Here is a 72,089-nt window from a genome sequence, read left to right on the forward strand (position 1 = left end):
GCGTTGTCATGAAATGTTTCACTGAATCTTCTACAGATTTGACAAAACTTTCTCCAGAACACAGGCAGGTTTCCATTTGAAACCTGCCATCGTTTCAGGGTCCAGCTCCAGCAGGAAGCATACCAGCTCCTGGAGCCCAGGCTGGAGCCAGAGCTGTGGTTTGGGGTTTTAAGGTTTCAGCTTGATCTCCTGGGGCTGACAGGTCCCCTGCCCCAGAGCAGCTACCTGGGGCCTCAACTGATTATGTAGGGATGCCCCCATCTCTATGTCACCCATGCCTGCTTGGGGTGACACTCTGTCCCTCTCTAGTGGCAGCTAGACCAGCTACACAGCGGTTCTCAAACTGGGGTGGGACCCCAAGGTGGGTCGTGACCCCATTTCACTAGCGTGAAGTTTACGTTTAAGAATCACTGAGCTAGGGATTGATGAGCCTACTACAGCCTTGGCTAATAGAGATGTGTCTTTTAGCTCATGTAGTAGAGCAGAGGTCTCAAAGTCCCGGCCCGCAGGCCAGCTGCGGTCCAAGAACCTCCCCACTGCGGCCCGTGGAGGAGAGACCCATGCAGCCACGCTGCCTGCTCTGTCCGCTGCAGGCGCTGCCCCCCACAGCTCCCATTGGCTGGGGGAGAGGGACAGTTGCCTGGCAGAGTCAGCCATGGAGACAGTCACTTTTTTCCACAATGAATATAAACAAGTCAAAATACTGAACACAACTATTTGATACACACCTTGCTGCAATCCTGAAGGTTTCAACTGCTCAGCCACTGAGGCCAAACATCAACAAACTGACAGAACTGAAGCATTGCCAGGTGTCTGGCAAATGCTAAAAACTCTCTGGCAGGCAAAGAATTGTATAAAGTTGTATGGCAGTTTTATTATTTCTAAGAAATTCAAAATAAAAAATACAATATAAACGTTTTCTTTTCTGAACACCATCTTCAGTGACATTATTGGCCCGCTGGGAAGATTTAAGGACTGGCCCTGGCCCTGAGGTAAATTGAGTTTGAGACCCCTGCACTAGAGGCTCATGCATTATGGTCCCAGGTTTGATCCCAGCAAGGCATGGGTTGCATCTATAAATATTAGAATTCTCCATCTTCTGGCACCCATTCCCTGGGTAACCACAACTCCGTGAGGACCAGTTGGACAACACTCCAGACCTGAGCACTCTTAATAAACATCTGAAATTGCCAACTTGTCTCCTAGGCTTCACCTGGAGGGAGTGACTTAGCCCTTTTATTGCAAGCTACATCCGTTTCTAATTATTACCCCTTGTCTAACAAGAGGAAGAATAGGAATGAGTGCCTCTTTTTAGATCCTATCTTGATTGATTTTATAAAGAGATAGGGAAGAAGGGAAAAGGGTAACCAGCCAAACTGATTCTCCACCGGGTTTCTGCCATGCCCTGGGTTCACTCCATTTGGTTATTTTTAGCCAATCCAGAAGGCACAAGGTCTGGAATCTCTAGAATTTCCCTTTCCATCCAACTCCTCATCCCTCCCATAGGTTGGTCTGAAACCAACAGCTGAGGAGGGGCTCAAGTGTCCCAGCAACATCCGTGTCCAGGGTGATGTCAGAGCTGTACAGAAGCAGGGACTGTTCTTTCAGGCCTCATGATGATTACTATTCTAACCAGTGCAAAACACCATCATCCATTACCTCACAGACTTGCATTCAGGTCCAAGAAGTGAGCGAAAGCTTCACCCTACGCAGCAGCTGTGAGCTCTAGGGAAACAAGATTGGTCTGTTTGTAATGACAGAATTAAAGCTGAAAACAACAACACTTCAGGCCCTACTGGAATGAATGCCAATTGTAGCAAAAGGTATGATTGTTGTCACAAGGCTTTTTGTGCTGGTTAGTCCCTCTCTTTCTCCCCCACCACTTCCATTCTCCTCTCCTCCCCCCATTTCCTTTCTTCTGCAACACTGCCTGTGTTTCCTCTCTTGGAAAGCAGCCACCTTATAAAGTGGTTAGGAGACAGATCCCGCTTCTGTTCAGGTCAATGACAAAGCTCCCACTGACTTCAGAGGGATGAAAATTGACCTTTAGGGCCAGAGTTTTAAACCAGCCTTTGCATTTGTATGGGCAGGTTTTTTGACCGTATAGTTTTGGGGTACCCAAGACTCATATTGGCATGTACAGAAAGCTTTTGCAAGCCAAAGTTGAGTAAGTAGACCTCTGACTCCCTGATCTAGATGCCAGTGGTGCATGCAAAGCCAAATTCTTGGAAGCCCCAAAGTTTGAGTACCTACCTATAAGCTCTGCCCCCAGCAATAGAAGATCTGGTTGTGGGTTCCCAGGTCTATAAACTGCTTCAGAACACTTGGCTTTGAATTTTCAATCTGTGATTCAGTATCATCTTGATCTATCTATCATCGATCTAGCTAATCTTTTTCCAGCCAAACTCTTTCACTCTAATCCTTCAGTTTATTAGGAATTATTTTCAGCCTAGCTTTCTTTACCCTGAAAAGTTTTGATATTTTACATGGTAAAACAAAAATGAAGGAACAACATGAATTGCTGGGATTTTGTCTCAAAAGTTGGTTACCAAATTGGGCCATTGTCCACTCATGGTCTGCGAAATACTGGCTGGTTTATTGAGGAGAACTGTCTGGTATATTGGGAATGGCTCAACCTCTTTGCTTCTGGAGATGCCCAGGCACTCAATTACAAAGAAGACCTTGGAGGTCTGTAAAAGGAGCTGATAGAAAGGAGCAGGTGAAGCTAGCTTAGTGGCCTCCATTAATAGATGCTGCTATATAAGAAGAGGAGAGGAAATGGGAACCACCTTAGGGATTAGAGCCACCAGTTGCAAATAATATACTTTCCTTATCTCACTCTTTCAGGTAAGTGACTAGTAGAGTTACACACAAGCCTGCTGTGACACAGATGGGGAGGTGGTCTCCAGGACATTCTCACTACTGAGATGTGAAGCTTTCCTCCTCCTCTCCTCCATCTTTTGAAATCAGTCATGTAGCCTGCTTTTTGTAAAGCTCTGAGCTCTTCCCCAAAGCACCAGTCCAAGGGGATTAATACTGCTGTGAGAGATGCAGCCCTTCACTCTCTGGTTCAAACTCAACCTAGGTCTACCTTCCTCTGGCTGTTCAGTGAGCTTGGTGAGATGACATCGCAGTTGACATTTGGCCTCTTTCTTGGCTGTCTCAGCAGAGCAGCTAAGGACTGACAAGGCCCAGAGACTGAACTTCCCCCTTACCCAAGAGGTGGTCTCTGAAGGTCGGCGGGGAGGCACACTGGTGGGCAGGACAGGAGAAGCTCACACTGCAAATGTCCATGCTCTGTGGCTCCTCTGTGACTATTTTGTATGGATGGGAATCCAGGACTGGAATGCCTGATAGTGTCTGTATTAGCCCTTTAGCTACTGGTCTAGTGAATCTAATTATGGCATAAACCACCAGTTTGGGGGATTGTCTTCCCTGTTTCTTGCAGTCTGCCCTGATGTGGCATTCTCAGTGTGGACCATCCCAGACACCCGGTCACATAAGCAGAATATCAGGGCTGGTCAAGTACAGTCAGCCTTCCTCCCAGGATTGCAATCAATATCTGCCCTCCTTCTCGCCATTCCCTTTGAAGGTTCCATATCTTCTTAAAAGCAGGAAGTAGGGAAAAGTACCATGTGGGCTGGGCCTGCAAGATAACAAGATATCATAGTCCAGCAAAGACGATGCATATGGGGATAGGGAGGATCTCAGTGTTAAGGAGAACCTAGGCTGTAAGATGTAATGGTCCCACAGGGAGGAGAATTAACAAACTGCATGAGACTCAACAGAAAGTCAGGGTGAGAAAAGACTCTGGGGTTACAAACTGGGTAAGACCCCCCACAACAGAACGCCCGTGAAGGAGAGGACAGCAAAGAGGCCTTCCCCCCTGGGAGTGAGCAATCAAAGCCCGGTCTGGTCAGCTCCACCCCATTGGGCAAAAGACCCATTTTAACATCAGAAAAGCAGATGTGCAATGGCCACCCCAGGCTCTTGTCCATGGGTGCTAGTGCTGAGTGGGGGCTAAGGAGGAAGTCAGCTAATGGCAGCGGGATTCCTGCTATTATTATTTGTATTACAGTAAGGTTTAGAGTCGAGAATTGGGGCCTGTCTGTGCAAGGTGCTGTACAAACATGGGACAGGTCCTCTGCTGGCATAAATTTTCATTGCTCCTTGGGCGTCAAAGCAGCGATTACAGTTTATACTAGTGCAGGATCTGCCCCATAGTGCGCAAGAGATAATCCCTGCCCCAAAGATCTTACAATTTCAATACACAAGTGGGGGAGATAGGAAGTACTATAGTGCCATCCTGAAGGAGAGGAGATGCAGGAGGAGGGGAGCACTGGCCTCTTTGGATCTGCAGAGAGACCCTGGTTATGAGGCCTGAGTCAGCACGAATCTTGACAGATCAATGATCGGGGAGGCTTTGGGGAGTCAAAAGTTACCAAGATTTTTGCCTTCTGGCCTGGCCCAGCTTTCTCTGCACACACTAGACCATGGCCTGGAGGGGTGCCACACTTACCTATCTCTGCTAAGCACTTCTCTGCTAGTGCTGCTTCCTCCTGTCCCATGAGACCACAGGCAATGCTCAACGCAGGAACATTAACGCCTGTAGATTCCCCTGGATGGCTGCTAGTGCACAGGGGCCTCGCTAGTACAGTGCTGAGGATCATGGAAGAACTTACAGCAGATACAGGAACCAGCTGAAGGGTGAAAAGTAGAAGCAATAATAACACCTAGCTCTTATATTGCTCTTTCATCAGTAGGGCTCAAAGCACTTTACAATGGAGAAAAGTATCATTGTCCCCTTTTCTTACAGATGGGGAAACTGAGGTACGGAGCAGCCAAGTGCCTGAGGTCACCCAGCAGGCCAGCAGCAGAGCTGCAAATAGGTCGCCTGAGTCTGAATCCAGTGCTCTACCCACTAGACCACACCAGGGATAAGTTGCTAAAGGTTCAACAACAGGATCCCAAAGCACTTTAGAATTTGTATATTTACAGCAGAGATCACTCTCTGTTGAAATGCAGCCACCTCTGGGTGCAACATAGGAACAATTTTGTGCCAACAGCAGCATTACACAATGAGAGCGTGCCCCAGTACACAGTAGTTGCCTCCAGCAATTCAGTGTCTGCTAGCATGCCTAGCCTCCTGCTTGGGCGTTGGTTCAGTAATGGCTCAGGGTCTGTCTACACTGCAGCTGGGAGTGAGCCTTCCAGCCCGGGAGACAGACTCGAGCTAGCCTGCTAATAACAGCACTGTGCACACTGTGACCCTGATCCAGACCTGGTCTAGCCACCTATGCTCAGACCCGGGGGGTCAGGTGGTCTTGAGAATCCAAGTTGCTACCTGTGCCACAACGGCCATGCAACTACTTTAGCACCCTAGCTCGAGTCCTGCTAGTAGGAACCAGTCTTCCCAGGGCTGGTGACTTGCTTCCAGCTGCAGGGTCGGCGGACCCTCAGAGGGAAGGGTGTGTTGCCTCCTGAGTCACCAGTGACAACCCGTCTTGCAGCATCCTTGGGACTCCGCCTTCCACATACTCCCAGGGTCGACCCTGTTGGGCTTCCAAGAGGTGATAAGCTCACAGCCTACCGTAGTACAGCTACTGGGAAAAGCGTTACCAATGGCATGGCCCAGCAAGAGCCAAATTCAGAATCTGTCGAGACAACGTCAGCAGGGGACCCCTGACACCGCGTCATTTGGAGACTGAAGCAAAACAAAACCCAAAAGAGGCTCCAAAGAAGAGAGCGAAAGTTCTACCCTCATGCTTCAGACGGTAACCCAGTTGGTTGTACAGCACCAACACAATGGGGTGCTAGGAGAATTAATGATAACTATTAGAGATTGGGATGAGACCTACAGAGGCTGGCTATCTTGTATCTGTCTACTTTCTTGCACTTGCCTCAGAAGCATCTAGTGGCGACAGGGTTCTGGATTAGATGGACCATGGGTCTGATCCAGTCTCACAACTTCTGTTCCTAACTGGCTGACATAGAGGAGGAAAGAGATCCAAATTGCAGTGCCATCATCTCGGCTTTATGAGGGTTCCTCTTCTGTCCTTCCACCCTGGGGAAGTGAAGACCTCAGTCCCTCTAAGGAACTAGATATCTGGGTCGACTGCAGTTTACACACACAAACCTCAGTGTATTTTGTTTTCCAGGTCCATGATTAACCTGCCCTAAGAGCTTCATTTTGCCAACTGGATGATTTCACTCTTTAGCATGCCAGCTTTTCGCAACGATTTCCAGTGGGTCACTCTTTTTTCAAATGCAGCCTGTTCCTCTTAATAGTGAGTGAACGGTCAGCAGGTGAAAGGTTGGTTGCTCTTCTTTGTATGTTAATCCTTCCATCTGTATTTGTGTCTCTTCAGTCTCTGCTTGGCTCAGGGAAGATTCGTATTTTCCCCACCTCTACCCCATTAAAGTACAGAGGAAACACATTCTCAGGTTTGTTCAAAGTCCCCTTGAAAAAGAAGCTGGGGTGTGCTGACCTCATAAAGAAAATGTTTTCTATGACTTTGCTCTGTGTTTTATACAGGGCTCTGCACCTATAGCTAAACCACAGCTCATAGTCCATGGAGCAGGCCTGACTTTCTGAGGGCTGTGTGCATGTATGTGTATGTATGCAATTGTACCCATGGTCTGTGTGGGCAGTTATACCTGGTTTATTTGTTCAGTTGTAGTATTTGCAACTGCAAATCAGGCTAAATATCCCCTCCTGAACATAAATACAGACATGTAAATGTACGGCAGATATACATTTGAAGGGTTAAAAAAATTCACTTCAGTTGGGTCTGTGCCCTTCTTGAGTTCACTTTTTGCAGATGTTCTAGCAAACAAGTTTACTGGTTGGAATATTCACCCAAACAGCAAATTCTAAGCAAATATTGAAGACTATTTGTGGAAAACTCATTCTGAATCACGAGTATTTGCAGCAGAAATCTGATTCTAACAGTTCTCCTCATCCTTTCAAGGACCATGTGACCTATGTGTACAATCAAAACAGCTTGGATGTTGAATATTGCACACTTTTCTAATGAACTGTTCATGAACCAGCTATGGACCAAGAGTTAGTCACAGAAATTACCTGGCAAGTCATTTCAAATCTCAAAAAAATTGGAGAAAACTGCAATCTGTTTGTGGTCAATGCACCACCAGCCAAAGAGGTGACATTCACTGACTCGTTATTAATTATTCACTCAGCTGTGTTAAGGAACAATCCTGAACTAATAAGGAGTGGACAACATGATCCAATAGATATTTGCTCCAGCTTCTCTGATTCTATTATAATACCATGGCTGGGGTTTTTTGTACATATTTTGCTGACATCTAGGAAGTAAAACAGGGTCCTAAAGGCTGTTGGAATATTAATGTGTATGGCAGCTCCTTCTGCTGTCGCTGATCAGAGTGGGGGCTGACCACTCTATTTACAGTTCAAGTGCTGCTATTTCAGGCGCTATATGTGTGCTGGAGTTCAGAGCTATTCCTAGACAGATCAATAATTCACAACCACTAAAGTCCATTGCCTTTCTCCCATCCCCACGGCCCTGTAACGAGAGATGTTGTCATTTTCCTGGACTTTGAAAGCCATGGGGAGGCTGGGGTGAGTTTGGTTATCTCCCAAACCCATTCAGTGGTTGAAGGGGGGGACTCCTCACAAATTGCGTTTCATGTAATCAGTTATGTGATTGAATCCATAGAGCACCCCCTTGTGGCAAAGGAGGCAAACTTGAATAAACAGATAATGAGATGCACATATTCTGATTGTGGGGGTTGGAAGTGTCTAAGGGCCCTAACAATTATACTTAGAGTAGCGGAAGCTTTTGTGTCTTGGTTTGGCAGCAAAAAGAAAAAGACTAGTAATTTCACTGAGCTTTTTAAAATTCTTCTTTAGTCATCTCTTATGTATCACAGAAATACCTCTGCTCACACTGACTTGCATACAGGTGTGCGTGCACACATGCATGCACACACACACACACATTTGCAACAACTTGTGCATGCTGACGAGATAGCCTAATTCCTGTATCCCTCTCCTACACTTCTCTGTAGGGGATACCTGCATCTCCCCGTATATCTGTGTGAGCGATGCACTGTTCTTATCTGTGTGCTTGAAAGAGCTGGTCAGGAAATTGACATTTTTTCCCATGAAAAATTTAGACAAAAACCATTGTTTTCATTGTATTTGGGAGGGTTTTGGTCAAAAATATGAAAACATGGAATTTGGGGGTTTGTTTGTTTTGGGGTTTTTTTATGTTTGTTTGTTTTTTCAACCAGCAGAAAATTTTCAATAAGCTCTAGTGCTTGTGCATGTGAGCCTTGTGGGGACTATTCAAATGCATGGTGAAGTGTTGTTTGGCTAGATTGGGTCCATAACTGAGTCCTCGCTTCCCAGATTTCTGCAGGAGCCTGTTTTTCATGCTCCAGAACAAGATATCCCCCTCTCCCTGAATATTCCTGAGTGGTAAACATGCCCCTCTTTGCATGCTACAACAGATAGTCACCTAAATCTGCAAGCCTTAGCACTTGAGTTGCACATGGAAGATGCACGTATATTTTCATGTCTTTGCATCAGTGATGCACCTGTCTTTTCTATGTTCCTCTGGGGGCGCTGTATCTGTCTGTGCATGCTTCTAAGCAAGTGATGCACCTCCCCATGCATATCTTTACTGTACAAGAGACAGTCTTTTTGTAGGGGGTTTGATGTGTCACACATCAGGGGTTCACATTTGGTTAGATGTATAAATATTATCCGCTTTGCTTCCAGGCTCCTCTCTGGGGCTACAGCTCATTTTGAACAGTTTTGGGGAGAGGGAATGGGGGGGGGGAGTAACCTCACTGCAACGTTGTTGTTTGTTCTGAGTTCAGTGCAAACAATAAAACATCTATTCTTGAGTCCAGCAGCTGGCCCAAAGCGAAATGACGTTAGCATTAATTATCCTCTGGGATGTGGGGGACCGGGCAATGGTGCAGAGTTCCTTAACAAAAAAAGAGCAAACCAAAACAACCGCTTGTATGTCTGTATTAAATATCCCAGCCTACGCTCAGATAACATGCCTGCTCAGGGGTGAACCAAGAAACGCCGGATCTTGAAATGTAGGGGGAGACTCTAGCCTTATTTTAAACACATAAAATGAGCTTGAGTGGTCTCTTAGTCTTATGCCAGCACATCACCACAGGGTTTAGTGCGGATACATCAGTGGCATGGATTGGAGACTCAGGCTATATAGTTATGATGAGAAGCTTGCACAGTGTATATAGGCATTATGGACTGTTCAAAGTATTACAGGAATGGGGAGTTCTTGAATGCACAAATTACAACCATTTTAATATAACAAGTTTCTATTCAAAATATGTGATGCTCACATTAAGGATCCAATCCAGCACCCACTGGTATGATGGAAAGATTCCTATAGACTTCAATAGGTTTTGGATCAGGCCTTAAGAGAATCCAGTAGATATAGACAAGGAACCAAGAACTGTGTAGCAAATTTGACCTGTACATAATGGCAAAAACCCTTGGGTTCCAGAGCTCTGTGGTGGCACAGATTGGAAATGCAACAGCTTCAGTTACATTCAAAAATGGAGGCTTTAATTTGATTAAATATGCAAAGGAAAATCACTGGTATCTCCCTTACTTCTTTTGCTATTAAATTCCATTTATTTTGCACTGGCCCCAAAGTGGCAATATGCCACAGAATTTTGTACTAAAAACTAGAGTAAATCAGGAAATGTTTTTTGGTCTGGTAACACATTGCGGTGAAAGCAAATAAACGTTTTCTTCAACAGTTTTTTTGGGGGGGTTGTCCAAAAAAAAATCACCACTGAACATTTTCCAGCAATAGACAACCAAAACCAGTTGGGTTTCAAGGTTTCATGTTTTTGATAAAAATCCTCCAAATGTTGTCAAAAACAGACATTTACCACAAAACATCCACTTTGATGAAAGTTGATTTTGTCCAAAAAAAAAAAAAAGGTATGACTGAAATTTCCACTAGCTCTGCTGGTGCCTTGTAGACATTGTTGTGGGGAAGTGGAAGGTTTTGGCAGCTCAGAAGGGGACCGTTGGAGTTCATGGACACCAAGAAGCATGGAGGAGGCAGGTTTGGTCACGCTGGCAGTGGATGATGTTTTGGCTCAGGGGAGAGTATGAATTTCTGTTTTCACTTCCCTTTGTAAGCAGGTCTCGAGTTGGTTTTAAATTTTTGGGCGTGAAGACTTGAACTCCTTTCCTTCCTCAGCAACCAGGTGCCTTTTTGCTTCCTATCCCAGGAGCTTTCCCTGCAGCTAATGAATGATCACTAGTGTGTCTGCTAGGATGATCAGCAGTGAAATAGCTGGTAATGTTGACATTCAAATTGTCATAATTAGGTTTCAGAGTGAAGGTAATCATTGGAGATATACCACTCTCCTAGAACTGGAAGGGTCCTTGAAAGGTCATAGAGTCCAGCCCCCTGCCTTCACTAGCAGGACCAATTTTTGCCCCAGATCCCTAAGTGGCCACCTCAAGGATTGAACTCACAATCCTGGGTTTAGCACCACCAAGACAGCGTCCTTCTGCTTTCCTCATGCCACCTTCACACAACACACCTCCAGCACACAATATGTGAAGGTGGGAGGCATCTAGAGAGAGGAGCATGCACCACATGTCTCTGTGACTGGTTTTCAGACAGGAGCAGCCAAGAACTAGTCACAGGATTCCCTTTCCCAGCTCCACTGAGGGACATGACGTTGGGCGCTCTAATGTAGACAAGGATCCTGCAGCAGACAATGGTTGTAACAGTCTGCGGTTTAGACTGCACTGTGTCAGTCCAGGCTGTTCAAACCTCAGCCAAACATGCTGCTCCAGGAACCTCCCAGAGGCCTGCTCCTTACTGTAAGTCGAGCAAGCTCTAAGTCAATGATGATCGAGTGGGCTGTGCAGTAACAGCCAGAATGAGCTGGCTGTGACGCAGCAAGACCAAATCCATAGTGTAAGAGCATGTGAAATTTGTCAGGGCAGCAGCCAGCTTTTGAAAGTAAAGATACGTTAAACACTGAAGGCCAGAGGGAGGATAAACAGAAAACCGCCTTATTCAAGAAAGATCCTTGGGAGCTGCCTGCAATAAAGAGGGAAAGTGTAAACGAGCTGGAATGCTTTGTTTAGTTTATATTTAGTGCTGAGCAATGTCCCAGTAGAATTGCAGGATCCATAAATAGGCACTGATGCAGAAAGGTACCTAAGCATGGCAAGCAGGACTTGTCTATGCTAGCAAGTTGTATTGCTTTAACTATACCAGTGGTTCCCAAGCTGTGAACCCCTTTCACTAAAATGTCGTCTCGCGAACCCCCTTCTAAAAATGAATATTTCCAGGGATTTTCTCTTTTACCTGAGTATAAATGATAAAAGCAGTGATCTTGGAAATACAAAACTTGGTTTTATGACACGCTTATTACACACTTTATTATTAAGTATTATTTATCATTACAGTATTTTTATTACATTATGAAAACGGCAACACTCTTCCAAGATCTCACTTTCGTAGCTTGTAGCACTTTGAATAAACCTGTTATAAGACAAGGCTCCTATGTTTCATCAAGGAGTATCAGATGTGAAACAGCATGAAGGTATTTAAGAAGCCAACTCAAAGAGGGCAGGAGCATTCAAGTCTTGAGCAGTCCAGGCAAACAACGCACGTTACAACAAAGCTTAGCTGCCTATTTAATTTTAAAAAACAGCAAAATATATCCACCTCCCTTTCCATTTCTTATAAGGAGTCTTGAAGTTTAAATCTCCTCAGTGTGATAGATACGCTTGCTTTGATTTGCTGAGCTCTTGGAAGTTCAGGGGCTCCGGGCTGCTGGGCCCATGCTGCCCAGGGTCTCTAGGGACAGCTCTGTCTGCCATTAGGGAATTTTCTCCCCGAGAACCCCCTGTAACATTTTGCGAACCCCCAGGGGTTCATGAACCCCAGTTTGGGAACCACTGAACTATACTAATGTAGGTAAAGTGGACCAAGCCTCTGAGTGTGGGTGCAGTTAGACTGGTCTAAAGGTGCTTTCTACCAGTACTGTATAACTATTCCTGTATGCAGTGATGAGCTGCCAAAATATTAACAACCGGTTCCCTCCTCCTCACCCCATGAGGGGGTCGTGCCCCCCCCGGGGGTCGTGCCCCCCCACCCCCTGGGACTCCTGCCCTGCCCCCCGGGACTCCTGCCCCATCCACCCCCCTTCCCTGTCCCCTAACTGCCCCCTGCTGCCCCATCCAACCCCTCCTCTTATTCCTGATGGCCCTCCGGGACCCCTGCCCCATCCAACCACCCCTTCTCTCTGTCCCAACTGCCCCTGGAACCCCTGCCCCTGACTGTCTTCCACCGCCCCATCCAACTCCTGGTCCTTCCTGACTGTCCCCCCACCAGGACCCTTGCCCCCATTCAATTCCCCTGCCCTCTGACCGCCCTGAGTCCCGACCCTAATCCACCCCCCGCCCTCTATCCAACACCCCCTCCCTGTTCTCTGCCCCCCTTACCGCGCTGCCTGGAGATGGGGGCTGCGACACCCAGAGTCGGGGCTGGGAGCCGCGGGCGCTGGGCCGGAGTTGGGGGCCGGGCCAGAGCCGCTGGCCAGCCCGAAATCAGGGGCCGGCCTGCAGTTGGGACCGGGGGCCAACCCAGGCTGGGGCCCGGAATCGGGGGCCGGCCCGGAGCCACTGGCCAGGCCAGAGTCGGGGGCCGGGAGCCAGCCCAGGGCCGCGCTGCCTGGCCGGGGCTGGGGCCGGGGCCGGGGCCAGGAGCCGGCCCGGAGTCGTGCCGCCCGGCCGGGGCTGGAGTCAGGGCCGGGGGCTGGCCTGGAGTCACGCCGCCCGGCCGGGGCCAGGGCCAGAGACACGCAATGCCTAGAGCCCTCCTCGTGCCCCCCACCCCAGATCACCTGCAGGAAGCTGCTGCTTCCTTCTCAGCCCTCCCAGGCTTCCCACGTAACAGCTGATTGGTGGGAAGCCCAGAGGGGGAGCCTTCAGAGGAAGAGGCAGAGGCAGAGCTGGAGCCAGGTGAGCTGGGGCCAGGGGCAGGGCAGGGCAGGGAGCTGCTGGAGTTTTTGTTAAATTTAAAAGCCCTTTACAACCGGTTCTAAAAGGGTTTCTAAATTTAACAACCAGTTCCCGCCAACCGGTGGGAACCGGCTCCAGCTCACCACTGCCTGTATGGGAAGGAGACTAGCTATACCAGTATACAGCACCTTTTATACTGGTATAACTGCTTCCACACTAGGGCTTTTGCTGGTATAACTATATTGGTTAAAAAATGTCACCCCTCACTGAAATAGTTATAGCTGTAAAACTTTCAAGGGGAGACCAGGCTTAACTTTAAGCAAGTCCCACTGGTGTCAATGAGCCACTGTACATGTGTAAAGCTAGGCATGTGCTTAAATACCTTGCTGATGCAAGGCCATAGAGATCAGATCTAACTAGCAGGATTTCTTTTATTTTCGTCTTCTTATGCATGTCACAGTAGGGGCAAGGCAATAGCTGAGATAATAAACCCCCTGGAAGGAAAAAAAGCAATGACAATTTGGCTGCAATGATGCATCCCTGGGAGAGTGGCTTTTAGCTCCCTTGGGGGTGTTATGGCCCTGTATTGCCCAGGTCCCCACACAAATTCCCAGCAGCGTGTCTCCAGGGAGTGAGAGCATGACGATTTCTGCAGGCTAGTGCATAAATCCTGCCTTGTTCACAGACTGCTGGTATGGCTCTCCACTCATCCACCTGCCCACAGGCCACCTGTTTAATACCGTACTGAGAGGTCTTGAGACTTAGACCATACAGGCACAGGTGTGTGGGCAAAGCAACTCCGGCAAGTCAGCCTTTCATGTTCTTAGCTTTCCATTTTCTTGAATAACTGACTCCTTTGTAAGACACCTCAGCTGAAGGAATAGGAACTATGCTGCGTTATATAAGACTGAAGACAAACATCTGCTGGCACGACTTCGCCCACGCCGCTTGCTTGTCTTTTGCTATAGGGATTGCAATATTGTTTTGGCATAGCAGGTCAGGCAGGTTTGCCAAAGTTAATATACCGTTGGCCTCATTCACCTCTCTGTTACAGTGGTTTTATGCCAATGTAAATTCATTCACCACTATGTGCTAGCGTGTATGCTGAGCACATATTCTGCAGGCACAGAGGAGTATGGAAGCTGCGAAGGACCTGACTGCAACGCCCTAACCCTGTGGCTGGTTCTACACTGATCCCCCCACTCTCCCAGATTAGCACAAACTAAAGGCTCTCCTAATCTGCCCTTTCTGGCCACAAGCCCCCAGGGGCCAATGACCAGCCAGGGATTATCAGAGCTCAACATGCTGTGGGCACCTGCTTTGCTGGAGTGGTTGCTAAATCAAGGAATAGCAGCTAGGGAGATCCAGCCAGTTTCAATGCCAGTGCGGCACAGAGGGCCTGGAGTGGGCCAGAAAGCCTGGATTAACACCAGTGTTAAATTGTATAGTGTGGGGGAGAATCCGGTTCCTTGTATACAGATATATATAGGAAAGGAGTAAGAACAGAAGTAATGGTGTGGGTAGATTGAGTATGATGGGCCTGATTCTCCACTTCCTTTCACTTGGTGCAGTCATTTACCCCAGTGCAAAGCAGGTGTAAAATGCTGCCAGGTCTGTGTGGTAGTATATCCCCCATAGCTTGCACTCACTTTTTGCTGGTGTAAATGACACCCCAGGGTGCAAGGCACTAGAGAATAAGGCCACTGAACCTGTTACCTATTCCTGCCCCATCTCCCCTCTAGCCCCCACTTACCTACACTACTATGTATATAAGTGGGTCACATACATCATTGCTTATGTAGGCTAAGCTGTACACCCAGCGGGGGGCCCCTCTCCCTAGGGCCGGCTCCAGGCACCAGCTAAAGAAGCAAGTGCTTGGAGTGGCCAATACCAAGGGGCGGCATTCCGGCCGCTACTGGGGCGGCAGGTCCGGGTCTTCGGCGGCAATTCGGCGGTGGGTCCCTCACTCCCTCTTGCCGAATTGCCGCTGAAGAGTGGAGTGGTGCGATTGCGCTGCCGCGGCTTTTTTATTTATTTATTTATTTATTTTGCGCCGCTTGGGGCGGCAGAAAACCTGGAGCCGGCCCTGCCTCTCCCCCACTATGACCAGGCCCCACACCTGCCCCAGAGAGAGGCTGGCCAAGATAGGGCATGAGAGGGTTGCCAAATATCTAATCCCTGAAAACTAAACACCTCTGCCCAGCCCCCTTCCCCTGAGGCCCCACCCCTGCCCCACCCATTCATCTGAGGCCCCACCCCCTCCCCCAACCCCCTCCACCAGTTGCTTAGTCTCCACTCTCCCTGCCCTCATTGCTCACCCCCACCCCAAATCCCCCAGGACTTACCTGCCGCCTTCAGAGCCCGGCTGAGAGGAGCTGATGTGGAGTCTGCCCGCCTGTCCAATTGGGGCATAGCAGGGCACATTTGGGGTCAGTCCCCGGAGTGAGGGGGCGGGGTAGAAAATCAGGGCAAAGCAGCAAGGGGGGTGTCCCCGGAATGAGGACCCAGGGAGGGGAAATCAGGGCACAGCAGGGTGTGTGGGAGGGTCAGTCCCTGGAGCTAGGCACTGGGTGGGGAAATTGAATCACAGCAGGCTGGGGGGGGGTGTCAATCCCTGGAGTGAGGGGCTGGTGTGGGGAAATCAGGGCACAGTAGGGTGGGGGGGGTCCATCCCAGGAGCGAGGGGCCAGGGAAATTGGGGCACAGCAGGGCGGGAGGGGGCGGGGGGGATGGCATCCCTGGTGCGAGGGGCTGGGGAAATCAGGACACAGCGGGGCAGACAGGTTTACACCTCCCCCCAAACAGATGCTGCCAGCACCTATTTGGATCCTGGTCCAGGAGCCGCCAGTTCTCTCCGTCAGGCTGCGGGCAGGAAGAGCAGCAGCTGCTTAACAGAACCACTCGTCCATGCTCCAATAGCAGCTGCTGCTCTTCCCCCTCCCGGGGGCGGAGGCCAGTTACTGCAGGTAACCAGACTTTTAGCATCCAGTCAGCTCTGCTGATGGGCCGCTGCCAGTTTGCCTTTTCGACCGGACGTTCTGGTCGAAAACAGGACACCTGGCAACCATACTGGCTGGGGGATGGGCGGGTTGGCAGGGCCTGGGCTGCTGGGGACTGTGTGTGTGTGTTACATGTAGTAGTGTGTGGTGAGTTTTGCAAACAGTACTTTGGGATACTTGCAAAACCCATGTAGCAGAGTCATGTACACCTAAGTTTTATACAGCTAACTTAAAACAAGGACAAAAAAACCCAACCTTTTATTTCATTGGCGCATATCAAACAGGAGCTATTACAGCCTCTAGAGCACCACGCACCATTATGCATGTGGTATAGGAACTATGAGAAATTAGCGAATTAGAGCAAATGTAATACAGAAAATATTTTAGAGAGTAATATCTGTATTAATTCTGTTTTTCATAGTGAGCTGCCTGTTGAGGCTAATGCTGCATAACCTATGCGCAGGCTTCAGGAAATAGTCAAACTAATCCAATTGTCAGACCTCTAAAACAGCTTGCTAATTAAACAGGGCATCATGATTTTTTTAGGTCTGACCTCACAGAGCACCTCAGGCTAGCTACAAATGCTGTATATCAGATCCCATGGAGCCTGGAATTCTAGTTCGCCAGTAGGCTAAAGCGTGATGTGTTTCTGGCCTTGTGAAATATTGGACTTTAAAAATGTCACTGATCCAGTTGTAACATTTGTCAGCCCCACTCTTTAGGCCATTATAATTTTGCAGACAAACATTTTGGAAAAATAAATAAATAAATTATGAGGCAGTTTCTTTAGCTTTTAAATAATGTTAGAGTCCCAAAAGCCAGAAATCAATGGGCAAATGAGACAACGGACAGTTCAAAATAAATGCAGATTATTTAATGAGGCTGCAGTTTATTTTCTGGGTTGTAGGAAAAAAATAATTTAGTCCACATACTGCAGGTGTTATACGGCATAACATACATACATATATAAAATATTACGTGTGCTTAGCTATTGACTATATGCCTTATTTCTGAAAAACGTGATAAATTCCAGAATTGTGGCATAAACAGAATAATGCAGAACCACCAAGCAAAGTGTACTAGCAGAAAATCGAATCACTCAACCCATTGCATGCAGAAATGTTACACATCCTCCTCACTCCTCTGCCAAAAAAGGCAGAGGTTGAAAGCCAGCATGGGACACTTCAGTCCCAAGGAACGTCTTAGAAACCATATAAGCAAGTGTTAAAATGTGAGGGAGGGGGTTATCATCAACATTTCCCATCATCCTAATTTATGGCTGGTGATACCTCCTGCTATATATATTGCTAGCATTATACTATACTATAGTCTGTATTTTTTGGCATTCCTATCATTTGACAAACAGTTGATTGAATTTGTTTTCTGCGTTTGGGCTGAACAGGGCCCCTAGGTTGAGCATTGAAGCTCAAAGCAATTTTAACTTCACCTGAGTTATGCCCCCACAACGACAGCCTGTGTCAGCGGCGACACGCTGACGCACACCCAAACTGAGCGGCATGCAAGTGAGTGCTACCCTCACAGTGTGGCTCACATGTGCTGTCATTGTTGTGACCCGAGGACGAGCTCTGTGGAAGCTCAGCAGCTTGTCTCTCTCTCACCAACACTCCCTGCCACTCTCTCTTACCTCCCCCACTTCCCAAATCTGATCTGACATGGGGGCAGGGGAACTACATGTTTTTAGCAAAGTCTTTCATTAAGCTGAGGACCCAGCAGCACTGATCTTGTTTGGAAGAGCATGAGACTGGAGAGGGCCACTAGTGATTACACATCCCCCTACTCCTTCTGTTTCGGGCTGAGTGACGACAAGAGGACACCGGCTGGGACGCTCCAACCAGCACAGGAATGGGAGATACATTTAATAAGATAAGTCCTACAAAGCTGGATTAGAGAAGATTTCGTAAGTCGGACGCAGGACTTTATAATCCTCTCTTGAGATGGGGTGGTGCTGGGAGGGCTAAGGATGAGCCATCCTGAGAGACAGCTCTGTAAGTGCCATATTTGGAAGGAACTTTTCTCCATGGGGCCTGCTGCCCCCACCCTCTCACTTGTCCTCCCTGTGTCTGATAAATGAAGGGGGCTGGGGGAGAGCTCCCTTTTATGGACACCCAGCCAGCCAGTTAGCTATAAAATCCCTGTTAGTAGCTGTTCTCTACTTCTTTTACCTGTAAAGGATTAAAAAAACCTGTAGGTAAAAGGAAGAGAGTGGGCACATGACCAAAAGAGCCCATGGGGAGGCTAGAACTTTCTAAAATTGGGAAAAAACTTCGCCTTTGTCTGTATGTTGTTGTTCTCCGGAGAGAGTGGACAGAACAAAGACAGGGCTGGAATTATGCTGAAAAAAGCTTTGGCCAGGTATGGAAAATCATCAGCTCATACCTAAAAACTACTCATTTGAAACCCCAGATATGTAAGTAGATCAGGAAATGTCTAGGAAGATGCGATTAGGTTTCTCTCTTTTATTTCTTTATGGCTTATGGACTCCTCTGTGCTAACTCCAGGTGCTTTTGTTTTGCTTGTATCAGAGGGATAGCCGTGTTGGTCTGGATCTGTAAAAGCAGCAAAGAGTCCTGTGGCACCTTATAGACTAACAGATGTATTGGAGCATGAGCATGCATCCGACGAAGTGGGTATTCACCCACGAAAGCTCATGCTCCAATACGTCTTTTAGTCTATAAGGTGCCACAGGACTCTTTGCTGCTTTGTTTTGCTTGTAACCTTTAAGATGGACCTCAAGAAGCTACCTTGATGCTTAATCCTTGTAATTGTTTTTTTAAAACCTAGCAAAAAGCCTAAATTCCAGAGGTATTTTCTTTCTTTTTGTTTTTAATAAAATTTACCTTTTTTGAGAACAGAATTGAATTTTTGTGTCCCTAAATGGTTTGTGCATGTTGTTTAATTAGCTGGTGGCAACAGCTGATTTCCTTTGTTTTCTTTCTCAGCTCTTCCCTGGAGGCGGGGGTGAAAGGGCTTGAGGGTACGCCACAGGAAGGAATTCCCAAGTGCGCCTTCCTGGGTTCCAAAAGGAGTTTTTCACTTGAGTGGTGGCAGCACCTACCCATCCAAGGTCAGAGAAAAGCTGTAACCTTGGGAGTTTAATACAAGCCTGGAGTGGCCAGTATTAATTTTTAAAATCCTTGCGGGCCCCCACCTTCAGCAATTGAAGTGCCAGAGTCGGGAATCAGCCTTGACAAGAGAAGATTTCGTAAGTCGGACACAGGACTTTATAATCCTCTCTTGAGATCAGGGTGGTGCTGGGAGGGCTAAAGACAAGCCATCCTGAGAGACAGCTCTGTAGGTGCCATGTTTGGAAGGGACTTTTCTCCATGGGGCCTGCTGCCCCCATCCGTTCATCTGTCCTCCTCCCTGTGTTAAGATGGTTTGAAAGGAAGTTTGGTTGTCTAGGCTGAGATTTTCAAAGAGGCCAAAGGGAATCCCATAGCTCACTCCCTTTGACATTCAACTCCCTCTGACCTCTTTAACATCCCAGTCCCAAAGCCAGGTGTGTGTGCACTAAACTGAATTGGCTTGCAACAGGCCCCACGGGGCTGCACCGCTGGTGAAGAACGTTGGAACGTAGCACTTTATGGTTATGCTCCCTGTGCCCTAGTGGAGAGGGAGAGCGCTATGCCAACAAGGACTCCCCAGCCTGGCAAAACCATGGGCACCTTTCTGTCCCCTTTGCTGGAGAGGGCCCGGGCTCTGGCCCTTGGAGTGCTGCACAACGGAGTAAAGGTAAGGATAATATGCTAAAACAATAACGTCACCCTCTTACAGTGCAAACACTTTTAAACAAAAAAAGGGTCTAATTCAAAACAAAAGGGCCAGACCCCTGATTAAACTCAGCTAGAAGGTAACTCCAGACTTCCAAGTAAATGCTCACATGTCCTTCAAATCACATACCTTAGTTCTCACAGTTCTGTCAGGCACTTGTTGGCTTATGCTTGACATGGAGTGACTTGAGTTGTCTAGACTGTATGTTGGCTTGTGGTCGCTCTCCAGAGATGCTGTGCTGGTGTCCTCTGCTGGGTGATAGCAGCTGTGGGAGCCATGCAGGTTGGCTTCCCACTGGACATGAATTACTGATGCAGAGTCTGGAAATTTCCTTAGTGCAACTTGTTTCATTTACATTATATACACCTGTCCTGGAACAGAAGTGCTCACAAACAGCATGCAGGCAATCCATCAACGCTCAGTTCCCAGGGAGTAAGCTTGCCCCCAGAACTGACTTTATTTGGTGAGAATAAGGCACACACTAACCAACCTTGCTGCTTGCCACAGCTCCCCCCAAAAAAAGAATGTGCATCACAAAACTAACACCACCACAAACAATTTGGCAAAGACCAAACAGAGGGCACTCCCGCGCTACAAACCTGTAAGGTGGTGTAACTGCGCCCTCTGGGGACTCCCACTGTAACTGCAATGATGCAGGCTGTCTCAAGAGGCGCTATAATCAGAGCTGCGGCATCTAGTAAATGAAGAGGAACTGCTGCAGCGTGTGGCTTGCCATTCATCTATTAGGTGTAGCAGGTATGTGGCAAGAATGGAGCCTAGTTACACACCTGAAAATAGGGGCTGTTTGACAGCAGGGTTAGACTGCCTTGGCGGGAGTGAAAAAGTTGGACTGAAATACACATTCATCCCTCTTGCTGCTTAGGCTGCAGGCTTAAAGGACTTTGGATTAGGCCCTCAGTCTGGAAGCTACTGAACAGGAAGCATGAAGTCCTCTCTCAGCCCCAGCCAGAGTTAGTGAAGGACTTTGTATGGGGGGAGTGGGGAGAGGGATGAAGGGTAAGACTGAATGAGCACCTGGAGACTGTGGCTGTCGGATGCATTGCTCGCTAGCAGACCCAATCTCTGTGCTGCTAGTACAGTGTGCGTGCAGCTCCCTCTAGAAACACTTGGAAAAGGCCCTCTTTGTTTTCCCCTTCGTTTTCATTTGGCTGTTGTGAAAAGGGCAGTTGAAGGAGAAAGGGGGGGAAAAGAGAGGCAAAGAGCCAGAAGGGGAACACGCAGCACAACACACCCGGCCAGGCAGCACACGGAAGGAATACAGCAGTTCCTCGCAGAGGAGGTGGAGGTGGGGGCGAATGTGTAGCCAATCAGAGCCCCTGCACAGATAGAGCCTGGGAAGGTGCATTGAACCAGGCATGAGGTAATTCCGCAGGTAACAAGAGGCCTGAAGCATGTTATATAAAGGCCTGTGACCGTGTTTGCTGGGGCCTACTGGCACTGGCATGCCATGAAATATTTGAGGGAAAGCCAAACAATTTCCCATCTATTTTTCACTTCACTGACTGCCTCCTGGCTTGGCTCCCTTGCCAATGAACAGACTCAAGTAGTGTCACATTTCCCACCCGGAGTCCCCAGCCCCTCAAATTTCAGAGTAGCAGCTGTGTTAGTCTGTATCAGCAAAAAGAACAGGAGTACTTGTGGCACTTTAGAGACTAACATCGGTGCCACCTGGCCCTCGGCACTTGGGGCGAATCAGCGATGAGCAGAGGGGTGAGCAGCTTATGTCTCCCCCAGCCAAAGGCTGCTGGGGGCAGATTGGTTCCTGCCACAAATTAGAGCAGCCCGAGGACTACCCTAACTTGCAACCTCAGTTGCAGCAGACCCGCCCCGTCCCATTCCCCACTGGGAAGCGCTGAGGTGCAAGTTGGGGATTCTTGGGGCTTGTGGCGTGCACAGCACCTGCTGTGCTAGGTGTGTGGCTGCCAGGAAGACGCCCTATACCAGGGATATGTTCTAGGGGGAAGGGCAACCTTACAGCTATTTTGCAGCCACTTCACACCGGAGTAAATTAGCCACAACACAACCATTAATCCCTCGTCACACCCCCCACAAGGCCTGGGGTCTCCCCAGCCTTGCCCCTCGTGCAGCCCCTTGCACCTGGGCAAAGTGGATGTAGAAGGCTACCAGGTCAGCCTGGGAACATTCTGCACCCACGTGGCACAGCATCCTATGATGGCCCCCCTCCACTCTACCTGGGGGGTGGGGGGTGCACATGAGGACAAAAGGGGCAGGAGAGACTCAGGCCCTGAGTACATATCAGAGAGCTTGTTGTGCCAAACAGCTCAGCTCTAGCTCTCCAGTGGCCCCTCTTCCAGGTCCAGCTGGCCTATCCAGAGACATAGGCACTGCCCTGCTGGATCAGATCTGAAGTCCTTCCAGTCCAGTAACCTGTTTCTGACAGTGTCCAGCATCAGCTGCTTCAGCAGAGGGTGTAAGAATAGCAGCAGGCAGATGTGGGGCAATTTGCCATGCACATTAGGTCTCTCTCGATCACTACAAGTTAGAAATTGGCTGGCTCAAGCCCTGAAGCATGAGGTTTAATAGCCCTGCCAAAATTGTTGTTATAATTACTGATAACTCTAGGTATTTCTGATAGCCATATAAATGTCCAATCCCTTTTTGAATCTTACTAAGCTCTTGGCCTCAGAGACATCCTGTGGCAATGAGTTCCACAGTCTAATTACATGTTGTGCAAAAAAGAGTTTCCTTCTCTCTTTTCTGAATTTGTCACCTTTTTAATTTAATTGAATGGCTCCTGGTTCTTGTGTGATGAGACAGGGAGGCCAGACGCTCCTGCTCCAACCTCTCTAGGTCATTCACTAATATATGTGCTTTCATCATGTGCCTTCTGAGTCGTTTCCATCTCAGTCTTTTCAATCTGTCTTCAGAGGAGAGCTTTTCCTGGCCCATAAACCTTCTCATCACTCTAGTCTGATCCCGCTCTAATTCTGCTATATCCTTTCTGAGGCAGGCAGACCAGGAATACATACAGTATTCCAGGTGAAGCCATGCCATTGCTTTATACAAAGGCATTATCATATTCTTCATCCCATTCCTTATGCATTCTACCTTCTTGCTTGCTTTTTGGTCCCCTTTGGAGCCACGATCAGCCCAATTCCTATCGTACCTCTGTTAGCAGCTCTTAGCTTCACTTTGCCATGTGTAATTTGCTGCTGTTTCCAGAACTATAGCTATAGCACAACGGGGTTGTTCACCAATACACGAGCCATGTATATCTTCTGCAATACTGTGAAGGGGCACAACCAAAGTAATATATGGGGGCTTGGCACAGCATGGGTGCAGGAAGAGTTTTGCTGCTGGGGGAAAGGAGTCAGGCACTTGTTTCTAGGGGTGCATGAGAGAATTTTGTCAGGCACAGAGGACTGCGTGAACTTTTCCAAAGTACATATGATATGGCATGCAAGAGCCATCACTGCATTATCTCCTAGCCAGGTTTAACTGAATGAATGCAGAGTGCAGCTAGCCATCCCACATGCATTCCTATACGGGTCAAACTGGTGCTCCCTGCCTGCAGTCTAATCTGCCCTGCTCTTCCAGGGCAGATTACTAGGGGCCAAATGAATCCACTGACGTCAAAGGCGTTGCACTAAGGCTTTGTTTGGCCCAGTATGCTCACTGCCACAGCTGGTGCAGCTAGAGAGATCCAGCAGCACGAAAGAACAAAAACAGCCCTGCCAATCATCATAACAAACACTGCTTCCTGGGAATTATAAATTGCACTCAGCTGTGTACAAGGCCTCTGCCCAAATACACCCATGACTTGGGTGCGAAGAGGCTATACTGAGGACAGTGCTAGTCACTCCTTGTCCAGCCTCTGGATCAGTTTCTTCCTTCTGAAGGGCAGCTTTTATTGCAAGATGCAAATGATCTCTTCATTAACGAGGGGTATGTTCCTGCTGCTGACATACATGCTACTGCTGCTATGTACATGCTGCCTCTGCAGAGAAACAACTGTGATGGCAACTCACCAGAAATTCCATGCAAACAATGTGTTTGCTAACTGCACAAAGCTGGATAGAATTATTGGGAAACGGTGTGGTGTGCCTCCGCTAAGATCTTTTTTTAAAGCTTGTACAAGCCTGCACTAAACTCATATTACCTCCTTCCCATCATACCAGCAATGACAGTAACAACAGGAGAATCTACCCACTGGTATCTTAGAGTAGAAGTAATGGCACCAGTATATTCCCTGCTCCTTTTAACCGCTTTTATGCAACGTACAGGCTCATGGTTGTATAACTCTGCCCTCTACTGGAGACAAGACCTCAAGGAATGGATGGGCTTTGGGAAATGCTCTGAACATTGAAGTGCATTATAGAGATGAGCTAAAATTAACCGCCCCAGGGACTTCAGAAAAGGAGTTTTGGTTTGGGCAATAGGAGAGTAGAAGATGAGGTGCGGGAGCAGAATTACAGCCTGGAATCCTTCCTCCCTACCAAACAGATGTCAGCTTCAGTGGAAAGCGTTGTGTTAATTCAACCTCACATTTTGAGCTGCTAACCTCTAAAAGTCAGGCAGCCCTGAACCTGTGCCACACCGAGGAATATGGGGGAGGGAAAATCCCTTTGGAGAGAGAGCAAAGGCAGAGAGCCCTAATGTAGACAAGGCTCTGGCAGCTTCTGGTATTTTGACTACCATGTACACCCAAAACTCTAGCTGCACCTGAACCAAACACTTCCGAGTTCAAAGCTCCAATAACATTATTTGCCATGTTTGCACAATGTCCATATGTCTTGCTTTCCAGCTGAGGCTGAAATATCAAAATATCTCAAGAAGGGCTGTTCTCATAATGAGCCCAATGAGAAGTAGGCATAATCACAAATCTTCCAAGAACTCTTGTTTTCAGCCCAGTTTTGCAGACTCAGTAGAACTGGTTAAGCAATACTTGGGTACCTCTCCAAAACTAACCCAGCCCTCCAAGGCTCACAAAGCACAGCCAGTGACTCAGATGCTAAATCAGATCTAAGGATAATTCTGAGAAGCATGTAAAACACTAAATCTCCCAGCAACTTAGCAACACACCGTATGTTAAATAGAAGTCGATCAAACTTGAAGAAGCCCTCTGGCTGGATGAGCTGGCTTTTGTTAAACACACAGTGTGTCAAATCCACTCAGACTGCCTACTGAATGGGGGCCAAATGAAAACAGTTTTTGTTTGTCCTGTATAGTGCCTCCCATCCTGAATGATCCCAAAGCACTGCTGTATGAAAGCACTTTACCCAGCCCTAAGTCCAGTTAGAGGGAAGGCAGCAATGCTGTAAGGCCACCACACCAGAGTGGGAGTTAGGCTGCCTGGGTCCTATCTCCAGCTCTCCTGTTGGCCAGGTCATTTAACCACTCCAGCCTCAGTTTCCCCTTCTGTAAAACGGAGATACATAATTAGAGCTGGTCAAAAAAATTTGCCCATGGAATGTTAAAAATGCTGATTTGACAAAATCAAAGCATTTTTGCAGGAACATATTGATTCCAATGCAATTCTCCACAGGCAATTCGCAGAACATTCCATTTCACCCTTATTGGAAAGTTTAGTTCCATAAAGGTCAAAATGTTACATTTTTAACTTTATTGTTTTGACATTACATGCCGTTATGTTTTATGTTCTAAAAGTGAAATGGTAACGTTGAAATGAAACGTTTCGATAAGGTCACGACGGACTATTTCGGACTCTTGCACGCTGCCAAAGCTTCTGAGATTTCTACTTTTCGTCCTGCTTCAAGACAAAAATGAGATTTCAAGGCCTCAGAATTTCCCATGAAACAGGAATTCCATTTTTTGACCAGCTCTACAAATAATACTTACATGCTTCTGAAAGGTGTTTTAAGCTCCCGGAGAGAGAAGCACTGTAGAAATGCTTATCATTGTTATGGCGTGGAATGCGGCAGCTGTTTAACAACAACACTGTGCAACAGTTTAAGACAGGAAGTGAAGAAGAATGTTGAGTTCAGTTGAAACTGCAAGGGGAATTGAGGGAGACGGAAACTGGAATTTTCACCAGGACACCAGAACTCATAACCCTATTCTTGCAAATACCAAGAGGCCAAGACCTTGGTTATCTAATCTACTCTATCTTCACCTGCAGTGTTTCTCACCGGGGTGTTATAATTTGTACCCATTAATATATATTTTACTCTCTCTGTCCTTGACCCAGCAGGACTTCGGATTGAACTCTGGACTGTGTTTACAGTGTGTGTCCAAGTCTGGGTGATATTATTGTGGGCAGGCTAAACCGAGGAAGCGGAGTTTGCATTTGTGCTGGGGTTTGTGCTTCCTCCATCTCTGCCGGGTGTCAGGTGCAAAGTCATAAGCTGGCCCTTGAGAACGCGCTAACTCCTGCACACCACATGTGCTTCACTCTGGAGGCTGACAGTTCCGTTGTAGCTGTTGTGGGAGGGATGTGACCCTGCAGGGTTAAGCGTAACTTGGGCCAGTTCCATGAAGCACTCTGAAGAGGACCAAAACCTTGAATTGGACCCAGCAATCAAGAGGAAGCCAGCAAAGTGAGCTCAGCAGGGTAACGTGTTCTCAGTGCCTTGCACTGCTGAGCCGATGTGCCGCTCCTACTAGCCCTCCATTCTGATTGGATAGCATTTTACACCCACACTGCATAAGTCTGAGTGACTGCACAAGGTGCCAGGCCATGGAGAATCAGGGCCCTGGCATTCTAGTTGTCAAACTGTGGCTGCCTCTTGCAGAGTTCTTGGGCGTGGGAGACAAGCCACCCTGCCACACCTTTGCACACTTGCTAGGGCAGCCATAATTTGACCCTCTAGCTAGTTTCAGGTGGTACCGAATTAGTTTTGGTGCTGCTGGTCATTGCTTCCTTAGCAAAAACCAAACACTGTCTGAGTCATTTCTGAACGCACATGATCTATTTATATAGCTTTCCAGGCAAGTTAGTGCATCCAAGGCTAGTTCAGGTGTCTCTCTCACCTCACTCATGGGAAATAAGGCAGGGAAATGAGAAATCAGTACTCTCCTGTGTAACTAGGACTCGGCAACCCCCCCACAATTTCCAGGCTGTTTTGTAGGGAGGTGCAGAGAGGCAAAGCCAGGTCTGCGATGTCATGAACTGGGGGACGTTAGAGACTGAAACTGAGCAATAAAACTCTGCAGCAAGGTTGGGGTACGCGCAAGGTGCAGATACATCTTTTTTATCTTTGTATAGTGGGCAGTCGGTGTGGCGCTGAGCTGTAACAGTCACGTCATCAGCAATAGCTAAACCAATGCATGACCTCCACTGGACTTTAGTAACTGGTGTAGCAGCACTGCTGCAAAGCCCGAGTGTAGACAGAATTTACAGTGGGGCAATATGCTGTGTACCAGTGCCACTTCCCATTTGACAGATTTGCAGGTTTCAAACCAAATTATGCTGCACCAACGTAAACCATAGCTCCACCTCAGGTGTGCTTAAGTCCTGTACTGAATAGGGACACTCCCCTGAAACAGAGCTAGTCTCTGCATTAGGGGTTTGCACTCTGCAGCTACAGCAGTGGCTGGAGACCCAGAGTACAAGGCCTAAGAAACAGCACATGGGGCAATGCTGAGAGGTGCCACAACTGGTCCTAAAGACATAGAAACCCACCTCGTCACAGGACGCAGCAGCAGTAAAGTTGTGTTTGATTTTTTCTAAAAGTAAGAGGAATATGGCAGGATTGTAAGACACAGGAAACTCCTAGCGGGAGGGTGGGAATCCAGGAATGTCCTGATGGTGAAAGGAGAAAGGGGCTGAGGAAAATGTGTGCCCCTCCACCCGAGCATTTCTTTTATTTCTTCTCGTCGATATGTAAGGCCAAGCAGTGTCTGCTGCTGCTGGTTCTGGTAGCTGTGTAGCTTGACTCCCTTTTCCTGCACAGCCCCAGGAGTTGGCCTCGCTGTAGGAGGGCTGCCATTTTGTGAGGAGCTGTGGATGCAGCATGTTCTAAAGGAAACACTCACACTGTGCTCTCTAATGCAGACTACTTGATGTTCTCCTTGTTATGTGTTGTTTCCTGTACTCTTAAAAGAAAATCATTCAGGCAGGACACATACATCTGATCTTTGTACACAGAAAAGATAACCCTGCAAACAATCATTTCATTACTTGCGTTAGTGAACTGGTGTGTTTGTTTTTCTTTGCAGCTCATTTAAAAATGAGCCTACAGTTGCCTTTTCCTCATTGAGAAGATCACTTACCTCATTGTTTCCCCAACTGTCTGTATCCATCTGTTGCCTATCTTAGAATGGGGCAGGGACCATCCTTTTCGTCTATGTTTGTACAGCACCTAGCATAATGGGGTCCCGGTCCATGGCTGGGGCTCCACAGTGTACTTGCAAGCCACATTATTTATAAACCCCACAATGTTTAGCTTGTAAAACGTCTCTTGAAAGACTAATACCCTTACAACCAGCTGCTGCTCCTTCTGTAGTCAGTGGGACTCAGGCAGTTGAGGTCCTTGGCTCAGGATCAGCAATTCCAAGACTTGGCCCATCAGTGGGTAATCCACGCTTTTCTGCGTCTCACAGTCATATCAGATGTTTACATAGCACCTCTGCACGGTCACAGTCCCACACACAGGTTCTTGCTTCATGCCCTGGTGATGCTCAGAAGAGGGCATTGGTGGGGGCAATTCACCACTGTGCAAAGAGCCTGGGGATTCAGTGGGGCTCCGGAGTGGGTAAGTCTTTGCCTTGGCTGTTTGCTCTGAAGTGAGTGTCATTGCAAAGCATAAACATGCTCTCTGCAGCTGCCTCCTGCCTGCCGTGCTCTGCTTACAACATGCTATCTAGCAGTAAGACACTGGATACCCAGCCTAACACTATCTGCCTGTCCCCAGCATACGGGCTCACCCACATGAGGCCAAGCTCATCCTAGAGCTAAGTCCAGAGGAGATTACAGGGAACCAGAGATGCAGAACACGGCCCTGCTGCACCCACCCATCCTCTCTCTTCCGCTGCTTGCATGGCTCAGTGCTCACATGGCCTATCATTCTCTCCTCATGACAACCCCCCCAGGCTCACACTGACACGTGGAAGGATCTGGGAGGCGTTCTCAGGTGGGCCCAAGAGCCTGCGGGGAAAGCACTATCCTAAACCCAGAATGTCAGCCAGAGAACGCCCACACGCCAGGCTGCTGCCAGCCAGAACTGCCCCCTTCTCTCCCAGCACTCTGCTGCCACTTGCTCATAGATCCCAGCTGTGCTGTGCTAGCAGGTGCCTAGCTATTGCGACAGCCTGGCATGCTTTGTATTTTCCAACCCAAATATGTAACATCAACAGCGTGGACATGGCCTGCTTAACCACAGCTCTGCTGCCCACTCCTCTTTCCCAGCCTGGCGCACTGTGGCTCTGGGGCACTGCAAGCTGAGCCCTGGATACATCCCTTGTGTTTGCAGATTTGAGCCAGGGTGAAACCTCCCCTCATTCAAGCCCAGGTCACCCTCTGGTGGGTGTTAAAGCTGGGCTGTTGGAGGGTTTCCAGCTAGAAGGTGTGTTGCATATTCTCTATGAACACTTCTGCCACCAATTTATGTGCCACTGCATGAGTCTAGCAGGAGTGCTGGGCTCCTCGGCTATACCGGTATATAGTCGCTATAAAGGGAGACCACCAGAGAGTGTAAGGTGCCCCCTCCCTGGCCTGACAGGGTCATTCATTCATACCCACTACAAATACAAACTAGGGTTGCCAACTTTCTACTCGCATAAAACCGAACACACTGGCCCTGCCCCGCCCCCATCTCTGAGACCCCGCCCCTTATCTGAGGCCCCACCCTCTCCCACTCTATCCCCTGCATCGCTCACTCTCCCCACCCGCACTCACTCGCTCATTTTCACCCTTAGGGGGTTGGGATGCGGGAAGGGTTGAGGGCTCTGGCTGGGGGTGCAGGTTCTGGGATGGGGCCAGGGATGAGGGGTTTGGGGTGCAGGAGGGGGCTCCGCGCTGGGCGGGGGAGGAGCCGAGGGGTTTGGAGTCTGGAAGGGGTATAGATTCTGGCTTGGGGGTGCGGGTTCTGGGGTGGGGCCAGAAATGAGGGGTTTGGAGTATGGGAGGGGGCTCCGGTCTGGGGCAGGAGGTTAGAGTGGAGCAGGGGGAGGGCTCCAGCTGGGAGTGTGGGTTCTGGGGTAGGGCCGTAGACGAGGGGTTTGGGGTACAGGAGGGGGCGCCAGGCTGGGGCTGAGGGGTTTAGAGGGTGGAAGGGGGATCAGGGCTGGGGCAGGGAGTTGGGGTGAAGGGGGGTTGAGGGCTGCGGCTGGGGGTGCAGAATGTGGGGTGGGGCTGGGGATGAGGTGTTGAGGGTACTCCAGGCTGGGACTGAGAGGTTCGGCAGGCGGGAGGGGGATCAGGGCTGGGGCAGGGGGTTAGGGCCTGGGTGGGGGTCAGGGGTGCAGGCTCTGGGTGGCGCTTACCGCAAACAGCTTCCGGAAGCAGGAGCATGTCCCCTCTTCAACTCCTACATGGAGGCACAGCCAGGTGGCTCTGCACACTGCCCCAGCCACAGATGCTGCCCCCGCAGCTCCCATTGGCTGCAGTTCTCGGCCAATAGGAACGGCGGAGCTGGTGCTCGGGGCAGGGGCAGTGCTCGGAGCTCCCTGGCTACCCCATGCCTAGAAGCTGAAGCGGGGGGACATGCTGCTGCTTCTGGGAGTTACGTGGAGCCAGGGCAGGCAGGGAGCCTGCCTTAGTCCTGCTGCGCTGCCAACTGGACTTTTAACAGCCCTGTCAGTGGAGCTGACTGGAGCCACCCGACACCTGGCAACCCTCATCCAAACCTACCCCGAGGACTCCCGCCCATGGGAACTGTCTCACAGCACTGCCTTGCTAATGCAAGTATGAGCTTCCGTCCTCATCCTAGCTCCAGCTAGGGCTCGTGTAATGGGCGTGTTTCCAGTGCCCTAGGAACACCTTGCAGTGGGAGCATTCACTCAGCAGTGCCCTCCCATGCCAGCTAGTGCGCCAGCAGCCACAGCGTCCACCCAGCCACATCCCAGGAATCCAGGACTGCCACCTTCCTCACAGAATCAGAATAGGACCTCCGCTGGTTGACCTCCTGCCTCCCAATGGGGCCCAGCGTTGGCGCTAACATCCTCTGACAGTGCCCCAGAGATGCCATGTCTCCCCCCAAAGTAGTGCCATCCTAACGCAGCCTGGGAGCCAGATCCTGGCCTGACTTGACCCCCCAAGTGTCTGCACTGAAGTCAGGGGGCTTGCGCAAGGGCAGATTTGGCCCTGTCTCTAAATTCTCCTTTCAGTTACTCCAGCGCAACCCCAGGGGACTCGCACCAGCAGGACTGAGAGAAGAACTGAGGCCACACATTGTGTTAGCCGTCGCCACTAACACTGGGAATATTTTCCCACCACCCTCTTCATATTCTCAGCTGCTGGAGCCCTGCTTCTTCCCTTCGGGCCAGGCTGGCTTGTAAAGGGGCTTGTGGACTGCGTCGACCTCTTTTTCATTAAACACTACTTTTATTGCCAATCTTTCTCCTTCTCCTAATGCACGTTCCCGTCTCCTCTCCAAGCCCCTGCCCAGTTGGGGTTGGACCTTAGAGCAATGCTACTTAAGGTAAGTGTCCTGAAGGAGCAAACTGCCCAACATCCTGGTCCTGAGATCATTAAATCAATAGACATGGCTGCCAATGGCTGCTCAGCTAGCCCCGCTGTGGGGAACAGGACGTATTCCACCAGTGTCAGATTTCATCAGCTGGGGCTCCCACAGTGTGAGCTTCCTCCCCTTCATGCCCTGGGAATCACAGTGCTGACTCCAGCCCAGGAGTTTCGCAGCAGAAGTGTTCTCTGTGAGCCAGCTGCCATTACCTCCCTACCCAGCAGCACTCGGCTGGGAATGGCAGTGAAGGTGGTGAGCTTCCTCCCAGCAGTGCCCTGTGGAGGCCAGTGAAGTTTCTAGACTACGGCCTAGGCTCCCGGTGGTTTTTGTGCAGGTATAGTGACTTTGACCAATCTAATTATACCAGTACAGCCCCTGGTTGGCAGGCACTTCCACCAGGATAATGATGCTTTATAGCGGTAGAACTGCATCCACACTAGGGTGTTCTCCTGCTTTAACTATACCGACAGCATAACTTTTGTGTGTCAGCAGGGCCTGACTGGCCCTTGCTTTGCACGGGCAGGTCAGCAGCAAGCCATGAGCAGCGGGGTAAAGGCTCAGGAGTCAGAGCTAGCTGTGGTATGTAGGATAGCATCCTCTCTACTCCAGCTGCCCCCCACCCTCCATGCTTCTTGTGTGTGCACTTGGCAAAGATCCGAAGCATTAACCTTGGACATGATCTGCCCAGGCTCAGCCCCTGCCTCCTTCCCTGCAAGTCCCCAGAATGAAGCCTTCCCCTTGCCCACCCAAGGGTGAGCTCTCAGTTACCTTCCTGGTGCCTGCCAGGCATGCCAGAGGAAGCCAGCTGGGAATTTCTCTCTCTCTCTTCATTTGGGGGCTTACCTCATTGCTCCTTACATTTCAAGCTGCCCTCAATGTTTCAGAGCTGCACACGCAAGCATCTGTCTGTTCTGAAGGGCTCCCGCACACGGGTCTGAGCAGCCGTCGCTCTCCCAACCCCGTGGGTCCATCCAGCTGGAAATTAGTGCTAGGCGCTGGGGAAGGAGGCACGTCACATGAGCAGCTCTACGATAGCTCTCGGCCCAAAGATCACTTTGGATCATTCCGCACACACAGGCTCCAGCCGGGGACTGGCTGAATTACAGGGAGACCACCCAGGGATGGGGACCAGAGAAGGAGGGGTCCCTTGTCTCCAAGTTGCAAGGAGGCACAAATACAGGGCTGATGGGAGCCTGGCCTCCCCTGTAAACACTGCATTGGGATAACCTTGTAAATCACAACTCACTTGACACGTTTCCATTCACCTGGTGTTTGCCCCAGGGGAATGAGCAGGTCAGAAACTGTGGGTGGCTTCAGCTGACGTTGCGACAGCTCAACAAAATGTCTGGGTGCAGCCTGGCCAGGGAGAGGCTGCAGATATGGAAACAGCTGGCAGGGCCCCCTTGGGTCTGGGATCATCTTCCCACCTAGCCTGCAGTCAGCAGCTGCGGGCTCTGCCTCTGCCTCAGGATAATTTGGTGTCGCCCAGCTGGAACAATAGAGAGGAAAGAGCTGATCTTCATAATTCACCTCCTCTGAAATCTTGCCTAACACACAATAGGACTGGCATTTATTTATAGGCTTTTGTGTAGCACTTATCACCATGCAGCCAGCTCTATGTGCTTCACTATCATTAATTCCTTTTTTCTCCCAGCACCCGTGGCAGGTAGGCCCAGGATTAACATCCTCATTTTACAGGTGGGGAAACTGAGGCACAGAGAGAGATGTGACTTGCCCAGAGTCGCACAGGGAATCTGTAACAGAGCCCAGGACAGAACTTAAGCCTTCATGAAGCCCAGGCCCTTGTCTTCGCCGCAAGCCCATCCTTCCAGACATCACAGAGGTGCCTCCGGCTTCCCAGTGCAAGTGAGACAGCTGCGTGGCTCTAGGGGAAATGGGACCATGCTGTGTGTCACTTACCCACTGCATCTCCGGCGTCACTGAGCTACTGGTTCTGACCCCGATGTGGTAAGTGTCTGTATGTTCTTCCCACACCATCGCTCTGCTCGAGCCTTCCCAGCCTGCGTGCTCCAGCATCTAGCTGCAGCTGTTACTCACTGTCTGCATGTGCTGGTGTGACTATTGGAGGGGGGGTGTTATTCTCAGGAGCCCCCATTCCAGCCACTAGATGCCACACAGGTGCACATGGGGCTGTAAATGAGCCACAAGGGGGTGTGGGAGCTTTCCCTTGGGGCAGGCACTTTGTGGGACTGGGGCCGGGGCCAGGGCCAGGATGGGGCATGTCTGCAACACTCAGTCCTAGGGTGGGGGTTGATCTACTGTGAGGCCCATCAGCAAACACGGGGCGGCTGCTGTGAGTTGGAGCAGCCCCTAGGGTAGTGCACAGCCCCCTTTGCACCCCACACCCTGGGCTGCGAGTGCGTTTGCGATGTCTCTCGGGAGGTAGGACAGACTCTGGGCCTGTCTTTTGCACACAAGAATGGTATAAACTTGGAGACAGGCGGCAGCACGTCAGGCCTTACCAGCTGCACCCACTGACGAGAATTCAGCTTTTCAGTTTGGTCAGACAGGCTCGTCCCATGGCCCAGCAGGGCTGAGCGGCAGTAGTTTGAACAGGAGCACAGATACCTCTCCTGAAGGGTGCTCACACTCCTGAAAACTGCCTCGCTGGGTTCTGGCATCTGATACCTACACTGCGTTTGGTCCCAGTCCAGCGCTTGTTTTAAACATGTCCATTCCTGCTAGTGTTGCTGTAGGGCCCAGAGATTCTTCATTGTCTGCATGAAACTGCGTTGGCGACAGAGAAAAACAGCCCCACTTTGTTACCTGAGAATCTGCAACATTCCCAGGGCCTGGTACACGGGGAAGCCCTGCAAACACGGCTTTGTTGTCTAAGGCAACAGGCCCATTTTGTAGCATGACCAGCTTCTCTCCCTCAGTAATTTATCTGGAGAGGCAACTTGGACTCAGCATCTGGCTCTCCACACACGTCCTGCTTTTTCCTTTACCCGGTTCTTTCAGCTGGGTGAGTCTGAGACCCAAGAAGGTCAATTACAACTTCCAGGGTCAAATGATGAATAAGGGGCTTAGCCAGAGTTAAGCGCTGCACTCGCATGCATCGCACTGCAGCCCTTTGGCTCTAACCAGTTGTATTTATTTATTTGCCTGCTGTTTTCTTATTTTTAGCTCATGGGCTTGAGTTTTGGAGTTTATCATTAGATCAAAGGGTTTATCTGGGTCACCACGCCACCCCCGCCTCCTCTTTAGCATCTTGAAGATTTCAATCATGTCCTTCCCTTAGCTGCTTTTTCTCTAGCCAGTGCAAATCCTGGTTTCCCCCTAGCAATTCTGCAGGAAGTTAACCCTCCTGGTGCGGCTTTCCAAGAGCTCCCCACCCACAGTTGGGATCAGATTTTTAAGAGCTCACCTCCCATTTAGGCAACAAAACAAGGGCCAGATTTTCCAGTGTTCAGCATCCAGCAACTTCCTTGGTGACACTCACACCTGATGTGCTGAGCCCCCAGTTTGCAATCCGTGTGCTGAGTTCTTTGGAAAATCTGGCCAATTACATTGGTGCTGGGTCCTTTGAAAAGCTGGTCCTAGATCATTCTCCTCCTTGTCCCCCTCTTGCTTTCATTTGACCTCTTTCATGTCTTGATATCTGAAGTAAATAGGATGAAATTCAATCAGGACAAATGCAAAGTACTCCACTTAGGAAGGAACAATCAGTTGCACACATACAAAATGGGAGATGACTGCCTAGGAAGCAGTACTGCGGAAAGGGATCTGGGGGTCATAGTGGATCACAAGCTAAATGTGAATCAACAGTGTAACACTTGCAAAAAAAAAAAGCAAACATCATTCTTGGATGTATTAGCAGGAGCGTTATAAGCAAGAAGTAATTCTTTTGCTCTACTCCGCGCTGATTAGGCCTCAACTGGAGTATTGTGTCCAGTTCTGGGTGCCACATTTCAGGAAAGATGTGGCGAAATTGGAGAAAGTCCAGAGAAGAGCAACAAAAATGATCAAAGGTCTAGAAAACATGGCCTATGAGGAAAGATTGAAAATTGGGTTTGTTTAGTCTGGAGAAGAGAAGACTGAGGGAGGAGAATGATAACAGTTTTCCAGTACATAAAAAGTTGTTACAAGGAGAAGGGAGAAAATTTTTTGTTTTTAACCTCTGAGGTTAGGACAAGAAGCAATGGGCTTAAATTGCGACAAGGGAGGTTTAGGTTGGACATTAGCAAAAACTTCCTAACTGTCAGGGTGGTTAAGCACTGGAACAAATTGCCTAAGGAGGTTGTAGAATCTCCATCACTGGAGATTTTTAAGAGCAGGTCAGACAAACACTTGTGAGGGATGGTCTAGATAATACTTAGTAATAGTCCTGGAGTGAGTATAGGGGACTGGACTAACTGACCTCTCAAGGTCCCTTCCAGTCCTCTGATTCTGTGTCATTGCTATGGTGTTGGTCCCAAATTAAAATGGCAGGGCAACACCTGATTTAATTCCATCAGAACTGGGCCTGCCCGGGGACCCCTTTGTCTGATGAAATGTCTCCGTTTAAGTAACACAGCTTGTGATCCAAGCAAAGAGGTCTCTGTTCTGAGGGTTTTGTTCCATATTAATGCACTGTTGAAGCCTGGTTGTGGATCACATGGCTGGTTCTGTGGTCTCCGTGAGCAGTGCAGGCCAGTCTTGTTTTTTGTCTAAGAGCCATATTATAGTGGTTAGTGTCTAGTCCTGTTTGTCTCATCTCAGATATAATCATGCATTGCCCCTGCATCACTCAGGGGGATCTGTGGGAGAATCCTGCAAGCAACAACCAGGTTGGAGCTACAATGATTCTGATCTCAGTGTGGAGAGAATTAAAACATGAGAAAGAGAAATTGTGTGAGGCCAGGCCAGAATCATGACATTCATGAGAGCAAGTGTGGTGTTTTGAGGACTGTGTTGCAACTGCAATCTATCATTGTAAGAGGGTGTGGAGTGGTGTCAGTTTCCTGGTTCTGCTGGCAAGCTAGAGTACTCTGTAGCAAAGTGTATGAAGAGTCATTCTGGAAAGAGCCAGCTTAAAGCAAGGTGGGATGAGTTGTGGCTCGCTGCCTGATGGAACAGCCTGTTTGCTCTCTGCTTTTGGGTTCTTGTGTGTGTTGCTGGTCTGAATTCTCAGAAATAAAGTCGTGTTTCATTGCCACCTGCCAGCAAGAGTATTTCTGTTTTTATCTACTTCTCTGTTTGTGTAAGCCATGAAACATAACATCACGATCCTCACTCAGGCCTGGACCATGAGCTACAGTCACTATATAGGGGAGAGAGGCTAGCAAGGAGCCCCCCACTCCATCAGTGTGGCTAGGTGGTGGTCACACACTGTAATCACTGCCCTCGGAGACTGCTTGCTCTGTCTCACCTTGGGGAGCAGGGCTCTGGGAAGTGAGAGACGTGTTAATCTCTCAGCAGAGAGGCTGAGGGTTTGAATGGGTGTGATGGTTTATACCAGTGGTTCTCACACATATTTGATCATGCTGCCCTTCTCTATGTCTGTAGTAGTTTACACACACACACCTCCTGCCACACTGATAAAAATAAAATCAACTTGCAACTCTCACTAAATACGAAAAACAGTAAGGCACTGATTCAAACAGAGCTGATGATCCATTGTAATAAGAGCAAAAGCAACACTGCAATTCTGGTTGATGCTTACAATTAAAGGTGCTCCCCGCGTCATAGCAAACGGATTAACATACAGATGGCAATGACTCTGTATCATGCTATGCACGTTTAGAAATCCATCAAAATGCACAGCGCCATGTAGAGTCAACTGCACAGCACCACTTGAGGACCCGATATGTCTGGAGGAATCAGTTTGACTAGTTATTCATTGCTACGGGTAAAATGTGTGCAGTAAGGGTTTTTTTCTAAAGTTTCTCATGCCCCCCCCCAATACATTCCATGTCCCCTCAGGGCCCCATCCCCAGTTTGAGAACCTTTGGTCTTTACTTTTATGTTCACCACTTTTATAAGACTATGATACATTTTGTACAAAGTATGCCTTGGGAGGTATTTTTTGAAAACTCAGTCTGATGAACATTCCTTCCTGGTAAAATATGTGTATCAACACTGTATGTAAAATTATAAGTGTCTACTCTCTAACATTACTGTAACATGACCCAGAGTTAGGCCCTGTCTACACTGGCAAGTTTCTGCACAGTTGCAGCGCAGTAACAAACCCACCCTGATGAGAGGCCTAGAGCTTTCTGCGCTGGGGCTACAGCACTGCAGTGCCAGTGTAGACACCATGGTCAATTACAGCGCTGCGACTGGCCTCCCGGAGGTGTCCCACAATGCCTGTTCTCACCTCTCTGGTCATCAGTTTGAACTCTCCTGCCCGGCCCTCAGGTGACCATCTGTCATCCCCACCCCATAAATTCCTTTACAAATGTGAAAGTCCCCTTCCTGTTTGCTCGGTGATGCGTGCAGTGGTCTCAGCGCATCCTTCCAGGTGGCCATGCCTGCTCCTCGCACCAGATGATTCCCCCACTTGGCGCAATGCTGAGCTGCTGCACCTCATCGGCATGGGGGAGAGGAGGCTGTCCAGGCCCAGCTGCTCTCCAGCCATTATGATATCTATGGACAGATTGAAATCCTGCTTTAAATGCCAAACGGAACTCCGCAGGGGAGACCGGTGCCTCCGTCACCGGGCTTCCCATTGCGCAGACACCAGCTGACCCTGTGGTGGCTCCGAAGGGCTGGGAATATTTGAGGGTAAAATTCCCTAGCATAGCCAAGGATGCACCTAAACTAGGACATAACTAACCTGTTTCTCGGCCACATTGCAGCTGCGTTGGGGGTTCCAAGAACGTTAACTGCACCAGGCACATGTGTGTTCAACACAGAGTCATTTAGCCCTGTATACCCTGGTTGGGAAAACCATAACCCAGAGTTAGAGGACATGACACCTCCCTGTTGTTGGGTAAAAATGCTTCTGTCTGGTCATAGGAGCTTATATTATGATAGCATCAGTGAGGCTGCACCAGTGCTGAATGAAGGGTGAGGAACAGCCTGATTCTAGCAGGGCCTAAGGGTGTAATTTGCATTGTTGAAAAGTTAGCTGGACTTTGGCCAACAGCAAGGAAAACATTTACCGTAGTCATAATAACCAGAGCTAAACAGTCAAGCCTTTACCCAGGAGCCAAATAGGCCATGGCTTCAGGCAACAGGAATTTGGATAGAACTGCAGCTCCGGAGAGATCTCCTTACTAGCAAACACTATTCACAGGCTTTAAAAAGAATCTCCCTGCAGATGGATTGTAAAAGTACCAATGAAGCCCCATGAGGACAGGGAAGACAATGGGACAGAGGCACAGACAGCTGCCTGTGTGCGCTGATGTCTAGGGGGTCCGAGCCATGAGCTGTAGAACAAAAGTTCTCAAACTGGGGATCAGGACCCCTCAGGGGGTTGTGAGGTTATTACATAGGGGGTTGCAAGCTGTCAGCCTCCACCCCAAACCCTGCTTCACCTCCAGCATTTATAACAGTGTTAAATATAAAAAAAGTATTTTTAATTTATAAAGGGGGGTCGTACTGAGAGACTTGCTGTATGAAAGGGGTCATCAGTACAAAAGTTTGAGAACCACTGCTGTAGAGGGTCTGTTTGAAGGTGTCTTCACACTGGGGGAGGATGGGAAGTAAGTAGCCTGCCCCTCCCCACAATCACATGCAAGAAAAGAGAGAAACCCCAGCCCCAATAGTCAAAGCAGGCAAATGCCAGGGTGGGTTTTTCAGAAGCGCTCATCACTGGCCTAATGCTGCTTCCATTAAAGCTAATGGGAGTTTTACTATTGACATGGACTGCCATGGAGATAGGCCAAGGCTGAGCCCTTTGGAAAATCCCGTTCCGATTCCCCCGCAGAGGATGGGTCTCTGGACTCTCCCCAGCTGTGGAACCTGGATGTGCTTCTGAGTCTAACTCAGATCTAGAACACTCACTTAAATGTGCATACAGCTGGAGCCCTATGTCTCACTGCTGAAGGTTACAGAACGGGCAGCAACTAGAACATACCACTCTTTCCCCAGGCAGCCCTGAGCTGCCAGTGTTTCTTGGCTGGCTCTGTACAACATCTGAAAGGTAGGAGTTCCTCGTCAAGCACTGAGCCTTAAGAGCTTTCTCAGCATTGTGATGCACATGAAGGCCAGCCCCGCTCTAGCATTATCCCAGTTTATTCCCTCACACTTTTAGTTCACAGACGTCCTCTCAGCTGTGTGTGCGTCCACCCTCCATGTGACAGGATAAAAGGCTTCTTTGCAGTGCCATCAGCTCAGGAACCTTTAATGGGCTTCACTAAAACCTCTGACAATAGGCGCCCAAAGAGGTGGGTCTCCATTGCAGTTAGAACTGTCCGTGCCTCAACTCCGTGTAAAACTGTCTAAAAGAGTCACTAAGGACTGGTTCTTAAATATCCAAGAAGGGTAGAATAATGGGTCAATGAGGTCCCAACCTGCTCTATAAGGCGAGAGAAGCTTGACGGAGTGTGATGCCCAAGAGTATGTGCTGAGAGGAGTTATAGCTCTAATCTACAGTTAGCCATTCCTTGGGTATTGGAGAATTTTTGAATCCTGGTCCTGGAAAGGGGATCAATGTACCTTCATCAAGGTCCTCCACAGAAACAGGCCTCCGGGATTAAAAGGGAGAGAGAAAGCAGGACAGGAGGGAGACACAGCTGTGGGTACACTAGGATATGTAGTATCTGTTTTCATTGGTGGTGGAGCTACAGTTACAACTACAGGGCTCAGGCAATTTTACCATCGTGTCATGAAAACCTGCAACCCGGAGTGAGACATGTCTTCATCCAAAGACTCACCTGGCAATGGGGAGCTGAGCTCTCACACGCTCCCCTTTACTTTAAACCCTGGTCAATACCTCCAGCCTTCAAGACTTCGTGAGGTCACTAGCTCAGCCGCTTCAGTTGTCTATGATGTCATTGGGTCTACACCTCCTGGCCTATGTGAAGACCCAGAATTTTGTGTGGTATTTGGTTCAGAATCTCTAGTGTGCTGGAATGAACCCAAGGCAAAGGTCTACATGAGCTCATGAGCTCAGCACCTCTGGCTTGCTAAGTTGGCATCAAGGGACACTGGCTCAGCAAAACAGCCTCTTTCTTCTTCTCATGAGTAGAACTAGCTTAATTAACTATGGGGCTAGGTTTGCTGGTTTGCTCACTCACTCATGCTTTTATATATGTGTGTGTAGAACTCCTGGAGGAAACAGTGGTTCAGAACACCCAGTGGCACTGATGTGATGCCCAGAATCACAAGTCAGATGAAATGCCATTCACCCGTCTTATCATTTAACCCCTGTGTGGCTGGAGGAAATGAGCACGCACGTTGGCTGTAAATTCAAGTGACTGGACTTTGAGAACATGCTGAATGCATGAAGCAGCATCTTACGGGGGGTCCAAGTGCTGTGGAGGCTGCGTTCACAAGCAGAAAGGCGAGCTAGAAAAGGCATTCCAAAGACGAGGGTAGGTACTGGGAATTACAGCTCAGCCCACAGAAAACAGGGACACCCATCACTGCCACTCCTGAAATTGTTTCTCACCTGCATGTCTGATCCTCACCCCTTTATGTTGCTCTGGCAGTGTAAAGGGGGCCTGCCCAGTCAGTGTAGAATAGGTGCAAGGGCTGTACACTGGCCCTGATCCCAGCTGCTGGCCCGGGGTGGACTGAGGCGAGGAGGAGAGCTGGGGAGGGGAGGGGTGTGAGAATACACCGTGCTATGGCTGTTTACTGCTTCCCAGGGCATGTGGAAGCAAAGTGTAAATAAGAGCAGCCCAGAGGCTGTTCTAATTCACAGCAGGGCCTGAGTAGGCTCCCAATTTAACCAACCCCAGAATGCAGAGAAGGCAACAACAGCTTAAAGCCCCCTATATCCCCTCCCAAGCCCACTTCCAAGGACATGAATGAAGGAGCTCACACTGGGCGCCTGTGAGTTTACATTGCCATGAATGCTGTGTGTCTAGCACGCAGCCATTCTTTTAACTTTCCCAAACACAGCATGCTCTGTCCGAAGACTGAGGGTTTCATTTGAATGTGCAAACACCACGTTCAAAGAAACATGTTGGAGCTGGCTGGCATAGGAGAGCCCAACTGCTTTACATAAGGCCCAGGAAGTGTCAATTTACACATCAAATGCTTTTCTTCATGGGCTTTTTAAAAAATGCCTATGGTAGTGTAACAACACCACCTGCTGCCAAAACGAAACAGACCCACCTTGGGCCATCTCAATGCACGTAGAGAAAGGAGGGACTTTCTTGCCATCCTCGGCTGTGTTTGTATAAGTCAGAATTATAAAACAACTAGCTCACGCCAGCAGAGGCTGCCATATTCAACTGCAGTTCAGAGCTTTCAGCAGAAGAGAGGTTGGTTATGGGCTAGCAAGAGGGGTGGGAGGGGCCAAGGTGACCTTAGAGCAGAGTATGAAGCAGTGTGGTCTAGGGTATTGAGCACAGGCCCTTCTGAGTTTCAATTTTCTTTTGTCACTGACTCACTGTTCCATCTTGCATGAGTCGCAGTGCTCCGTTTCCCTGTCTATAAAATGGCAGGGTGAGGATTAATGAGCCAGTGTTTGTAAAGTGCTGTATAAGTACTGTGTGGGGGCTAGTAGATCTACCTATAATGAAAGCTGCACAAATATTTCCCTTTTTATGTGGACTGGTCACAGAGCTTGCTTATACACCCCAACTATGTTCATCATAAAGTCCTTTAATCCTTTGCTAGATATGGCTAACGTTAGCTTTAAATAAGGTATTTTACACACAGCACCACCAAGTGGCTGAATTATATAGTACAATTTACCATTCCATGATATCTTCCCCTTTAAGTTCTACATTCCTACCATTTACTATCCCCAGTATACATCTCAGTTCTGGTACATTAGCTGGTGCATTCAATTCTCAAATTGCTTTTACTTTCTTAGGGCTAGGGTTGATTCCATCTTTGTTTATTGTCTGTCCTGAAAACTCAATTTGGGGTAGGCGGAAAATGTATTTTCCCTTGTTTAACCCCAGTCCATACTGACTTATTAGGCTTAGGACTTCACTGAGAGTTTTGTTGTGTTCTTCCACTGAAGATCAATAGATCATAATATCGTCTGGGAAAACTACAACTCCATTTGTTTACGTTAACTATTCTGCCATCTTTCTTTGGAAAATTTCAGGTGCACTGTTAATCCCAAAAGGTAATCTTCAAAAGCAATGACTCCCAATGTGATAAATGTAGTCAGTTTAGCACTTTCTTTGGCTAAAGAAATTTGCCAGAATCTACTCAAGGCATCCAGCTTTGAGAATCCTGTAGCTCCATTCACTTTGGGGAGGCAGTCATCCAGTGATGAGATGATATATTTTTCTCTCACAACTGCTTCATTAAGTCTTTTAAGATCCACACAGATTCATATTTTTTCCATTTTTCTTTATATCTGGTACCATTGGAGCACACCATGCTGTTGGCTCAGAGATTTTCTTGATTATGCCAATCTGTTCCATTCTCTTTAAGTCAGTTTCCACTTTATAAAGTAATGGAATAGGAATCCTGTGAGATGTATGTACATTATATGGTTCAGCATGGTCTCTTTAGGTTATTTGCACAGGATTTCCTTTCAAAAGTCCAATACCACCAAATAGTCCATCGAATTCTTTCACCTTTCTTGCCAGGCCCATCTAGCTGTCATGCTGCGGCTGAGAAGGCTGTGGTCCTTTGATCGCATAGACTCTGAATGCATAGCTTTGTCTTTGTAAATTGTTTCCATGGTGAGCTGGCCCAAGCAGTTCAGTATATCTCCAGGACTAGTCAAAGCTGTATCAGGTTACTTCAGCTCTGGGAGGGGTTGTAGGTGACTGTAAGCCCCTTCTGAGAGGATTGTAACATCAGTTCCTGAGTCAGTTTTAAAGTCAATAGTCTTGCCATGAATGTTCACTTTCATTCTCCAGGCAGGCTCCACGTCATCACAAATGCTAGATCCCCAAAATAATGGCTCTTGATTACCTGTAAAATAAATCAACTCCCTGACTGCTTTGGTGCAGCAAACAACTGCAAAATGTCCATATTTCATGCATTTATTACACCGTGTGCCTCTGGCTGTAATTTGTCCATCTTAGCCTGGGCATTCTCTTTCCTTGCCTCAGAGGTCTGATAGCACTGTAAATTAATCCAGTCCACACAGATACCTGTAGAAGTTCTCACATGCCCATACGCCTGCCAGGCTCTTCTTTACAATCTGTCAATATTGTTTTTCTGCTTCGGTGAGCATGCAAGAGGAAAATACACCTGGCTTTCATTCACAGCCATGTTGTTACAACAATACATCACCTAGGCCATAGCTGCTTGCATCTGCACTGACCCCCATTGTAGGCTTATTCACATTGTAGTACCTGACATATGACATTGTTGAAATCCTTTCTTTTACCTTTTTGAAGGAAAATTCTTGATCTGACTCCCATAGCCAAGATATGTTGGACTTTAACAGTTTATTCAGCAGTTTTGTCTCTGTTGTTAGTTTACTCCTGACCCCAGTCAGGACTAGCCACAGATCTTGTTTATACACACCAGCTGTGTTCATGATAAGATTCTTTAATGCTCTGCCAGGTATGGCTAAGGTTAGCCATGCTCTGCCAGGTATGGCTAAGGTTAGCTTTAAATAGGGTATTTGACACACCACACCACCTAGTGGCTAAACAGTATAATACGGTTTAGCATTCCATTACAGTGACTGCAGCAGGTATAGACATTCTCCAGTTACTGAGCTAGTTCAATCAGAGCTAACAATAGCAGAGTAGCCACAGTGGCATGGGTGGTGGTACAGGATAGCTGTCCGACTACCGTCCTGCTCACCACCCTGAGCATTTATTTGGAATATAGTTCCTGTTACATTTTCCTCTTTCTCTCTTTTTTTTAAATAAACCAAAATAAATGCAAATCTATTTTAAATTGGAGAAGTACAAGTACATTGAGAACTGCCTCTTTCCACGCACTGACATAGAAGGGGATGTGTGTTTCCAGGGGGAAATTATTTATTTGCATTGACAAGTAACATTGTCTTTAAAAGCAAGATGCATTGAGGAAATCCCATTGATAGTGTGGCAGGCATTAAAAGAGGTTCAGGGCCAAATGCTCAGTTGGTGTAAGTCAGGACAGCTCTAGATGAAGCTAGCCTAATTTACACCAGCCGAGGAGCTAAATGGTATTATTTAATTCTATACCCCTCCAAGTGTCAGCACTTTTCATTATTATTACTCTATGATGCGCTGACCCAGCTAAGTAAAATCACTAATCCAATAGTTCAGGGGTCCCTGCTAATTATGGAAAACCCTTTAGAAAATTAATTGGGGCAAACCTGGAAATACCTGCTCTGATTTTACTCAGTGCTTAACAAGGAACAAATCCTACTGACTTCTATGGGCCTCATTTTCATTTATACTAAGGCCCCTTTACACTGTCACAGCAGTGCAAAGAAACAGCTATATACAAGACACCCATGGACCACCACACCTACCTTCACAGATCCAGTAATCACCCAAAACACACCAAGATATCTGCTAGCTACAGCCAGGCACTCAGATACCACAGAATATGTTCCAAGGAGAAAGTCCGGAGTATACACATTAACACACTGAAAACTGCCTTCACCGAACAAGGACACTCCACCAGAGAAGTAGATCGCATCATGGAACATGTCACCCAAATACCCCAAAAGAACCTGCTTCAATACAGAAATAACCACCACCACCCTGACGTACTACCCCACACTGGAACCCATATGGGGCATAATCAAACAATTACAACCCATACACCATCGGGGACCCCATCCTGAACAACATCTTTCCTGAACCTCCACTTCTAGCCTTCAAACAACCCCCCAGCCTCTCCAAGTGCATCATCAGAAGCAAGCTCCCCACAGACCAGGACACACCAAATCAACACGGCATCAGATCCTGCCAGAACAACAGATGCAAAACCTGCAGGCATATCTCCACTGCTACAATGTTCAATACGCTCCACAGCAGGCCTTTCAAGATCCATGAATCCTACACATGCCTATCACAACATGTGGTGTACCTCATCCAGTGCACTAAATACCCCCATAACAACTATGTGGCTGAAACCAGACAGTCATTATGCTCTCAAATGAACTTACATAGGAAAATGATAAAAGACAAAAAACACCAGATCACCTGTCACAAACGCTTTTCACAATACAGTCACTCTATCTGACTTCTCAGTCATCATCCTCAAAGGAAACCTGCACAACACTTTCAAAAGCCGAGCCTGGGAGCTTAAACTCATAACTTTGCTAGACATTAAAAATCATGGACTGAATAGATTAGAAACACTGGATTTATGGCTTATTATAACAATCTATACTCCACTAACAACTCCCTCAATTGATTGTTCACAGTCAGTTACAGATTGATCACAGCAAAGAAGAGCTGTGTTTGTTTTTTAGATAAGTAGCTCCCGGATCCCCGAGTTCACAACAAAACAAAAAGAGGCATCATAACAAAACAAAGAGAGTAATTTAGTTAAAAGCATTCTGGGATATCTCCTAATACCCTGGAGGCCAATAACAGCGCTGGTGTGTGGCCACACTTGACGAGCAGCGCTGGATCACCAGCGCTGCACTCGTTATACCCCAAGCAGACCAGGTGTACAGCCAGCGCTGCAGCCAGGGAGTTGCAACGCTGGATGTGCCTTGCAGGTGTGGACAGTTACTAAGTTGCAGCGCTGTAAAGCCTCCACCAGCGCTGCAACTCTCCAGTGTAGCCAAGCCCTCTGACTTCCCCTCTCCTTCCTTTCCCCACTATGACTGGAGGGCGGTTAATAGACCACTTCACCCTGAATACTCCAGTGTCCGCAGAAGTCAATGGGAGCTTTGTTATAGCTATCTCTGGGCACGGGGTCAGCTCCCTGTTTCCAATTTTACACAACAGGTCACCCATTGCAGCCTATCTTAATAATAAACTTGGTCTCCAATTAGTTCTCCATCGAAAAATGGTTTCCTCATTAAACAAACAATCTAGACTTCGCATGTACCAAGCAGCTTTGGTTTTTCAAAATGGGTCTAACTGGCACAACAGCTGGTCATGTGGATTTCTTATGTGAAAGGCAATTTCATTCCTTTACGTACCTCGCCTAAGCATGCGTTTCCTAGAAAAGCAGTAGATGGCAGCAGGCAGTGTTTAGGAAGTGGAATTTTCTGTTGCGTCATTCCTCACAGATTTTCTTTTGCTGGAAACTGAAAAAATTTCATTTTCTTGCAACTGCTACGTAGCAGCTAAGAATAAAAACTGCTCTATGAGTGAAACATACCCCTAAGCAGAGGGCCAGAACAATGCCTGTGCACCACTTACATCCCACTTAATCGTGCAAAACAGGGCAAACATGGTGCATAGGCCCAGGGCCGGTGCAACCATTTAGGCGACCTAGGCGGTCGCCTAGGACACTAGGATTTGGGGGGTGCCATTTTCTTCAGCAGCAACCGCAGCGGCCAGATCTTCGGCCGCCCCGGTCGCCGCCGGCATTTAGGCGGAGGGAGCTGGGGCAGAGGAGCGCGGGGAGGGCCGCCTGCAGCAAGTAAGGGGGGTGGGGGGCGGCACACAGGGGAACTCCCTGCCCCAGATCACCCCTGCCCTGCCTCCACTCCAAGCACGCCATGGCTGCTTCACTTCTCCCGCCTCCCAGGCTTGCGGCACCTAAGCTGATTGGCACTGCAAGCCAGGGAGGTGGGAGAAGTGAAGCAGCCACGGCATGCTCGGGGAGGAGGCGGAGCAGGGGTGAGCTAGGGCGGGGGCATGGGGCGGGGAAGGAGGGTGCAAGGTGGAAGTTTCACCTGGGGCGCGAAACATCCTTGCACCGGCCCTGCATAGGCCCTTCTCCATGGAGGTGAATTTCATTCTTGGCTTCGAGGAAGTAGAAGGTACACCAACAAAGACATCCTAACACTCTGTAACAGTCTGGATGCTGAAATGTAGACATATGACTTAGCATGCAGCATATCCACAACTTGCATATGATTTATTGATTCACTCTATCATATGGCAGGGCCTCAGCTAGTTCTGTATAACAGACAAGTCCTTCTGCGTATTTCACACAATGGGCAGATTCACTGGACTGGCTTGTACCTTACACAATACTTACTGACTAGTCACAAATTATCCAATTAGGGGTAACGTGTGTATGTTAATATTGCCTGGGCAGAGAGGAATGCCAGTGAAGAGGGAGGTGCCTTCTCGGGCACTGGAGGTGCCCGAGAAGGGAAATGTGTTCAGACTTTCTGGCGATTTTTTAAGATGCCCCTTTCTATCTCAGCTACACCCATCCACCCACCCACCCGCTTGAATTGGTGTGTTTTTTTCCCCTCACATCTCTGGAAACTACAGTCTGGATTTGCCATAGAAATGCTGCTTGAAGAGCCTTTCCCTAGCAGCCAGGTGGGAATTTTTACAGGGCCGCCTGGGGGGGGAGGGGCAAATGGGGCAATTTGCCCCAGGCCCTGGGCCCCACAGGGGCCCCGCAAGCCACTCCGGGTTTTTGGCGGCACGCCCTTCACTCGCTCTGGTTCTTCGGCGGCGGGTCCTTCAGTGCAATCAAAGACTTGGAGCGAGTGAAGGACCCACCGCTGAAGTGCCGCCGAAGCCTCGGAGCACCGCCTGGTGACTACAAGCGCCGCAAGCGGCGGGGGGGAAAAAAAAGCTGAATTTCTGCCGAAGACCCGGCCCTGCCCCAGGCCCCCTGAATCCTCTGGGTGGCCCTGAATTTTTAAGGCAAAGGGATAACATGTTCCCTGAACAGCGAATAAATAAATTACCCTCCACGTAGCGGTATGTTCTACCTTCTTCTCACCTCCCCCTCTTCTTTTCATTGGGCAGCCATGATATATGAGCTATGCTATATACTATCCACCTAAATATGAGCACTGACTAGCAGAACAGTTCCCAGAATGCCTTTTGCTTTCCCCTTTATTGCTTTACTGTACTTCAGAAGCTGAACAGATTCTGGTCCAGGCCATGGATTGGATACTCAGAGGTGGGTATAAAAGGAGGTCAGAGACACTGGGACACAGAAACCATGGCCTGATGTTGGATATTCATAGGTCCACAGTGGTGGTTTCTACTGGAAAGGAATGATTGCAAGGGGGGAGGGATACAAAGCAGAGACCAACCAATACTACAAGAGGAGACTTGGGTGAGCTGAAAACTTGACCTACCTTCAACTGACAAGGCACGTCCTCTTGATTCGCTACATCTTTTAAAACGTGTCTTAAGAGATCCGCCACTTTGTTGCTGAGAAATTAAAACCCACCAACCCTTCTCCCGCTCAATCCAACAGCCGCCATTTTTGTGTGGCACACCCAAAATGATGTGCCTTGCCTCCCCCTCCCTTGAGTCCACTGCATCAAGCAGCTAGTGAACAAATACTTTTCCTGGAGCTATGACCACTGCTTTTAATATCCCTCTTCTTGCTGGTGTGCAGGGAGTGAAACAAGGAACAGGTCAGGCACATTGGTTAGAGGAAGCCAAGGAAACATCAGCAGGGAAGGAAGCAAAATTCCAGTGCCCCACTTCTAAGAGGCTGTGGAAAACAAGAGGGAATTAAATGAGAATTCCGTTTGCTAAAAGCACAGTGGATGCTGCATATCCCTTCGACCACTTCCTGCTTGACAATTGCCTCGTGCAAATTGTCTGGCACAGCCATGGAGTCCTGTCTTTATGGATATGCCAAGCTGATCCCGGTGTTTCCTGTTTAGCTCCTAATTGAGTGTCTAAATTAGATTTGACTTCATAATTCTTTACAGCAGTTTCCAGTCAAATTGAACTGTGCTGACATCCATATTCTGTTTTTTTCTTCTCTTTTTTCCCCCCTGGCTGATGTGTGATGCCTCCTGCCATTTCCCCTTTCCCACGCCATATGGTCTGCAAGCACTCAGTGTGCAACCCTGTTCCTGGGATGACGATGACAAGTAGAGTTGCCTTGGAGGCTTCCACGATGCTCACAAGAGGTCTGGGCAAGACAAGGGTCCTTCTAAAGTCAGGAACCAGAGGAGAGTTGGGATCCCGGTGCCTGGAGTTTATGACTAATGGAGGGGAGAGTTCTGCTCGCCAAAGCCATGATAGATAGCTCTCTCTCTGTCTAGCACATCTAGCTACTCATCTGTGCCGCTCCCTCCCCCCAGCGACTCATGTGGCTGCCTGCTTCCTGCTTTCTTCCCGTGACTTGACATAATTCCAAAGCACTTAGCGCACCGCTAAAGAAACAAAGAATTGATTCTGGAAGAGGGCCGAGATGAAAACCCCCCAGGAAATCAGAATGTGTTTCAAATTGACTTCACTCTTTGGTGACTGAAGAAGCCAAAGCTTTATGGGGAGAACTCACTTGGATACAGTGAAAACTGAACAAACCCATCGCTCAAAACTCAACTCTCCTTGGGGGCCTGAAAAAGTCTGGATACCATTATTTATTATATGCATTGCAGTAGTACCTCAAGACGCCCAAGTGGGAGTGGTGGCCCACTGTGCTGGGCTCTGAACAGACACATTATAAGTGATGGTCCCTGCCCGCCACCCTCCAATGTATAGTCTAAACAGACAGACAAGGGTGGATGAACGGAGGTTAAGTGACTTTCCCAAAGCCACAGAAAGAGTTAGTGGAGAGAGAGTTCTCCTAAGTCCAAGTCCAAGTCCAGTGACTTAACTGTAGACAATCCTGTCTCTCTCCAGCATTTCCCCTCTTCACACCCTGCCAGGCTAAGGAGGACCAGAAGCAGAGACATTAGAATTCCAGGAGGTCCTGTCATCATGGCAGTTCTGTCTGGGAAGCGATGCAGGTAGTAATGGAGCTCTACAGACTGCTCCAGTGAGAGTTCCAGCAAACATGAGAGGGTCAGCGAAGCATCTGCATGGTGGGGTGTTTTCCCAAGCCAAAGGCCAGACCCTGACTAGGTTCATCCAGCACTATTTATCATGCTGAGGTGGGATCTCTCTTGAAATCTATGAAGGATCTTCCCATCCTGTTGGTTTGAGTATAGACTCCATCACTCATGTTAGGTGGGAGGGAACAGCTGTTTGTGCTTTTATCTGCAGTAACTAACACTGCATTAATTTCCTGCTAAAATAGTACTGGGGTGCATTCACCCAGACCTCCCCACCCCCTGCACCCTATTGCTGAGCTCCAGTCCCATGATTTCAGATGCAAATCAATAATGCATCTGCCACTATGTGCCAGTAGACATGAGCAAAATCTGCTGGAAGATTTTTTTTTATGGCTTTGCTTAAGCTTGGATTTGTCTGCAGCTGGGCCACACGCGCTATGGAGTGAGTTGCTATTTTCCAGGCGTGTGTTCCCAGCTGTTGAGATCGCTGTGCTTAGACCCACTGATTTAGTGACAGATTCATGTTCTGTCAGCCACGTTTGTAAAAGCTATTTCAAGCGTATGTTCCTAAGGGCGATGACCCAGGGAGACAGCTCAGGCGCATGTTCTCAGAAGGGTACCTCAGAGCAGACACTGCCAGTGGCTCTTCTCACATGATAACTCAGGGCAATACCCCAGGTCTGCGTTCCCAGTATGGAACGCTCAGGTGCACGCTCCATATAGCTGTCCCAAAGAATGGAGCCTAACGCTTGACTCCTGTTTTAAGATGCCAGGGCTGGGTCTGTTAATCACAGAAGAGAGTCTCTTTGCTTAGCTTAGGCCCTTAGCCACTCCATGTGATTGGTGTCATAATCAGGCCAGGGGTGCTTATGAACCGCCATCTGGTGAAGAGACCCAGCCCCAATGCACTAGCCACTCAGCTCTTCTAGCTTGGTATATTCCCTTATTTGAAGCCTTTTAAGTGTGACGCCATCTGTGTTTCCAGGCCATGCACTTTGTCCTCTTTGCCCACATTCCACCCAGCCAGAAACGAACACGGCAGGATTTCATTTACAGTGAATATAAATCTTTCGCTGAGAAGCCAGCCAGAAGCACAGAGCAGGATTCTCCGCTGCTCCATCTGGAGGCAGCTCCTCCAGCCTCGCCTGTCTGCTCACCCTGCTTTCCCATTTCATACTGCATCTCCCTCTCCTCTCATGGTCCCTTACTCAGAGCCTTGTTGGGAGCATGCAAATGCCATCACCCTGTCATGCAACAAGCCAGGGCAGCTGAGTTCAGCATGCAGGAAGCGCATGTCCACCCTACTCATTGACACAGGGCCAAGTCCAGCAGTGATGTCAATAATGGTGTAAGCTACCTGCCAGGTGTCAAGGCAGCCAGCACATGGGGAGAAGCACATGGGTGGGAGTAGTGTGACTGGCATCCATTTGGCAAAAATAGCCCCCAAGCCCAGATCCTCAGCTGGTGTGATTAATCAGGGTACCTCTATTAACTTCAACAGAGCTTTGCTGATTTACACCAGCTGAGAATCTCACCCTGCTTTGTTATGCTCTAGGGGCCAGCTCCTGGCTTAAGAGGGTACACCTGTCTCTGAAGTCAGTGGGGATTGCGCCTGCTTACGCCAGGGTCCAGTTTGGTCCTGGGGAAATGGGGGATGGAGCAGAAATAAGTTAAAGCAGGGCAGCCTACTTTATCTTATATCCTCCTGTAAACGTCTTCTCCTGCTCTGTCCTCTACCCCTGCTGTACCTTCAGCATGTAAATTAGACTGGCTTTGCACATCTTGCCTGATTCATGGGTCTGCTCTGGCTGCTTTGCCAGCTTCACTGACTTCTTGACTATTCCTCCTGTGTGAGGGAATTCCCCACCAGGACTAGGGCTGTTGGGCCCCTCCCAACGCCAGGGTAGAGGGCATTCCTGGGGAAAAAAGGGAAGTGCCCAGGGTGTCCCTGAAACCTGGTGATCCCCAGCTGCTGGGAGGAGTCCTGTGGGGACATGGACAGCTGGGCATTAACTAGAGCAGCCCATAGGTTGGTCTAACTTATGGTGGGTCCAGAATGGTATAAGGAAGGGCCTGGAGCAGGGAAGGTCATTTGTTATAAGTTTGTACAGTGCCAAGAGAAATGTTAAATAATAACAATGAAGATAGGACAAAACCTGTTTCGTGTGAGCTGTAGGCCTGACTCTGAGCTCACTGGGCCAGGACTTCTGCCGCATACTGAGAAAGCAGGACAATCAGCGAGTTAACTTAGGTGCCTATACACAAATGCAAGAAGCCTGGGAACTGAAGTTCTGGCACAGTCAAGGAATTATGATGTGATTGGAATAACAGAGACTTGTGGGAGGATAACTCACATGACTGGAGTACTGTCATGGATGGGTATAAACTGTTGAGGAAGGACAGGCAGGGGGAGTTGCGTTGTATGTAAGAGAGCAGTATGACTGCTAAGAGCTCTGGTATGAAACTGCATAAAAACCTGAGAGTCTCTGGATTAAGTTTAGAAGTGTGAGCAACAAGGATGATGTCGTGGTGGAAATCTGCTATAGACCATCAGACCAGGGGGATAAGGTGGACAAGGCTTTCTTCCGGCAACTAACAGAAGTTACTAGATCGCAGGCCCTGGTTCTCCTGGGGGCAGGGGTGAAAGTAGAAATAGGGACTTACCGGTACGGGGCTGGGTTGAGGCCAGCTCTGGCCCCCAGAAGGGATGGGGCCTCAGGTGGAAGGGGCGGGGATGGGGGGTCAGAGCCCGGGGATCCCCTGACTCTACCATCCCACTGCTGGGAGCCCCAGGCCCTTTAAATTGCTGCCTGAGGAAGCCGGGCAGCCGCGGTACGGCACACCGGCTCTTGCCAGTACGCCGTACCAGGGCCTACCGGCTTACTTTCACCTCTGCCTGGGGGACTTCAACCACCCCGATATCTGCTGGGAGAGCAATACAGCGGTGCACAGACAATCCAGGAAGTTTTTGGAAAGTGTAGGGGACAATTTCCTGGTTCAAGTGCTGGAGGAACCAACTAGAGGCAGAGCTCTTCTAGATCTGCTGTTCATAAACAGCGAAGAATTAGTAGGGGAAGCAAAAGTGGATGGGAACCTGAGGGGCAATGACAATGAGATGGTCGAGTTCAGGATCCTGACACAAGGAAGAAACGAGAGCAGCATAATACAGACTTCAGAAAAGCAGACTTTGACTCCCTCAGGGAACTGATGGGCAGGATCCCCTGGGAGAATGGCATGAGGGGGAAAGGAGTCCAGGAGAGCTGGCTGTATTTGAAAGAAACCTTATTGAGGTTGCAGGAACAAACCATCCTGATGTGTAGAAAGAATAGCAAATATGGAAGGCGCCCAGCTTGGCTTAACAGTGAAATCCTTGCTGATCTTAAACACAAAAAAGAAGCTTACAAGAAGTGGAAGATTGGACAAATGACCAGCGAGGAGTATAAAAATATTGCTCAGGCATGCAGGAGTGAAATCAGGAAGGCCAAATCACACTTGGAGTTGCAGCTAGCAACAGATGTTAAGAGCAACAAGAAGGGTTTTTTCAGGTATGTTAGCAACATAAAGAAAGTCAGGGAAAGTGTGGGCTGCTTACTGAATGGGGGAGGCAACCTAGTGACAGAGGATGTGGACAAAGCTAATGTACTCAATGCTTTTTTTGCCTCTGTCTTCATGAACAAGGTCAGCTCCCAGACTACTGCACTGGGCAGCACAGTATGGGAAGGAGGTGACCAGCCCTCTGTGGAGAAAGAAGTGGTTCAGGACTATTTAGAAAAACTGGACGACGAGCACAAGTCCATGGGGCCGGATGCACTGCATCTGAGGGTGCTAAAGGAGTTGGCAGATGTGATTGCAGAGCCACTGGCCATTATCTTTGAAAACTCATGGCGATCGGGGGAGGTCCCAGATGACTGAAAAAAGGCTATTGTAGTGCCCATCTTTAAAAAAGGGAACTACAGGCCAGTCATCCTCACCTCAGTCCCTGGAAAAACCATGGAGCAGGTCCTCAAGGAATCAATTTTGAAGCACTTTGAGGAGAGGAAGGTGATCAGGAACAGTCATCATTGATTCACCAAGGGCAAGTCATGCCTGACTAATCTAATTGCCTTCTATGAGGAGATAACTGGCTCTGTGGATGAGGGGAAAGCAGTGGACGTGTTATTCCTTGACTTTAGCAAAGCTTTTGATACGGTCTCCCATAGTATTCTTGCCAGCAAGTTAAAGAAGTATGGGCTGGACAGGGCCGGTGCAAGGATGTTTCGCGCCCTAGGCGAAACTTCCACCTTGCGCCCCCCCCACTCCCGCCCTGAGGCACCCCCCCCTGCGGCAGCTCCCCCCCTCCGCCCTACGGCGCCCCCCTTGCGGCAGCTCCCCACCCCCCACCATCCACCCTGAGGCACCCCCCCGCCCCAGTTCACCCCTGCTCCGTGCACGAGTACCCCGAGCACGCTGTCACTGCTTCACTTCTCCCGCCTCCCAGGCTTGCGGTGCCTAAGCTGATTGGCGCCGCAAGCCTGGGAGGCGGGAGAAGTGAAGCAGCCACAGCGTGCTCGGGGAGGAGGCGGGGCAGGGGTGAGCTGGGGCGTGGAGTTCCTCTGCGTGCCCCCCCCGCCTTACTTGCTGCAGGCGGCCCTTCCCGTGCTCCCTTGCCCCAGCTCCCTCTGCCTAAATGCCGGCTACGACCTGGGTAGCCGAAGATCCGGCTGCCGCAGTCACTGCTGAAGAAAATGGTGCCCCCCAAATGCCAGCACCCTAGGCGACCGCCTAGGTCGCCTAAATGGTTGCACCGGCCCTGGGGCTGGATCAATGGACTATAAGGTGGATAGAAAGCTGGCCAGATCATTGGGCTCAACGGGTAGTGATCAATGGCTCCATGTCTAGTTGGCAGCCGGTATCAAGCGGAGTGCCCCAAGGATCGGTCCTGGGGCCGGTTTTGTTCAACGATCTGGAGGATGGCATGGATTGCACCCTCAGCAAGTTTGCAGATGACACTAAACTTGGAGGAGTGGTAGATATGCTGGAGGGTAGGGACAGGATACAGCAGGACCTAGACAAATTAGGACTGGGCCAAAAGAAACCTGATGAGGTTCAACAAGGACAAGTGCAGAGTCCTGCACTTAGGATGGAAGAATCCCATGCACTGCTACAGACTAGGGACCGAGTGGCTAGGCAGCAATTCTGCAGAAAATGACCTAGGGGTTACAGTGCACAAGAAGCTGGATATGAGTCAGCAGTGTGCCCTTGTTGCCAAAAAGGCTAACGGCATTTTGGGCTGTATAAGTAGGAGCATTGCCAGCAGATTTAGGGACATGATCATTCCCCTCTATTCGGCATTGGTGAGGCCTCAGCTGGAGTACTGTGTCCCGTTTTGGGCCCCACACTACAAGAAGGATGTGGAAAAATTGGAAAGAGTCCAGCAGAGGGCAACAAAAATGATTAGGGGGCTGGAGCACATGACTTATGAGGAAAGGCTGAGGGGACTAAATTTAGCCATATGGAGTGGAAATCCATCAACCTCAACCTTATGCCCAAATAAATCTGTTAGTCTTTAAGGTGCCACCGGATTCCTTGTTGTTTTTGTGGATACAGACTAACATGGCTACCTCCTGATACCTGAGGGAACTGGGATTATTTAGTCTGCAGAAGAGAAGAATGAGAGGGGATCTGATAGTTGCTTTCAACTACCTGAAAGGGGGTTCCAAAGAGGATGGATCTAGACTGTTCTCAGTGGTAGGAGTAATGGTATCAAGTTGCAGTGGGGGAGGTTTAGGTTGGATATTAGGTTGGGGTTTAGGTTTAGGAAAAACTTTTTCACTAGGAGGTCGGTGAAGCACTGGAATGGGTTACCTAGGGAGGTGGTGGAATCTCCTTCCTTAGAGGTTTTTAAGGTCAGGCTTGACAAAGCCCTGGCTGGGATGATTTAGTTGGGGATTGGTCCTGCTTTGAGCAGGGGGTAGGACTAGATGACCTCCCGAGGTCTCTTCCAACCCTGATATTCTATGATTCTATGAGGTGTAAATCAGGAGTATCTCCACTGTTGTCCATAGAGTTACACGGGTCTAAGACTCTTGTGAGCTCAGACTCAGGGCCCAGAACTTGTACACGGCACCAAGCAGCAATGCCTAGCTGCAGTACGATGGAGCTGTGCTGTCACATGGCTTGTCAGTTCCTTCCAGCTGATTCAGCCAAGAGCCGAAGGGCAGCTGGTCAGTCCAGTCAGACAGAAAGGGCCCATGACACAAGGATATGGGGGCAAAGGGAGTGTGTGTTGAAAACCATGGAGGTGGGAGGGACTCTCCCAACTCCAACAGAGAGCCATGCTGTGCTGCAAGAAGAAAGAAAAACAGGGGGCCAGATCCTTTGCTGGTGTGAATGTATTTCAGTTGTACTTATAGCTTGCTGAGGGCCCATCATGACAGGTGAATCCATCAATCACATGCCAGCTATGGATACCGGTTAATATCAGCAGCTCCAATTGGCTTCTCAGGACCAGCTGGTTGCCTAGCCATCTGCAACTCAGCGGCTGACAGTCCCCTCTGCACCCACCCAGCCCCCAAGAGGTCTTGGCAATGTCCTTGTGGGTGCATGGAATAACATATCACTGGCCATGGACATCTGCGGGACACATTCATTGCCCACCTCACTTCCTCACCCCACGGTAGCTACATGGCAACCAGGCAACCTCTGCCCTTCCACTGTGATACTTTTGGCCAGAATGAGAGTTGATCACTCTAGCATCTTGGGCAAATTCCAACTCTGGGTAACCATTTCCTGCTTCCTTAAATTCCCGCGGTGAGGGGTGTGTCGTTATTAATATGAACAGTGACTGTACAGATTATTGTTGCAACCAAGGTCATATAGTGGCACCAAATCTTGTACAAAGGAGGTCAAGTAAGGTGTCTCTGAAAAGGTTATGATTTGCTGGTTATGATTATGCTATCTGTATGCATGTATCATTTTTGTATTTAAAGTCATAAGTATTGGCTCTATACTCTCTGTATTTCAAACTGGTGCTATGCTTCTGGGTGACACCCCAGACAATTTGGCATCAGCACTGCCTAGCCTGCTTGATGGCCCATTAAGGACCATCAGCTATACAACTGACCCATTGAGAGAAGGCAGATACACCTTCTGACTCAGCAAGGCATGCATGGACATGCCTATGTACAGAACTCTAAGGTTTTTCCATGCCATGTGCTGGGCAGCTTGTGTTTGGAACAAAGAAAGCAAAAGCCACATGGCAAAAGGACTATAAAAGGCAGCTGCATCATCTCCATTTTGTCTTCAATCCTGCTTCTTACCTCTGGAGGAACTTTGCTACACTGAAGCTCAGACCAAAGGACTGAATGACCCATCCAAGCTGTGGATGTACTCCAGAGACTTGATTTGAGCCTGCAGTTTATTCCACCACTGCTATAAGCCTGAACCAAGAACTTTGCAATTGTGGTATGTATTTGATTCCATTTAACCAATTTTAGCTCTCATCTATATCTCTTTTTATGAATAAACTTTTAGATTTTAGATTCTAAAGGACTGGCAACAGCGTGATTTGTGGGTAATATCTGACTTGTATATTCACCTAGGTCTGGGGCTTGGTCCTTTGGGATTGGGAGAATCTTTTTTCTTTTACTGGGGTATTGTTTTTCATAACCATTCATCCCCATAAGGAGCGGTGCTGGTGGTGATACAAGGGAACTGGAGTATCTGAGGGAATTGCTTGTCTGACTTCTGGTTAGCCAGTGGGGTAAAACCTTGGTGTGACTGCCCTGCTCTAAGCAATTTGTCCTGAATTGATACTCTCAGTAGTGCCTCGCCAGAGGCCACATCGTTACAAGGGTATTTGTTGCATATTCCTAACAGCTCTTTTAATTTCACCCACCTTTGGATTACAAAGCTACCTCTCTCCCCACCTCTTTTCGATTGTTCCTTTGACTGTTTAACAATCACCCGGAACAATCATCCGACTGGTATTTGGGGCATTGGTAGCAGGTGCTGCTTGTAAGTCTGCAAGCGGATGCTCTCTTACTCCTTAACGAGCCAGGGAAGCCTGCTCCTCTTCTTCTGGATTTATTTGACCGAGTCCTGTGGGAAACAGGCTGCATGGAAAAGTAACTGTTGGAAATCTAACTCGCCGGCTGCCCTCACAGAGCTGTACAAACCTGACCAGAGACAAACCCTGCCCCGTCAGGGCCGACAGTGAAAGTTCTTGCTTGGGACGGGTAAGCGGCAGACTAGTGATCTCAAATACAGCCTGCACTGCAGGGCAACCAGGGAAGCAGTTGCGGGATGCGATACCTGTCTCTGTCTTTCACAGGAAGAGGGTTGTGGGAGTGAACACTGACCTGAGGTTCAGTTATGTTCTCGCTAGGATTCCTCCAAAAATACCAGCTCTAAGGGTATAACAGTTATTAAGAACCTCACACAGGTCCAGGGCCCTCCTGTGTCTCACAGGTAAAGGACCCAAACTGGCATCCGTGAGGCCAGTTTATACCGGGAGCCATCATGGTTGCCCCTGGGTGGGTGGCTTGGGGAGGGAGGTAACGCATGACAGCCTTCCCCAGGCAGCACAGACACTGGAGGCTGCCAGCAAGCAGCTTTCACTGCCAGAGTGCAAGTGGTGGAGGACCTGCCCTGAGGGGGGTGTCAGGGCAGATTGCGGGGTAAGCAGGGGCCCTTCCCCCACCAATGGTTAGTGCTTGGAGGCCAGGGCCAGCCAGGGATCTTCTACTCAAATAATTGTTACTCCTCCACTGTGGGCTTAATCCAAAACCACTGAAGGGAATGGAAAGTTCCACGGGCGTTGGATCAAGCCCTACAGCAGGAAAGGAACTGAATGCAAAAAATATCCCTTTCATCCAAGGGGCGGGGTCCAGGCTTCCCGTCAATCCCTACAGGGTTCTGCAAGGCCAGGCCTCCCTCCCAATGGACCTCCCCAGCTCTCTGCAGCTTCAGCAGCAGTGGGAGTCTCCAGCAAGTTGCTGGGCGCAGCCCTGACACAGTCACCAGTCAGTTTCAGCCAGCCAGATGGCAGGATGCTCAGACAGCTGTGAGGAACATTGCATGGATACCTAGCTAGAGCTGACAGACAGAAATCAGCTCAGGAGGCTGGGCGTGGACACAGGGCTCCATTCTCTCTATAAGGCAGGGCCGCAGTGGGTGTCTGCTGCTGTAACCACTGCAAAAGGGGGCAATTTTAAGAAAATGGAAAATCTTTATCTGCAGCATGTGAAGAATGACTGTGTGAAATGGCTAACACCTCCTTGATATTGCAATCAGGGCACAGTGCTAGACAGTGCATAAAGGAAGATACAGCGCCTACCACAATGGGGTCCTGGTCTGTAACTAGGGTTCCTCAGAACTAAAGTAACAGGAATAGTAATAACTAATAACTGATAATACTGCACCCCGAGGTGCTCATTGTACCTGAAATATACCACGGGGTGCAGGGCTGGCATAAAGGCACCCAGCCCTAGGGTTCAGATTCCTATGGGTAGGGCACAGCACCCAAAGGTTAAGGTGCCTGTGAGCAGGGTACTTGGAGCTAGAGTTAGGGTTCATACAGGTAGGATTCCCAGCCCTAGGTTTAGGGCTCCCCTGGACAGGGTACCTTGAGCTAGGGTTAGAGTTCGGATGTGTAGGGTTTTTGGAGACAGGGTTAGGGATGATATGGATATGGCTCCATGCCCTAGGGTAGGGCTCCCCTGGGTAGGGCTCCCAGCCCTAGGGTTAGGGGTAATATGGGTACAACTTCCTGTCCTACGGTTACGGTTCCCAAGGGGAGGCCACTTGGAGCTAGGATTAGGATACCTATGAGCAGGGCTCCCCACCCTAGGATTAGGATTTCCATGGGCAGGGTACGTAGACCTAGGGGTATGGCTCCCCACCCTAGGGTTAGAGTTACTATGGGTAGGGCTCTCTGCCCTAGGGTTAGGGTTCCCATTGGTAGGGTGTGTGGACCTACGGTTAGGGCTTCCCTGGGCAAGGCTCCCCACCCTAGGGTTAGGGTTCCCCAGGGTATAGTACTTGGAGCTAAAGTAAGGTTCCTATGGGCAGGGCTCCAAGCCCCTGGGTTAGAGTTCCTATGGGTAGAACGTCCCATCCTAGCATTAGGGTTCCTATCGGTAGGGTACTTGGAGCTAGGGATAGTATTCCTAGGGGTTTGGCTCTGCACCCTAGGGTTAGGGTTCCCATGGGTAGGTCTCTCTGCCCTAGGTTAGGATTCCCATGGATAGGGTCCCCCCCGCCCTACGGTTCGGGTTCCTGTGGATAGGGCTCCCACCTAGGGCTAGGGTTCCTAGGGATAGTGTACTTGGAGTTGGGTTACGGTCACTACCGGTACCATTCCATTTAACCCTTACAGGTAGGGCACCCTACCATAAACACAGCTGGGTTTGGTCTCCAAGCTCTCCCTTTTCGATGTGCAATAGCTGGCCCAGAGCACGGTGGCTGTCCCCTTTAAATCACAATCACACCATCAGAATACAGGTTGGATCTCTCCAGAAAGTTCAACCAGCAGCAAGCTGGTGCTGGGAAGGGAACAGTACAGTTGCCATGGCAATGCTGCCTTTTCAGAGAAATAGAACTGCTCCTTTGCTAAACCTCATTCTTATGGGGGGAGGGCCTCTGGCCCCAGAAATGGACCTGGGTTCCACTCTTCCTGTCGGACCCTGAACTGGGCTAATAGCTGAGAATAAGAATTGTCCACATGGCTCTGTAGAAACCCAGTTTGCTGCAGCTCCCTGCTGGCTGCTCTCCTCAGAGGGCTGGGAAGGGGAGAGTTTGTCTTCATTTGTAAACCTTTCACACGTTTCCTTCTGGTTCAGCCTCTCTCCTGCCACTCACAGCTTCAGCACTAGCCATTTCTGCATTCAGCTGCCACCCTCCCCACCTCCTCCCAGTTTAACCTGTTGATTTCTCTTTCCCGTCTCTTTCCAGACCTAGATCTATCACCTTCTCCATGACCCTGCTCTCCACTCATGGCCTGCAGCACCGGATGCCAAAGAGAACCCCCTAGGTTACAAGAAGCAAAGAGCATGAGCAGTGACCGACAATAGCCAGCAAAAGAGAAATGGGTCAAGGGTGTTAATCCTGATTCTCCTCTCACTCCCCCCACTGCGTACAGCTGGAGTAACTCCATCACAGATATTGGTGTTGCACTGATGTAAAAGGGTGAGATCAGAATTAAGCCCTAGGTGCCTTGCCTATAGGACACTGCATGCCACAGCATGTCTGGAAATCCAGCCTCCCTGTTAGGGCAGGTCTACACTTAAAACGCTGCTTCCCCCATCGGCGTAGTTAACCCATCTCCGCGAGAGGCGGTAGTTATGTCGAAGGGAAAAGCTCTCCCCCCAACATAGCACTGTCTACACCAGGCTTAGGTTGCTATAACTACGTCACTCAGGGCTTAGGTGGATTTTTCACACCCCTGATTGACACAGTTGTACCAATCTAAGTCTATAGTGTAAACCTGGCCTTAGCAATATCAAGTCTGAGCTGGTCCAGAGCTTTCAGAGTCCCCAGATTTCTTACTGTTCTGGGTAGGCTGAGCGAGGGCCGTAGTCTGTACAGGGGGGCTTGATCTGTGGCCACCTCAGGCAGGGAGAGGCCCTGGTCGGGTGGAAGGAGAGAGCCCAGGCAGTGGCTTATAGGAGCAAAAGGGACTCTCCTCTGATCATCCAGTAGGCTGGAACAGGACCTGGGCTTATGCAAAAAAGCATTGAAAAGCTCAGCCTAAATGCCTTGCCCAAGGGAGTCAGTGACAGAGTGGGCCCTATCCCACTGACACTGCACTAGCCTTCTGACATGCTCCCCACACACATACCTACAACATCTGGGCCCCTCCCACACGCCCTGGCCCATTTCAGAGATCCACCACTAGGCTTCGTGACCTCTCAAGGTCCCTTCCAGTCCTATGATTCCATAATTCATACCTAAAGCTGCACACGAGGTTCATTTGGCACTCGGATAGCGAAGAATTTAACTTCATTGATGAAATAGCCAGCAACAGCCTGCTGGGCCAATGCACATGCATACTGTGTAATCCTCACACCGAATGGCTGGTGTGATTCTGCCCCCTGGACTCCTGCTGATAGATCCACTCACCCAAGCCAAGGGGGAATGTTCAGCAACTTGAAAAGAATCTCAGTGTCTGGCCCAGTCTACACTGGAAAATGGTAGGACGGGCCAGCACTCCTGACCCACCCTACTGTTGTGACGGACAGGAATTGTTATTTATTGCTGTGGTTTCCTCGATAGTGGCAATTCAAGCTCTTTCTTTCCTTTCCCCTTTGAAGGTAGGGTAGAGTTACCAGGGCAAATGCTATACACCACGCCAGGAAAACAGCCAATTAGAACAGGAGCCCAATACAAAGGCAAGAATGGGACTTGGAGGCTGTCATCAGCATTAGCTCAGAATCCAAGGCCAGAGGCTTCTGGGATTCAGCAGCTGGGGGTTTTCACTGCTGCTGTTTTGCTTTGCTGTTATCAGGAGTCAGCCTGAGCTTGCTTTTCTCTCCTGTTAATTGAGCTTTGGTGAGATCTCACTATTGCACCAGCACTCACTAACACGCCTCAGTCATACTCATTTGCACAATGTCAACCGGCACGGAATAGAAAGGCTAGAGAGGCAGCAGGAGCGGGACAGCAGTTTTAATGGTGAAATTGCTGGGTCAGCTTTGATGGTGGTCTCAGTGTCTCTACAGGAAATGCCAATTGAATTCCCACTCCCTATCCCTATCTCATGTTCCCTTCTGGATCCTGGCCAGGGGGTGGAGGATAAGTGCAGGCAGTGGGTTCAGTCCATAGGTGGAGGGAGCGCTTCTCATTGCTTCACAGCACCCTCTTCTGGCTGATTCAGGAGAGCAGGGGTTCCAAAGAAAGTAATGTTTGTGGCTGAAGAATGAGGAACAGGAGGGGAGCTCTGAATGGGGGAAGTGTGTGTGTGTGTGTGTGTGTGTAGAAATGTGTTTTAGAATGGTGTGTGTGTGTGTGTGTGTATCTCAGAGATGAAAGTAAGCCAGTCAGGTCCAGTCCAGCGTCCTGGCAAGAGCTGGTACGCCATGCCGGACTGGACCAGCTTCTCCAGCGGTGATTTAAAGGGTCCAGCTGCTGCAGGGCACCCCGGGCCCTTTAAATCATCGCCGGAGCTCCGGCAGCCAGGCTCAGGTGGGGATTTAAAGGTCCCAGAGCTCTGGCCCTTTAAATCGCTGCTGGAGCCCTGCTGCCGCTACCCCAGCGGCAGCCAGGCTCCGGAGGGGATTTAAAGGGCCCGGGGCTCCCCGCCCTTTAAATCCCCACCCGAGCTCTGCTGCTGCTACCCCAGCCCTAGCCCGAGCCCTGCCACCCTGGGGTAGTGGCAGCAGGGCTCCCGCAGTGATTTAAAGGGCCCGGAGCTCTGCAGTGGCTGGAGCCCCAGGCCCTTTAATTTGCCCCTGAGCCCCGGGGCTCCCAGCTGCCTCTGCAGCTGGGAGCTCTGGGGTGATTTAAAGGCCGTGCGGCTCCCAGCCACAGCCGGAGCCTCAGGGCCTTTAAATCTTGAGAGGCCCCACCTCTTCCGGTTGAGGCCATGTCCCGCTCAGGACTCCGGCATATCGGTAAGTCCTTTAAGTTATTTTCACCCCTGGTGTATCCTCAGGGCTCTGGAGGGGATGGGGAGGAGCTAATGTTCCCTCCAACGTAGGAGGGTGCGGGGGGGGGGGGGGGAACTTAGTGGGACATGGGGAAAGGACCAATAGGGTGGAACATGGGGAAAAGGACCAGGAGTGGCAGAACCCAGGAGAAAACAGCCCACAAGTATCAAAAAATGAGCACTGGCAAAGGTTGTATTCACTCTGTCACTAAGCACAGCTTTGAGAAACCTGCTCGCTCCAGGGAAATGCTGACCAAGGCCCACCATCCTGATGAGAGAAGTGTATGACAAGATATTAACTGCACTGAAGCTCTTCCTGGTAATGAGCTTTCACACCACAGGGCTGCAGCAGAACTGTTATTTCCTGTTTGTAGAGAAAGCCGGGGCAAAACATGTTCCAACATATGTGACTTGTGCGGGACAGAGAAGTATCAGGAATGCTGACACAGAACATGCCGAACGAATTCATCCCTCCAGGCCGTTTCATTGCCTCGCGCTACACAAACAGTTTATATAACACTAGCTGGCTGTGCCAGGTGCTGGGGGCGTGCTGCTCAAGTGACAGGCACAGATCACACAGGGCACTTTAACACAAGGGTGCACATCTGTAAGGCTACATCAGCAGCAGAGGGAGGTGAGAAATATTTTAGGAGAGGACACTTGCCTCCTGGATTGTCGGGGAGCCTTTAATTAGTTAATATCTTGTGCTCCATGGGCCTGCTCCTGTTCCTGTCTAAGTCAAGAACAAACTCCCATTGACTTTTGTGGGCGCAGGTTTGGGCCCAGCACAGGCAACTTTAAGGAGCACATCTACTCAGCTAACTGAACTTCCACCCTGCTCCATTGCAGCACGTACCATCTGGGGTCTGATGGAAAACCTACAAGGCCTCTCCTGGCATGGTCAGAGACCCAGGCCCATCTTTGCAGAGCTGCACAGAAGCCTAGAATTGGAATAACAGGAGCATTCTGTAGGTTAGGATTCAGATTCAAAAACAGCTGTGTGGGAGGGAACCCAGGACTGGACTGGCAGGGGTGTTTCAGAGACAGGGGAAGAAATGTGTGACCAGAGCCTGCCTGGGTCCTGCACTCACTCTGACTGGTGCCAGTCCTGTTGGTGTGTCACTCTCATGAAAACGAAATCCATGCACAGCTCTTACCTAACACCAGAGTGGGATCTCCCAGCAGCAGGCTCATCTGAACAGGCAGCGCTGGGATAAAAGCAGAGAAACAAGCACCGACAAGAGGAAGAGCATTGCAGCAGGAAGCACCCTAGTTTTACTGACTGGAAAACAGACCTATGGATACTGACTTCTAAGAACAGCTGGAGAGGAAACATTGTTGCTAGGGCACAATATTGCAGCTGGCAAAGAGATGTAGCAATTGTCAGCCACTCACTAGTAAAGAGAGAATAGCTAGATATCAGACACAAGTACATCCCTTCCCTATCCATCCACCTGCAGCCAGAGAAGATGGCAGAGGACAGCCTATCCAACTGCTCATGCATTCCCAACATCAGCCACCCGGCAATACTGTGGTTTCCCATCACCTCTGCACTCCACATGCAGCCCCAACAAAACTCCCCCAGCCCTTTCCCGTGTGCAGCACACAATGCGTCTATCGGTTTCCTGTTAGCTGTTCCACAGTACACAGGAGTTACTACCTCAGTGCGGTTGGCGTCATCTGGAGGGCACAAGGCTCCTGGGGCATCATCCACGAATGGACCTACCTGCTCTGCATCCTCCTCAGCCCGCTACCTAGGATCAAGAGCTGCAATAGCCTCAGGGGAGAAGGTCCTTAGGGTTCTGGTGTCCCCCCACTCAGGTTAGCATTGGGTCCCTAAATCCAACCTGCTCCTAGAATAACTATGATGTTTGTATCTCCAGGCCTTGACCCAACACCGTTACATCATGCTGATGAAATATGGCATCCAAAATGATTTGGGGGACTTAACTGCCCACTGGGAAAGACCCACAGAAATCAGGACATCCTGTGATTTCCCGAACGAGTGGCAACCTCAGTGGAGTTAGCCAGGACCTCCTGCAAACGTAAGTAATGGGAGTTGCCTAACGCTGGCCCTAAATAACCCATCACAACAGCAAGGGGCACAGCCTGTTTCAAACTCCCAGAGGGAACAGGGGGGAGTGTGGGGGCATAAATCAACACATAGCTGGGACACCAGGACCTGTACACAGATCACATACCCACTGGCTAGCCTGGAAATAAGAGACACAAAATCTGCTCTCTGACATCCAAGAATTATTTCCCTCTGCTACACTTGCCAAAGTAAAGAAGAAAAAACCCGATCACACACTAAAATTGTTGCATATGGGCTCTCCCAGTCCCAATTAATTCCTCATCTCAGCAAATACAATTCTATGACTTCAGTGGAAATTTCCAAATCAGTGGCAGCCACAGCTCCCAAATATCCAGCTCTTAGTTCCTGATAGAGTGTGGGTGGGCAAGGCTCAGGTCTGGATGCACATTCAGTACTTATAGGTTCACATTCCCCACAAAAGGCCCATGTCTTATAACACTTGATTATTATTCATCCTCCACAAGAACCCAGGCCTGCACCTTAATATCTGGGGCTAGATTCTGAGCTGGTGAAAGCCAGCAGAACTTCTATGAAGTCAGTGGAGCGTTACCAATTCAAGCCAGCTCAGGATCTGGCCCCCACTTCTTATTCTGGTTGTCAGTCACTTGCCATGGGACTTGGAAGTGGGGAAGGCAGAACTGTACCTTAATATCTGATCCTGGCTCTACAGACATGATAACAGCGTTCAAGTACATAACAGGTTGTTACAAAGAGGAGGGTGAAAAATTGTTCTCCTTCACCTCTGAGGATAGGACAAGAAGCAATGGACTTAAACTGCAGTAAGGGAGGTTTAGGTTGGACAGTAGGAGAAACTTCCCAACTGCCAGGATAGTTAAGCACTGGAATAAATTGCCTAGAGATGTTGTGGAATCTCTGTCACTGGAGGTTTTTAAGAACAAACACCTGTGTCAGGAATGGTTTAGTTATTATGTAGCCCGGCCTTGGGTGCAAGGGTCTGGACTACACAACCTCTCGAGATCCCTTCCAGTCCTACACTTCTATGATATGCTTCCAGGCCAGATCCTCAGTGAGTGTAAATCTCTCTAGCTTTGGTGAAGTCTGTTAATTTACAGCAGCTGAGGATCTGGCCCTGTGTGTGTTTATATGCCGGGATGTTTACTGCGGGAGCAGCAGTTCCTACTTCGGGTGCCAGGCTGGGGACGGGAGAATGACAGCTCAGCAAAGTCGGGAGGGGGACAACAGCAGGCAGGAAAGTCTTAGAGATCTGGTCAGACTCAGGACTGGTGAGAGCCAATCCCTGCCTTCCTCTTTCAATCTCTCCTCCCTGCTCCCCCCTTGCTGGCCCTGGCTTTTGCTGAGTCAATTCATAAACAGGGAACACAGATCTGGCTGCGGTCCCTGCTTGATTTCAAAAGGAGATTGGGAAGTTTCTGTTAGAACTCAAAAGCATGACTGACTGAAGCTAGCTGGGGGGGACATGTGGGCTGCTTCCAACTTGACACAGCCCCCTCCCTCCCCCTCGCTGAAGAAAACAAGCAAAGCTGGAGGAAAACATGTTGTTCCCTGCAACTTGATCACCAGGCTCAGCCAGAGCTGTTTGTATTATACATCTTGGGACACAAAGACCCAGGGTGCTGGCTGCAAGCTGATTGGATGGTGGAGGGAAAGAGAGGCGGTTTAACTGTTACCGGGCAGACTTGAAACACATGAATGGGGTGGGGGTGAGGAGTTTTGGGGGGTGGCAGGGCTGGAACACGTACAGCACTTGTTTTGTGTGCTGGGATTCCACTTTGCCTCTTCCGGAGTTCTGGGACAGAGTGTCAGCTGCCTGGGTCCCATGATCATAATTTAGGACATGGAGATGGCAGGCACTTTGAGGGGGGGTCTTTCTGGGGAACAAGGGGCCTGCTGACCATTGTGCTGCTGAATGTCGCTATTGTGTAGTTAGGGGTGGCGGCTGGAAGTAGAACAATCACACTTTCATATCTACCGGTGTCCTCCTTCGAAGCTCTCTGCCAGTGCCGTAACAAGGGCGAGGCGAGTGAGGCACTTGCCTTGGGCGCGCAAAGTGGAGGGGCACAGCTCTACCGCCCAAGCGGGGCAGAGGGGAAGAAAAAAAGCCGCGATCAGTGACGCTTCAGCACAGTTCTACCACCGCCACTTCTTCGGTGGCAATTCAGCGGCAGGTCCCTGAGTCCCTCTCGGGGGGAAGGACCCACCACTGCTTCATTCTTTGGTGGCAAATCAGTGGTGGATCCTTCTCTCCAAGAGGGACTCAGGGACCCACTGCCAAATTGCCGCCAAACAGCCTGGAGCCAGCCCTTGCCTCGGGCGCAAAAATTCCTTGTTATGGCTCTGCAGACACGGGGCCAGATCCTCAACTGGTGGGAACAAGTGTAGCTAATGGGACAGGGTGGAAAGATCTCACACACACACACACACACTCTCTCTCTCTCTCTCTCTTTGGGGAAAAAATCTCTGATTTTCTGCCAACAGAAAAGTCATGCTTTGGACAAAAAACTGAAAACCAAAAGTACTACCACTGAGAAGAGGGAAAAAGGGAACGGACGGGAAAGAAAGGGAGAAACACAAACTAAAGAGCCACTTTCAGCTTTTGTTTTTTGCTTTTGTCAAAAAAATGAAAACTTTTCAGTGAAACAAACTTTCTCCCAGGAAAACGTTCATTTCATTCAAAAAGCCACTTTCCATCGCTCTAGTACTTGTATTGATGTCAGTGGAGCTACACTGATTTACACCAGCTGAGGATCTGTCCCATTAATCCTCACTACACTCCTCCAAGGAAGGCATGTTTATTTGCATTTATTGCTCATAAATTTCTCCAGTCATCAGAGTTAAAGGTTCGGAGCTTCAGCATGCTCCTGGGCTGGTGCCTTCTACTGGCACTGGCATAGTTAATGGAGAAGGTGCCTTGCTTTTTCATTCAGGGTTGCTATTTAATGTCCTTTACATTTTCCCTGCCAAGACTAGCCTCTATTGGCATGAATTAGCCCCTTCCCCTTCCTTTTCTGCATAGCAACACAGGGAAGAGAGATATGATGGAAAGACTATTTGGGTCCTGTCTCATAAGCATGCAAAAGTTCAGAGGCTACTTCAGTGTTTCCAATGCCCATGATTTCATTGAGTGTCTTGCAATATATGGTGTTTTTCATAAAGCCCCAGCTCCTTGAGTTCTGTGATTTTGGGAGAATCTTAGCTTTATATCTAATCTAATCTATCTATATATAAAGTAAAATTTCTAGCCCTCTTGGTTCCAGAGAAAAATTTGAAAACATGACCTGAATGCACCCAAAAGGCTCAGAAACCAAAAGGCAAAGAAAAGAAACTCAATTTTTTTTAAATATAATTTTTAAACCCATCTCATGATTTTATCCACTGGGGATTGACAGTACTATAGAGGTGCAAAGTTCCCATGCTTACACATGGCCAAACTATTTGGATTCCAGCTAGAGTGACAAGGCAGCAAGAATGAAAAAATCGGGACAGAGTGTGGGGGGTAATATAAGAAAAAGCCCCAAATATCGGGACTGTTCCTATAAAATCAGGACATCTGGTCACCCTAATTCCAACCTGGGCTGGAGGTTTTGGAAGAAGAGGTATCCTTGAGAGATTACTTTGGATTGGCTGAAAATACCATAAGAACTAGCTTTCCCCCGGTGTTTGAGCATTTCTCCTTCCAGCCAGAATCTGGCGGGGCAGAGGTGGCTCAGAAATGAAATCTTGTGGGGAAACATTCAGTTGAAAAATGGTGAACCTTCAAAAATAACATGAGGTCACTGTATGTTTTGGATGATGGTTTAGAGCAGGTTTGCCTTATGGGGATGATAACCTCGGTCTCTTAAGGTTGCTTCTTACATGGCTGCTCGTAGTAAAGCTGAGATCAGGGCCCTTTTGTGCCAGGTGCTGTACAAACACCTAGGAAGAACCAGTCCCTGCTCTTAAGGGCTGACAATCTCAGGCCCCCAATTGGACAAGTTGTTCCCTGTAGGCAGACTCAATTGACATCAGCGAGGCTCCATTTGAGCACAAGGGTCCGCCCATGTGACTCCAGAGGTGATTGGAGGAATGGGACCTAAATAACTTTAGGAGTCCTAGTTTGAAACATTGGCCCTAAGTACAATAAAAAACCCTATTATTATTAATGCAGAAGCACCCTGAAGAAATAACCTAATAGAGTACACAGGATCACACTCATTGTCAATCTGTTAGTTAGCTCCGAATTAGCCAGACCTCCTCTCCCCCGCCCTCTCCTGCCCCCGCCAACCTACTGGCTACAGTCTTTAAAAAAAATTAAAGGTTAAGGGTAAAATTTTCAAAAACACCTAAGTGACCTAGAAACCTAAGTCCCATTTTAAAAAGTGGCATAGGCATGAAGAGCCTAAACCCCATCAACTTTCAATGGGACTCAGGCTCCTAAATCACACAGGTTCTTTTGAACATTTTATCCTGTGTGACCAGCTTTGGAGCTGATCACTGTTCATCTTCCTCATTTTACTTGTCCAATAAATGATGAATCAAGAAATTCATCACGCCACCCCAGCTTGAGAAGATATAAATACACCCCTAGTGGCGGGATCCCATGGAAGCTAGTATGCTCCATTGTGTAGGAGTCAGGAACCCAAAGTATTTCCGGTTTCCCTTAATTTATTTAGTGACCTTTACATTTATTTAATGGACTTTCAAAAAGGGATTAGATATGAGTTACAGCACTGCTGCATATAACGCACAAGGGCTCCCTCATGCTTCAAGGTATAAAATGGTCACCAGCTGAGGTCAGGAAGAATTTGTCTTCCTCCCCCCCAGATAAGCATTGCACAGTTAAGTGAGCTATTGTGCATGGAGAAGTTAGACCTTCATCTGAAGCATCCAGCCTGGCAAGGTTCTCAGGCAGGAGGCTGGACTGGATGAGCCACTATCTGTTCAGAAACAGCAATTCCTATTAGTTGTCATACATGAATCCCATGATTTATGCACTTCCCTGTGCTGGCTGGAATATCAGACCTGCTCAAGTGTTTAGGGTTTATGGCATCCTCTCAGAAAGCTCCAATCCTTGTTAGTGATAACTCCTCATCAGTCTCCTTTAGCTCATTTAGAAGCTTGGTTATATTGGAAGCAGACAATGTATTCCACATTCTGCGTATGATTTAGCTTTAGCTAGTGAGCATGGTGTGTCTATGTATGTAGTCATGGATTCATCACACCATGTTCCCATCTAGGAGCTAACACACAACAACACTTCTGCACTGTCCCTGTATAGTAGCCCCATACATTAAATTAATTACTCCTGGGGGAATTCTGCACCACTGCACATGTTTAGAATTCATGTCCCCTGGAGACTTCTTTGCTTTCCCACAGAAAAATGACTTTCTGACAGGGAAGCAAAGGGAATCTGCAAGAGCAGTCACACATCACTCCCTAGCTGCACAGGTACATTGTTTCAGGCACCCAGAGCAGCCAGTGGAGAGGTACAGCCAGTGGAGAGATAAATCACCATGGGTCTGGGGACACCCCAGCCAGAGGCTCCTACCCTGAGTTAGGATCAGCTGCTTGTCCTGGTGGGGCTGGAGGCAGGGGAAGACAGGACTTCCTCTTCCCCAGTAAGGAGTGACTGGGGCGGTGTCCGACCCCAGAAATCTCTCCCAGCTGCAGGAAGCTCAGCATCCTACCCTGCTTCCTTCCCCCATTACTCCTCAACTGTGGGAGGAGGGGTCACTGTATGGGGAGCTCATCCAGACCTCCCATACCCAGATACCCCTACCAAGTCTCACCAGGTACATCCAGAACTCCCCTAGCCCTCCATATCTGAACGCCACCCCACTGAACCTCAACCCCTGCATCTGGAGCCCCTCTGAATCTGGAACCTCTTCCTCCAGACCCCCACTGAGCTCCCTGCACTCAAACCCCCATCATGATGCTCCACCCCCTGCACCACTCTAAGCCCCCACATCCAGACCCCCACACCACATCATTGACCCCCAACTACCTGCACCCAGACTGCCCCCACCAAGTCCCACACTCCCAGAACCCCACACTCAGACCCTCCACTGAGCCCCAATTACCTTCACCTGG

The 72,089-nt window shown here is 49.0% G+C and overlaps 1 long non-coding RNA gene across 2 annotated transcripts; it reads right to left on the reverse strand.

Annotated features, from left to right (window-relative positions):
• Positions 1-32,737: 32,737 nt before the first annotated feature.
• LOC123376503 lies at positions 32,738-40,326 on the reverse strand. Of its 2 annotated transcripts, none has more exons than XR_006581814.1 (4): positions 40,265-40,326; positions 34,831-35,064; positions 34,096-34,190; positions 32,738-32,931 (listed from the first exon to the last, which is right to left on the reverse strand). It is a non-coding gene; the product is annotated as an uncharacterized LOC123376503 (long non-coding RNA). The 2 variants fall into 2 exon arrangements; XR_006581815.1 differs by lacking the exon at positions 40,265-40,326 and adding an exon at positions 38,221-38,314.
• Positions 40,327-72,089: the final 31,763 nt, after the last annotated feature.

This window comes from Mauremys mutica, chromosome 8 (genome assembly GCF_020497125.1).
Source record: "Mauremys mutica isolate MM-2020 ecotype Southern chromosome 8, ASM2049712v1, whole genome shotgun sequence".
NCBI classification, from domain to species: domain Eukaryota; kingdom Metazoa; phylum Chordata; order Testudines; family Geoemydidae; genus Mauremys; species Mauremys mutica.